The following is a 72,089-nucleotide window of genomic DNA, read 5'->3' as shown; positions in this document are numbered from 1 at the left end:
GGGCCCAAAAGTTGGGAGGGGCAGGGTCTCAAGGAATCTCCAGGGCAGGACTAACAGCATAAGCCAGGTTGATGGAGACTCACATATGACAACCTACTGCATGTGCAGGCTGGGTGGGGGAGGGTTCAGTAAAGGAATATTGGCTTCTGCCAGCATTTCTGTCTGGGAGAAACCTTTCCCTTCACCTCTTGCCCTGAAGCCAAACAATTCAGTTCCTCCCCATGTGTCCCTGTCCACTTTCAAGCTGCTGTCCCAGTACTGGAGCTCAGAGTGAGTGAGTCCATCCACGAGTAAGTCTATGCATGGGCTGTTTAAGAGAAATGCTTGAGACTCCAGCAGCCCTCTGTTTCACTCAGTCATAATCTCTGCTGGTTTTAACAGCCAGAAGTTATGGGGACTTCTCTTCCCGGCACTGGAACTCTGGGCTTGGGAGCTTAAGGGGGACCTCCACAATCAAGATATTCCTTCCAATTTTTAACTACCTCACGTGGGTCTGGGACCAGCCTGTTCTGCATCTCTGCCCCTCCTATTAGTCACAATGTGGCTTCTCTATATATCCCTCATTATAGGACTTCTTCTAGCGAGACTTCAGGTGATTCTCAATGATGGTTGCTCTGCAATGTAGTTGTGATTTTGATGAGGTCATGAGAGGAGGCAAGCACAGAGTTTACATATGCCACCATCCTGACCAGAAGCCCTCTGTCTATATTTGGAATTAAAGCCAATTATTTTAAGAATGACCATTTAACTAACATTGATTTCATTGTCCTGAATGAATTTTCAGTAAAAAAAATGTTAAAAAAATTATAGTTCTTCAATTGCTCAGAAAGGATGTGTTTAAGATGTTTTAATCATTTTTAGCAAACAGATACCAGACTTTTGACTCTGAAAAATGCTAAAATGGGATAGTTACAGGGTAAAATTAGCTGAGAGGGTAGGTTATTCTTTAACCATTCTGCATACATATTAATAGTGTATAAATTCCTTTTGACCTATTTGTCATGTTGCAGATACTTCCTTCTTCTACATGTAACAAGCTGCCTGTCCTCCATCTACAAGAACCACAATGGAGCCCAACAACCCCAGAATATTTTGAGAAAGACTGCCTATTCCTCTCTATCCCAAGTCTTATAGTATCACCATCTTGATCTGACTTACAACCACCGGACCTAATCATATTGTGCCATTTAGCTATCAATGTCAACATTCACTACATGAAGCCCCAGATTTTCAGGTCACCACTTCTCTATCTCTAATCTAGTATTTTTCAAATTTGACAATGTATAAGAATTAATTGTAGAACTTTTAAAACATCTTTTCCTGAGCTAAACTCCCAGAAATTCTGATTTAATGAATGATGCTGTGGCTGTCAGTCTACAGACCACACTTTGAGACTGCAGTACGCCCTTAAATGTCTGCATCTCTCCTATATGTCCCTATTACACAACCCTCCGCAACTTCCCTGTCCTTCCACTGTGTTCTTTGGCCCTCATGGTCCATCAACTAAATGTCTTACATTCTCAACTTTTATGAATGTTTCCTTCAGCCATTTACTTTGCCAATCAATAAATATTTATTTTTTGTCAATATTTTCAGATAAACATTGTGCTCTTTCAAATAGTCTCAAATTTTTTCAAGTAGTCTCAAATCATTTTTTAAATTGTTTATTTCAGTAAAGTTTTCCTTAATTAAAGAGTTTGTATTTGTTTGGCTAGATTGCTGTTGATTTTCTTCCTCAGAAATTGCTATTATATGAAATCACCTTTATATCACATTTTTAATATGCCTACCATTTTCTTTCCAAGTTTAATATATATAATTTTATTACCATACATTTCACCCATTTAAAGTGTATAAGAAACGATATTTAGTATATTTATGGATATTTCAAACCATCACCATACTCAGTTTTAAAAGATTTTAATCTCCTCGAAAAGAAACCCCTTGTTCTTCAGCTATTACTCCCCCTGGTGGAGTTTAGAATAGCTTTTCTATTTTCATACAGCTCCCTCTTCTCTTGATATCATAGAGTGTTAAAAAATACAGTAGCTTCTTCTCTGAGTTTTCTTCCTATTACCATTCCTCAGCTTTATCTGAACTTACTCTTCTTTTTGTATATTGTCCCCTTCTTGATCAATTTTATTCCATTCCAGCAATTTCCTCTTGGTTTGGGGCACTGTCTGGGAAGGATTCCTAGGTGGATTAGTTTCAGGAGTTGAAAGGTACTTACTATACAGTTCCAACTCCTTCAGACCTAATCATGGCCTTTTTATAATCAATTATTACTAGGTTATAGGTTGGCAAAGGCACTCTCAGTTTTAGCCACTGTTCTTGAATTGGTGTGTGGTGCTTTCCAGTGAATACCTGTGGCAACTGGGCAGTTTTGTTCTCAGTTCTGTTAGCTACTCCATTGCTTTCTTCTACACAGATAATGAAACTATATAGGACTTGTGGTGATGTTTGTTCCCACCTGTATTTTGAGATTCGTGGATATATTTACTACCAACTTTTGTTGTAGAAGTTGCCCATATGTTTTTGGTTTGCTGTCTAGTTTCTGTTTTTTTATTTGTTTGTTTGTTTTGTTATTGTTTGTTTGATTTAGATCCTGAGACATTAAGGAAGTATGCTGCCATTGTCATCTTCCCATAATCCAGTTGTTATCTTTGCTGTGGAGGCAAACGCAGTACTTAAAGTAAAAGAATTAAATAAGTTAAATAGATAATTATAGCCATAAAGTTAATAATTTCTCAACACAGGAAAAATTGTACAATCAAATTTTAGAAGAATTTTAAATTAATTTTGGGCTTTGTAATGCTTTTATCTTCTTTTATGCTTGTATAATTATGCTTTTATTTGATTGTATAATTAATCTAATAACTCATGAGGATCCATCATATTACCAATTTATTTACTATTTTTATGGCTAATCTTAACAAAACTAAATTAAATCAACTGCAATAAATGAATCATTTTTTTGTTTTGTTTTGTTAACCATTTTGTGACTTGGAATTCAGCATAAATAACTTTAGGACATTTTCTTTTCCTTTTCATTATATGAAACAACATTTTTATACCTTTTCATTATATGAAACAACATTTTTATACCTTATCAACATTTGTTTAAATTTTTACTTTTAATACTTTTAAAAAGTACAACATTTAAGCTAGCTTACTTACTTCCCTGACATCCTTTATCTATTAAATAATGTTGAAATTCTATAGTTTTCAACATTTCTTTTTCAATGACACTTATGAAGAAGAAACTTCCCATGAAAGACACAGTTATCTAGATGGTGTTTGAGGTGTGAGAGTGATGTTATTTATGGGGATAACCTTGATCAGACTGTAATTCATAAAAAGTAAATTATTCCCTAACTGTGGTACCTTAAATATTGTTTGTAACAAATTACCTGTAACACATACCTATGACTGATTACAACATACCAATTTGTCACTGCACTGTATCTGAAAACCACTGCATTACAACAAGTTGACCTTTTCAATGCTTTTTAAAAAGGTTTGTGCAAATTTTACATTTTAAAGGAAGCTCCTTTTCTGTGTTATAAAATGTCATCATAATTTGTCTTCACTGCTGTAGGTATTTTTATTTACTCAAGGGAATCACCTTGCCTCAGGAAAAATATTTTTGTTCCTGGCATTCTTTAAATTCACCAAAACACAATTCTTACAGAATGCCCTTCTAGTAACCATTTTAAACTTCATAAACATAAACTTATTAGCACAGTTCTCCTTTGGTACTAGAGCAGTCATATAAGAGGTCTAACAATTAAGTTTGTGAACTAGTTGCAATGACGAGCTGCTAACCTTTCTTGATCAGAAGGATTATTCATTATGAATTTGTACCAACTGTACAAACAGTTAACCAAGTTTACTATTTGGAAGTGCTGAAAAGGCTGCATGAAAAAGTTAGATGTAAACAACCTGAACTTTTCGCCAACAATTCATGGTTCTTGCATCACGACAAGGCACCAGCTCATATGGTACTGTCTTATGTGGGAGTTTTTAGCCAGTAAACAAATAACTGTATTGGAACACCCTCCCTACTCACCTGATCTGGTCCACAATGACTTCTTTCTTCATCCAAAGATAAAGGAAATATTGAAATGAAGACATTTGGATGACATTAAGGACATGAAGAATAATACTATGACAGCTCTGATGGCCATTCCAGAAAAAGAGTTCCAAAATTGCTTTGAAGGGTAGACTAGGCACTAGCGACAGTGTATAGCTTCCGAAAGGGAATACTTCAAAGATGACCTTAGTGATATTCCGTAGCAAAGTATGTTACACTTTTTCTAGGATAAGTTCGTGAACTTAATTGTCAGACTTCATATGTACCACATTTTCTTTATCCAACCATCTATTGAAGGACACCTTGGTTGTTTCCATGTCTTGGCCACTGTGAATAATGTTGCAATGAATATTGGGATGCATATATCTTTACTGATAAATGTTTTCACATTTTGGGGGTAGATACCCAGAAGAGGGGTTACTGGGTCGTATGTTAAATTTATTCTTAATTGTTTGAGGAGCCTCCATACTGTTTTTCATAGTAGCTGCACAAATTTACACTCCCACCAGCAGTGTATGAGAATTCCTTTTTCTCAACAACCTCTCCAACACTTGTTATTACTTGCCTTGTTGAAAATAGCCATTCTAACCTGTGTGAGGTGGTATCTTATTGTGGTTTGGTTTTGCATTTCCCCAATAACTAATGAAGTTGTGTATCTTTTCATATATATGTTGGCCATTTGTATATCTTCTTGGGAGAAGTATCTATCCTGGTCCTCTACCCATTTTTTAATTGGATTGTTTTTTTGTTGTGTTATATGCATTCTTTATATATTTGGGATATTAGCCCCTTATCGCAGGTGTTGTTTCCAAATATCTACTTCCATTGGGTTGGTTGCCTCTTTGTTTTGTTGATGGTTTCTTTTGCTGTGCAGAAGCTTTTAAGTTTGATATGGTCCCATTACTTTATATTTGCTTTTAGTTCCTTTGCCTTTGAGGTCAAATTTGTAAAAGTCCTCTCTGAACCCAAGGTCCATAAGTTTTCTTCTGTGCAATTTATTGTCTCAGGTCTTCTAGGTTACTGCATTTGGTGGCATATTGCATTTGGTTCATAGTATTCTTGTATGATCCTTTGTATTTCTGTGGTGTCCATTGTAACTTCTCCTCTTTCATTTCTGATTTTGTTTATTTGTGTCTTTTCTCTGTTTTCATTAGTGAGTCTAACGAAAGGATTCTCAATTTCTTTTTAAAGATTTTATTATTGGGGAGGGGTAACAGGACTTTATTGGGGAACAGTGTGTACTTCCATGACTTTTTTCCAAGTCAAGTTGTTGTCCCTTCAATCTTAGTTGTGGAGGGTGCCGTTCAGCTTCAACTTGTTGTTTCAGTCTTAGTTCTGGAGGGCGCAGCTCAGCTCCAGGTCCAGTTGCCATTGTTAGTTGCAGGGGGCACAGCCCACCATCCCTTGTGAGAGTTGAACCGGCAACCTTGTGGTTTAGAGGACACACTCCAACCAACTGAGCCATCTGGGAGGCAGTTCAGCTCAAGGTTGAACTGGCAACCTTGTGGTCGAGAGCCCACTGGCCCATGTGGGAATCGAACCGGCAGCCTTAGGAGTTAGGAGCACGGAGCTCCAACTGCCTGAACCACCGGGCCAGCCCCAGGATTGTCAATTTTATTACTCAATTTTTGTTACTCAGCAATTTGTTGTATTAATGTTTTCTATTGTCTTTTTGTTCCTTGTTTCATTTAATTCTGCTTTAATTTTTATTATTTTCTTTCTTCTGCTGAATTTGGGTTTCATTTGTTCTTTTTCTAGTTTAAGATGTAATATAATATTAGGTTGTTTATTTGGGATTTTTTTTGTTTCTTCAGATAGTCTTGTAATGATATAAATTTCCCTCTTATTCTGCTTTTCAAATATCCCAATAATTTTGATACATTTTCATTCTTATTTATTTCTATGTAATTTGATCTCTTCCTCTATTTCTCCTTTGACCTAGCCATTTTTTTAGTAGCATGTTGTTTAATCTCCACATATTTGTGCTTTTTCCCCACTTTCTTTTTGCAATTGATCTCCAATTTCAAAGCGCTGTGGTCAGAGAATATACTTCATATGATTTCAGTCTTTTTAAATTTGCTGAAGCTAGTTTTATGTCCCAACATATGATCTATCCTTGAGAATGTTCCATGTCCTCTAGAAAGGAATGTGTAGTCTGATATTCTAGGATTAAGAGCTTTGTAAATGTCAATTATTTCCACTTGATCTAATGTGTCATTTAAGGTTAATATTTCCTTATTGATTTTCTGTTAGTAGTTGCTTTATATATTTTGGTGCTCTTTGATTAGGAGCATATATATTGATAAGAGTTGTATCTTCTTTGGGCCAGCCTGGTGGCTGAGGCAGTTGGAGCTCCATGCTCCTAACTCCAAAGGTTGCCAGTTCGATTCCCACATGGGCCAGTGGGCTCTCAACCACAAGGTTGCTGGTTCAACTCCTTGAGTTCCTCAAGGGATGGTGGGCTGTGCCCCCTGCAACTAGCAATAGAACTAGACCTGAAGCTGAACGGCACCCTCCACAACTAAGATTGAAAGGACAAAAACTTGACTTGGAAAAAAGTCCTGGAAGTACACACTGTTCCCCAATAAAGTCCTGTTCTCCTTCCCCAATAAAAATCTTAAAAAAAAAAAAAAAAAAGAGTTATATATTTTTCATGTATTGCCCCCTTTATTATTATGAAATATCCATGTTTGTCTCGTTACATTTTTTTATCCTGAAGTCTGTTTTGTCAGATATAAGTATGGCTACACCCACTTTTCTCTGGATGACATTTGCTTGGTGTATCATTTTTCACCCTTTCACTTTGAGTCTATATTTGTCCTTGTAGCCGATATGTGTCTCTTGGAGGCAGCATATGGTTGGGTTTTGTTTTTTATCCAATCTGCTGCTCTGTGTCTTTTTATTGGTGAGTTCAGTCCATGAAATTTAGGGTGATTATTGACATATAAGGATTTCCTACAGCCATTTTGTCTTTTGTTTTTTCGTAGCTTGGTGTCTCCATTGTTTCTTTGCCTTTGTGGTTCTTTTTTGTTTGTTTGTTTGTTTGTTTGTTTGTTTTTCTGTTGTTTTAGTTTGGTCGTATTTTATGATTTTTCCTGTTTCCTTTTTTTGTGTGCTATGTGTAGCAGTTCTGGATTTTTATTGTGGTTACCATTAAGTTGATGTAAAGAAAGTTTCATATATACAGTAGTCCTTTTTCTTCAGCATGCATCTTGTCTCCAATCCCCTGTTGCAAATTCAAGCTTTTACTCCCTCCTTTTTTATGTTTTTGTCATCATAAGTCATCATATTTATGCTGTGAGTATATTCCTGAGTTTTAGTAACAAATTGTCTTCTTCTCTTTTTCCTTTTTTATGTTTTTATCTTTTTTGTCCTTTATGATATGTTTAAGTGTAGTGCCCTATTATGTGGAGGGGTTGCCATTTCCTGCTGTCTGTCTGTTAGTAAACATACTCATAGTTTTGCATCCTTTTGTCTTTCTGTTCAGTATTTCCTATAATGCAGACCTTGCGGTAGAAAATTCCCTCAGCTTCTGTATATCTGGAAAGGTCTTCATTCTTCTTCATATCTAAAAGATAACTTTGCTGGATATATTATTCTTGGCTGGAAATTTCTCTCTTTCAATACTTTGAATATTTGATTCCATTCTTTCCTGGTTTGAAGAGTTTCTGCTGAAAAATCTGTTGATAATTTAATGGGCTTTCCTGCGTAGGTCACCATCTTCTCTTCCTTGGCTGCCTTGAAAATTCTTCTTTGTCATTAATTTTTTACAGCTTCAATATAATGTGCCTTGGAGAAGGCCTGTTAGGAATGAGGTAATTAGGTGTTCTATTTGCTTCTTGAATTCAAGGATCCAGTTCTTTCCTTATGTTTGGGAAGTTCTCTTCAAATATTTGTTTGAATAAGCTCTCTGTTTCCTTATCCCCCTCTTCTCCTTCTGATATGCCCATTATTCTTATATTGCTCTTTTTTATGGATTCAGGTAGTTCTTGTAAAGCTCTATTATTTCTTTTAACTCTCAGGTCTCCCTCTCATTCCATCTTTGTCATTTCCAGATTTCTATATTTGATGTCACTAATTCTTTTCTCCATTTGATCAGCTCTATTTCCTAAGTTTGCTATTTGAATCTTAATCTCTTTTATTGAGTTATTCATGTGCAGAATTTCTGTTTAGTTCCTTTTTAAAATTTCAATCTCTTTGGTAAAATATTCATTTTGTTCATTGATTTTATTTCTTAGTTCATTAAACTGCCTATCTGAATTTTCTTGCATCTCATTGAGTTTTTTCAGAATTGCAATCTTGAATTCTCTGTCATTTAAGTCACATATTTCCATGTCTTTAAGTTTATTTCCTGAAGAGTTTTCATTTTCTTTCTAAACTGCCTTGTTACTTTGGTAATTAATGCACTATTTCTCTTCCTGAGTATCTACAGGAGTGAATTCTGCTACAGATTGATATGAAGAGGTCTTTCTATTGCTTTCCAGTAGGTAGCTCTGAGCATTTTATTTTCTCTTGCCTTGTTTTGTCTTCCTGCATAGTGAGAGATGTCTGAGAGAGGGGGGTGTCTCCTCTGTGACCAGGTTGCCTCAGTGTCAGGACAATACCCCCATGGGAGGACATGGTGGACGATGGGGTTCTGAGCCCCTGAAATCCCAGTGTTGCCCCTGCAGCCAGATGAAGAGCTGTGCTCCTCAGCAGCCCTAGGTGTTCCTGCTGGGATCAGGTGTTAAAGATGGGGACAGGGTGGGCTGGGAGAAGCCGCTGGTGTGTTTGTGGCTTTGTTCTCCTTGGAGTAATGGTGACTACCAGACTAAGCTGCCTCACCCCTACAGTTCCTCTCTTGTCACAGGGTTTAGCTTCAGTGTGCACCTGCAGCTCAGGAGCTGTCCAGTTCTCAGGGCTGCAGATATTCTGCTGTTTAATCCTACACTGCTGCAGTTTTTTTCTGGGGCCTGCTGCTAACACTGGGAGTGTGCAGAAGAGGCGAGCTCTGGGAAGGTGGCAAGATTCGGCCAGGCTTGGTGACTTTGTTTTCTGCCTGGCAGTGAGGGCTTTTAGACAGCAGTTGTCACACTTCTGTATTTGGTCTTTGCCCGAAGGTCTCTGCCCAAATACTGGGTTCAGCTATATTATGTGGTGATCTCTCAGGCAGGAGTGCTGGGGCCACCGAGAGTGCACCTCCAGCCTCAAGCCTTCCCACTTATGGGACTGCAGTGAGCTCCGGGCTTTTTCCCACAGTCTCTGCACTTTTCCCTTCCCTCCGTTGTTCACCCTGATTAACCCACCTCCAGATGTTTTGATGTACAGATCTCTTAGATGTGTTTGTGTATTATGTAGGGAATCCATTGTTAAATTATAGCTGTTTAACTTGTTGTAACATCAAGGGAAGAGATCAAGGAGCACTCCTCCACCATATTTCAAGTAGTGACTTTTTTTTTTATTACCAAGCGTTTTAATAGAACTTCCAGTGAATAGTTGTATTATGTTTATCATCAATTTTTATTGAGCATTAGATGAAGGGATAGAGCAAGTAGAAATAACGTTATTCTCTTGAAGAAAATAAATTTGTTTTCAATTCTGAAATTAAGATTTGTGTCACAAATAATTTATTCTTTTTAAAAGAAAATAATCTGCATTTGGTGGTTGATTACTCTTACTCCATGACCACGGTTTCAAATTGTAAGCCAAGGAATGACTTTGTAACTTATTAGAAAATGAATTTATCAAACAGGTATTAAGCAGCTGGAAGACTTGCTAACATTTTAAGACACAAATTAGTCCAAAATTAAACCACAGATTGATTTCAGTGAGGGCACCATTCTATGCTAGTAAAACTCACCCTAACCTGAAATACTTTCACCATCCACACTGGATCCTGGATATTGCAACTGCAGAGCTGCCAGTGCTTCTTTTAGAAACTGTTTGCTTTTTTTACCACCTGACATTTAGGAAACACTAATCATTATTCCTAATTCACAGTATTGGGCAGGCTTCTGGATCTTAATGGGAGACCTAGGTCATAAGGTGCAAAGGAGACAGGGAAAATGAATATTTGAAATTTGCAGTTTTGTCATCGATATAAGCTTTGCCTCCCACGTAGACTTATAAAGTCCCCCACACTTAGAAAGGAAGTTTAGATACTGGGAAAAATAAAAGGAAAAAATATCCCATACCAAATTTCTCATTTTTCTGCTAGATAATTTTTTAAATAGCTATTTTATTTCTGTGTCTGACTGGTGTGAATTCTACAAATATTGATGAAACTGCACAAGCTGCATTTCTCCTTGCTTACCATTTAAAACCTAAACATGTCCAAGTAATTTCCTTCAGTATTTCAAACTATTTCTGTGTGTGTGTGTGTGTGTGTGTGTGTGTGTGTGTGTGTGTGTGTGTAGTCAAAAGAGGATATTACAATCATTTTCAGAACATTTTTGGATTTCTTAGTCTCTTTTTTGCCTTCTTTTAAGGAGATATAGAGAGTTCTTCCACAATGACAGCTGTCTGTTCATGAAGTAATTGCTTTGATTGTGAAATATTCATCATCAATCAATGTGCCTTTAACTACTGTGAAGAAAATACACTAACCTTTTCAAGTTTCTATCCTGAGCTTGGCCTGAAGGCTCAAGTGATTTAGTAACTTATTTGATTTTCTTTTCCTAAGACTGCAAAGTATCTTTGATTTTGCCTTTTATATCCTCTATGTTGCTTCCTGAACTCTGATTTCTGACAAAATGCTAAATAACTTAGGGAGAAATGTTATTAATGTTGCCTTTATGTCCTGCTACCTGGAGATGATTCTGGTTCTGGTTCAAATCTAGACTTCTGCCAGGATTTGGAAAAGCTCCTTTTTGGCCTTGGGTCATATTCAAGCTGTATATACTCAAAAGCCTTAGAAAGTTTTGAAAATAGAGTAGGCGCTTCAGTGAGATAAAGACCCTCAGTGTGGTTCATTGTTGCCTGAGAGAATCTGCTGTCACTATCATAATCTATCACCAACATTATCACTTTTAAGGATACACACAGAACAGAAATGTGTGTATTTACTCACAAAATGCATTCTTAGAATGTTCATAGAAATGGTACTTATAACAACTAGGACTGGGAAAACCCCAGATGTTTATCAATAGTACAATGGATAAATAATTTTGTAGTGAGTAAAATGAACACTAAACAGCAATGAGAATGAATGAACAGCAAGATAGATGAATAACACAAAAGTGTGTTTGAGCCAAGGAAGCAAGGCACAAAGAGTATATGCTGAAGGATTCCATTTCTTTAAGTGTTAAAATAGGCAAAATCAATCTATGCTAATAAAAGTAGTAATACTGGTTACCTTTGGGTGAGGAACAGTAATTGGAAGGTAATACAGGGGGGTTTTAGTTACCAGTGATGTTGTGTATCTTAATGTAAATGGTATTTTCATGGGGATGTTCACTTTGTGCAAGATCTTGAACACATAACTTGGTCCTTTTCTGGATGCATGTTACATTTAAGTAAAAGTTAAATACATAATTCACTAAACTCTAAATAATTCACATTGATAAATTTGAATACTGCTTTTACTTTTAAAGCTGTGGTATTTCTCTCTATATCAAGGTAACTTTCAGATTTTTTTTTAAAAAGAGTATTATTGATTCTGATTGCCCTGAACATCATTACCATGCTCTATTTATGGTCGAACCACTCAACTCCTTTCCTGGGTAGTTATCTAGCAATAAACTATAAATAAATCATCTGTGAGTGGCATAATTTTGAAGTAAACTAATGAAACACAAACAGTCAATTTTACTTGGTTCTCATAGAAAAGTGAAAAACATACTGTCTGAGAAACACTTCATGGTATAATTAATGCCGAAAGTATCCCTTGACTGCACTTGCTCTTAATTAAAATTTTCTATACTTAACCACGTAAATGCCTAATATTATCATCAGCCTATGTAAATAATTACTGTTTATATTTTATTTTAATGTGAAGAGACATAAAACTCCTAATATGTGTTCTTATAATATCTATACCTTCCTAATTGTATTTAAGTCATACCTTGTTGCACTGTGTTGATTAACTGCTAGTCTGTCCAGCTAGAATATGAGTGTAATCAGGGACGACGCTGTCTTGTCACTGTTTCATCTCCAATATCTTCCACATGAAAGGACATATATTAGATATTTAAATAGTAGTTACAGGTGACTGGATATAGTAGTCCAACTAGGGTATTCATGCAGGAACATCTTCTTCGCTTTTCTTGGAAAATTTATATGTTCTTCTAAATCCCAAATTTTGATAACAAGCAGTTGACAATAGTTGGGAAAATAAGAAAAAAAATATTTATAATTCTCCTATGAGAATTAAAGCATAACTATAAATGTGAAGACTACAGTTTTGAAGGAATCTGTTAATAGCAAATCAACAGCAAGAGCAGGAAACATTGACACACGCTGAAAATTAAGGTCAACATTTTCAAGACCTGGAACACTAGCGTGCAGCAAAGAATCGGTCACTGTATAATCAGGCAGTCCATCTTCCTTGTAGATGTTAATACGTTACAGTATGTGTTTGTGATCTTATTTGTTGCTAATGGTGAATCATCCTTGCAAATTAGACACGTAGATAAGATTTTGTACAAATCTTAGAAATGGTATTCCAAGAAATAAACAAGTTCAGAATGCTAAATAAATAAATAAATAAATAAATAAATACTTAAGTTGGCAGTTTTGACATGATTCTGTATCTTTGCTGTTACTTCACTAGGTAACCAAAATTTTGAGTTATTCAAACACTTCCTAGTAATGTACACTAATGTTTTTCAGTGTGAATTTTTGCTTATGTTATAATTCTTAAGAAATATAACTAAAATACTACTAAAATAGTAAAAAACAATACCACTACAAATAGTACTATAATACTAATTACTAGTCCTCCTTTTATGAACACTATAAAATACACAAAATTTCAAGATTTCAGGAAATCCTAAGAATTTCTGGGAATTCAAATCTTTGTTCCTAAATTCTGAAGATTAATATCTATTGGACATTAATATCTATTGGACATTCGGAAACTATAAATTCAACTAGGTACTTGATCTGAAGATGCTTTATCCATTTTGAAAAAAATATATATAAAATATAAATTATCTACAGAGAAAAATGTAGTGCCTCTGACAGTGGGAACTTGATTACAAAGTTATTAGAGGTACATTTCAGAAGGATGAAAGGAGAGGTATTTGGTATTTCAAGTCTGGGCTGCATTGAAATAAGTGAGCAAGGGAAAAAAAGAAGGAAGTAATTTTAGAGAAGAAGAATGGAATAATGAAAGTTATGAGATGGGAGGGCGATGGAGGGCTGGGTGAAGGGATTAAGAAGTACAAATTGGTAGTTACAAAATAGTCATGGGGATTTGTAGCGTAGGAAATATAGTCAATAATATGGCAATAGCTATGTATAGTGCCAGGATGGTACTAGACTTATCGGGGGATCATTTCATAAATTATATAAATGTCTAACCACTACACTCTACACCTGAAACTGATGTAAAATAATATTGAATGTCAACTACAATTGAAAAATAAAAGATAATAATAATTAAATTTAAAAACTGAAACAAAAGTATAAAGGAAAAGAACATACATGGCTAAATCATAGAGCACATTTTTCTTTTTTTCAAGCAATGAGAGTTCATATTATATGAGAATAAACTTAGAAAACATTGGTAAAATAGATAAAAATCACTTTTGTTGGTACTTAAACAGTTGTTGAACAGTAGTACTTGAACAATGTCAAAGCTGGCTGTGGTTTACCCTAAAGGTTACTGAAGTTTTTGATAAAGGTGTGGGGAAATATCGTTTAGAAGGCACTGACAGAATCTATATATTAATGAATCCAATATTTATTTTAATTCAAAAGTAATTTCCGTCTGTATTTTGAATATATTTATTAAAGCACATTTAATGCCATATTAATAATTAAAATGTCCCAACATAGAGAATATCTATAACATAGTTTCTATCACTATTTAAAATGTATAGATACTCAGGTTAGAATGATTCAAAAATAATGTAAACTATATCTTACATAAAATTAATTCACTTATTTATTTATTCATATATCCAGTATATATTTAATGATTACCTGCTATTTCCCAACTAGTAGACACTGTTGAATCAGTTTTGAATTATTAAAAGAATTCCTAATGTGGGAGAATATCTAGAATTTTTCAGGGGTAACAAGGTCAGTGTGGTGTGGCTAGGGAAAAAAATGATCTAAGAGGTAAGGGTAGGGCCATGATGGCCTTTGGGAAGGCCAGATTCAGTAGGGCCTTGTAGGCCTTTGGGAAGACTATGATTTTCACTCTGAGTGACGTGGGGTACCACTGGATAGTTTTAAAGATAAAGTGATATGATCTGGATTATGTTTCTAAAAGATCACTAACTATCTTGAGACTAGATTGCAGGAAGAAAGAAGTGAAAACCAAGAGACCAGTTAAAAAGCTTTTGCAATGCCATATGATTTCACTTAACATGTAGAATTGCAAGAAAAAACAAAAACTAAAACTAAAACTAAAACACCAAGCTCATAGAAAGAATAGATTAGTGGTTGCCAGAGGCAGTGTATGAGGTGGGAAAAATGGGTGAAAGAAATCAAAAGGAACAAATTTCCAGATATAAAATAAATAAGTCATGGAGGTGTAATGTAAAGCATGGTGACTAGACTTAGCAATTACTGTGTTACATATTTGAAAGTTGCTAAAAGAGTCAATCTTAAAAGTTCTTATCATAAGAAAAAAAAGATTGCAATTACATCGAGGCACTAGTCTCCATGTTAATGAGACTTATTGTGGTGATCATTTTGCAATATATACAAATATCATTACTTTGTACATCTAAAACTAAATATAATGTTACATGTCAATTCCATTCCAAGAAAAAAAAAAAAAGCATTTGCAATAATCCAGTCAGAAATGATGATGGCTTGATGATTGTAGCATTGGAAGTGGGCAACAAATGGTCTGATTCTAGGTACAGTCTTAAAGTAGAACTAACTAGATATCTTGATACATTGAATATGGGTCATAAAAAAGGGAGCATTCAAAAATGGCTCCAAATTTTTGAGAGGATGAAGTTGCCATCAATTGTGATTTGGGATATTCTGAGTGACCAGAATTCTGGGAGAAGACCCACAGCTTTATTTAGAAAGGCAAATTTGATATATCTATTAAACGAACGTATGTTTTTAGCTAGCAAACTTACTTCAAATCACTGATTTGCCCTAAACATTACACGTACTAAGGATTTATCTTTGTTCTGCTGAAAAATCTGTCAGTGAAAATTATTGACAGTCACATTTGGTGTTTTCAAGAATTCCTCAGTACAAAAATTGCATTTGGATAGTTTATGAAGTCACTGTTCAATTGCTTTTTTAAGAATTTCTTTTTTACAAATTTAGCATCTACAAAATATTACACTACAACACAATTTCCTTTCTTTTAAATTAGACCCAGAGAGTTAGAATGTCATCATATTTGTAGGGTTCTGAAATAACCAATTACATGGTGAAAATAAAGTAAATAATAAACAATTAATGTATTTTCTATATTTTTAGAAGTTTTTCTTCATTTTCTTTTTCTCTTTAATTCTTTGAATAACCTTCTTTCTTTTTTTCCCCTTTCCTCCTTTCCTTCCTTAGTTTTCTTTCAATTATAACATATTTAATTAACCATTTACTATATTCCAGATACTAAAATAGGCATTTTAAAAGACACAAAAGTAAACAAGGTGCAGGTGTATTTAAATAATTGAAAATTTACTAGAAAATATAAAACACCACCTTTGTCATATATAACACAATGTTGAAGATATTACGTGAAATGAGAAAGATGCAGATAGATTTCTAAAATTTATTGTTTCATGTTGTCCTTATATTCTAGTTTATATAAATAAACTTTATGTGCAAAAATCACTGTCAGTTACATGATTTATTATGTCAGGTATCCTGTTGGTATGCCAGAATTTATCATCGAGTAAGTACATATTTACTAGAGATAAAAACTAAAATTAAAATTTTCTGAATATTTCCTGTGACTATAAACATTCAAGAATAGAGGATAAATAAACTGTGAGGCCAACTGAAACTTTATACTCTATAGAAATATTAAATGCATATCATGCTTACCTGAATCTTGGCAAAGCTCTGTAGAGAGATTCAATCTCATTTGCACAAACAACCTTTGGCAGGTATTATTCCACAAGGTTCTTAAAATTCCTGCTAATAATATTGTCTGAATATCACATGAAGCTGCAGTACCTAACTCTTAGTTTTATTTGCCATCTACTTATTGGATTACTAGATTCAGAATCTGAATTTAGCTGTCTGACCCTGAAAAGACCGAGTAAATAATCCATAGAGATGTGCCATTGGTTTGAATAAAACGTATCTGCCCTGAGAAGGCCAATTTATCTCCTCTAAACATAAGATCACCAGGGCTGAAGAAAGAGATGTAAAATCGTAGATATGAACATTGTTTTACAAAGTAGCTGAGGAAGGAAGGAATTCAAGAATTTAAATAATTCACTGAAAAATTATGCAAAGCATTGACACGGCTTTAAATCATGGCAAAAATATAAAGTGACAGGGATATACTGATATCTAGTAATTCAGAAATGGAATATTATCATTAAATCACTATTAGAGGCCACAGCAGTAACCTTATCATTGACAGTATAGTCCTACCCAGCCATAACTCTCAGAAAAGATGAAAATCTAGATGACCAAGTTGAGAAAATGAATTCCAGAGATTTCAATCAGTATATAGGTGTACCCTATTATTCTAAAAGATTAATATGACTGTGAAGCATATGTAAGATGCCTATGGACATATGAATATGCAAGCATCTGCTGATAAATATGAGATTGACTAAGGAAATAGTATGGAAATTAAAAGTAAAAATTTGAACCCTCCCAGATGTCAGACCAACTGTGGTCTCTTGTTACTTTAATACATTTTATGAATAGTCCATTGAGACCTGAGTACACTTCTAATTTCCTTGGGGTTTCAAGGACTTAGCTGTTGGATCATAAACAAGGATTTAGCCTAGGCCATCTGGGATCCTAGTGCTTTCTCATACATGTCTATTCTTGCCTAAGCTTTGACCAAGATTTCTATAATATAGCACAAGCTCTGCTTTAAGTTACTGGGTTTTCTCAAGCTAACTTTCTGGCTTCAATCTATTTCTGATATAGCCACACTTCTTCCTAAATAGCTGACACAGCTCCTTCGGGAAAAAAACACACCCATCAAACCTTTCGGTATGACCTTTTGCACTCTGAGTGTTTTCAGTGTTGCTTATCTTTAAACTATCTAACACAATAAAAAAAATAAACTCATTTTTATGTTTGTGTGTGTGTGTGTGTGTGTTAGAAGCACTCTGATAACAATTAACCACTCAGTATTTTTATGCTCCTTTCTCTATAAAAATAGTCAAGATTAAAAAAAAAAAAAAGGAGATATAGTGTCCATGAAGTGGCTCTCTGATAAACTCACTCCTCAATTTGATTCTAATTTTTCTCCAAATGTTACCCTGGGTTTCCTCAAAAGGCAGTAAATATTTTTGAAACTTACAGTTGTGTTTTATTGTTATGGCAAGTGCTTGAATTTATGGGGATAATAGAACAAATAATGTTCATCAATGTCTGTGTTTCTTTTCATCTTCCTATGTTTAGCACTCCTCAATTTTTCTCAGATCCCTTACATTTAGGTTAAGGAGAGAGAATCGTGTTCTAGTCAATAGAATATATACAAAAGTGAAATAGAGCACTTTAAGACCTAGCTCACAAAAATCCTATGTGTAAATTTTCACTGTCTTTTCCGATTGTATGGCAACTGTGGAGATAACATTGAAAATCATAATATATAATATGAAAACACCAGGGTACCTAAGTAACTTGATGGAGCAAAGCGCTCCTCTCCCACCTTATTGCTTCTTTTAGGAAGTTGCTTTACCAAAAGGAACCACATTTGGACCCAACAGATATGACTGAACACAACAACATCTTCAATTTCTAGTCTTTCACCTGGATGCAAAGACAATATGAAATTGGAGTTGTCTTCTTTGGAGAGGGTGTTGTATGTGTGCAAAGAAAGAAGCAAGAAAAAAAAATCTGGTCATTAAGTAAACCATCAGTGAGTTAGGTAACTCATATTTTGAGGTTGCTTGTTACATAACACCATAAAGCAGCTTGTTATAAAAATATAAACAATCCTAAAACTGAAATCTTGAAATGAGGTGCTACTGTAAAAAGACTCACAATATATGATATTGGCATAATTGTCTAAAAGTGGGCAATAAACAGATATTGGAGAGTAGAAATTTGGTGATATATGTTCATGAAATACTAGAATCCTTGGTAAAAATGGTGCCTATGTTAACTTTGAAGATAATCTATACACCTATTGAGCCAGCATCTCTAAGGGAATTGGCTGGGAAAAAGTGTTACTGTGTATGGATGTTGGCTGTGTTTGACACAGTATTTCAATAAGTGATGAGCATAGAAGAAAATTAGAAATTAAATGGTATGAAATATAAAAATAAAATGGAACAGTTTACAAATTTAAGGCCTCCATGGATTGCGAAGCCAACAGCTTCTAAATATCATATACCGAGTTTCCCCGAAAATAAGATTTAGCCGGACAATCAGCTCTAATGCGTCTTTTGGAGCAAAAATTAATATAAGACCCGGTATCATATCATATAGCATATCATATCATATCATATCACATAAGACCAGTTTTCATATTAAAATAAGACTCGATCTTATATTAATTTTTGCTCCAATAGATGCATTAGAGCTGATGGTCCAGCTAGGTCTTATTTTCGGGGAAACTCCGTAGTAGAAAATAGGGTGGGGAACTTTTTTCACTACTAAAGATCCAACGATCAGCTACAAGGTGGCTTCCTCTTGTTCACACTTGATAATCTCAATGTTGCCTGTGGTAAGATGAGAGAGAGAACATGGAGGCAAGGAAGCAAACACAAACATTTGAGACTTGTGTATGAAAAGAACTTCTAGTGCGTTTCTGCTACATGGAATAACTGGAACCAAATAAATTTGAAGTCTATGAAAATTTTGATGCAACTATATTGATAAAGTTTCTCCGATCTCAGACTTTAAAAGTGTTTGGCTTTTTTCATTATAAAAGAGCTTTCAGACCCCAGACTTGCTCCAGCAAGAAGTTAGTTATAAAAATTCATACAGCTCCCAAATAAGGTATTCTCCACAACCCACTTTTCTGATATGTTCAAGGGTATCTTATTCCTGACTCATTACTGAATTTTCAGTGCAGGGTTGTGGGGTAAACAGATAACTGGCTTTTAGATTTTAAGTTGCTGGACCAAGTGGGGCCATATCTGATCCCAACAGAGATGACAAAGCAACACATCTAAAATTCCTGGTCTTTCAGCTGGATGCAAAGACCAGGTGGAATTTAGGATTGCCTCCTTTGGAGAAGGAAAAAAAAAAAAAAAGAATGTTCAATATGTGAAATGATAGGAGCAAAAACATTTTTGGCAATAGAATGGGGCAGATAAAGCTACTGCTTACTAGTGTTTCCTCTCCTTTTAAGACACATAAGTAAAGGGCACTTTCCTTTCAGTTAGTTTGGAACCATCGCCTGAGTTCCAGTCAGTGGAATATGAATAAAACTGAAGTATGGTGTTTGCAGGCCTGACACATGCAAATCTGTGAGATGCTATCTGTCATCCATCTTTCCATTCTGCAGCAAAATTGGATATCCAGTGTTGGAGTTCAAGATGATGGTATGACAAGATGGCAGGGACTAGGAACTCTGAATAATTGCTTGAGCGGAGTCCCCTTCTCTTCCCTGACTCCCCACTACCCAACACAGACTGAAACTCGACATGAGAAACAAATAAACCTTTGTTGTGTTAAGCCATTGATATTTGGAGTTTGATTTTACCTGGTTAGAATTTTCTATTAAATACACACACACACACACTTGAAATTGGGACTGTCTGAAATATCTGAGACACATACTTACAGTATGTAAAATAAATGGGTTATATTCCAATAAGTGAATTAGAAAGCCCATATTATCTCTGGCAGCTGGCAAAATAAAGAGACCAAGCCTAGAGGTGGCTGGTTAGCTCAATTGGTTAAAGCGTGGTGCTGGTAGCACCAAGGTTACTGGTTCAATCCTCACATGGGCCATGGTGAGCTGCACCCTCCTTAAAAAAACTAACTAAATAAATAAATAAATAAACAAATAAAAATAAAGAGATAGATTTGGAAAAAAGAGAGAGAGACACCAAGCGTATAGGAGGGAAGTTTACCACAAATGGATGGTGTATAATTATTTAGAAATAAACTTAAAATATTCTCATTCTTCCTATCCTGAAGACCCAATATAATCAGGGACAAAAAATATAAAAAAAGGTCTAGATTGAGCTTTTGAAATTCGTAGAATAATCTAGCATATTCAATGATGGATTAGAACCCAGTTGCAGAGCTCCATGCAAAGAAATTCTTTCTGAATAGAAAAATAAGGAGGACAGAGACAGAGTGTGTCATGTAGGCCAAATCTATTATATGGATATTATAAAAATCCGGATGTCCCAAAAGTTTTAGTGCCTAAGATTTCTAGGTACTCCAGAGACATGGGCAGAACTGATGAGGAATGTGAAAGGATTCTTCTCAGTGAGGGTGTGGAAATAGCCCATAGCTGAGGAATAGCCCATATCTAACTATGCTCAAGCCATAATTGTTCATATGCTAGACTGAAAGATAAGAGTGTAGGGGCACCAGAGCTTGAAGACATGCAAGTGCTCTTTGGGGACTGCTGGAGCAGTCTAGTCAAGAATAAGTGTTTGTATATATAGATAGTTTCTTTGATTGGTCACTACTTTTCTTTCACTGTTGCTCCTACTATGAAAAGAAATTTGACAGGTCATATCAGTTACCTGGAATAGCGTTTGGCACAGGGAAGCTACTCAATAATATTTACTCAATAAATAATACATATATTCTGTTGATATACCTTAGCATCTCATGCTATAATCAAATATATACGCAGGTTTTTTTGATGTGCGTGTGTGTGTGTGTGTGTGTGTGTGTGTGTGTGTGTTGGGGGTAGAGGTGTCTTGAGGTTAAGCAACAACAGAACTAAAGTGTGTTTTTCAAGATTAGACTCTCACATCATAATCTACACAAACTATGATTATATTATTATAATTATGACAAAAAATTGAACTGCTTTAATTTTATCTCTGCTTTTTTACTGTGGTATTTAGGTAAGAAAGGAAAACAGGTAGCTTGTTTCGTAATTACATCAAAAATTCATTATTGTCCTACAATTCTTTAAATAACTTACGTCCTTACTTCAGCCTAAGTTTCTGAAGTGATAATTTATTAAAGTTTTCTCTGGCGTTTGAGCTTTACTACTTGTTTTTTGAAGGTACTCACTACCAGAATACTTCTGTCCTCACCACTCCGAGTCCCCTAACCAGGTTTATTCTCTTCCTTTATTAAATAGAAAAAATATATAAATATAAACATATAAAAAACATAAATATATACATGTATATATGTGTGTGAATATATACATATATATGTACATATAAATATACATATAAATATATACATATATACATATATAATACATGTAATATATATATTTTATAAAAAGCAACTACATTTGCAACTGCTTAAATTTTGAAGCATTTGATGAGTGAAGGTGTTGTGGATGTAGTAATGCATATGTCATTGCCTTTCTGCTTATTAATAGGATTCTAATTAGACCAATCAGTTCTAATTAGCATGCTGTCATGTAGTAATCTAGTAAAACACTGTGTCTAGAAAAATTGATCTGGCCTTGATGCTAATTACTCTCCTAGACCCTAAGCTTTATAAAATTAAGAATTGATTGCTTCCAGGCAACCTGTCTCACTTCTTACACAGAGTCTTCTACTTAAGTTGTCTCCTAATTCACATTGTGTTCCTGTTCTCAATTTGTTTTTACCACACCTTAGTCTTTGGTGTAACCTGACAAGAATAGGGCTTTAACACTTGTCAGAGAAAACATGCCTCATTGAAATTTTCCTGTAAGAAGTGTACCAGATCATAGTCCCCTAGTTCTAAATACTAGCTTAGAGTTAAGGCTGATGGTAAGACTCAGGTCAGCCTCCGCATAAATCAATATTACAAAATAAATATCTTAACAATTTTTACATGAGGTTTGTTTACCTTAGAAACAAATCCTCAGAAAACTAAAGATGAGAAAGGTGATGCACACTGACCCTCATTTAACCTTTTAAAGGTTAAATAAGTGACTATTTCTAAGAATGAGGTGACTGATGTTTTCCTCAATGCTGTTTAAATCTCTTTAAAATCAGAGTAATTTGTAATAACTGATATTTTCTTAGTCATAAGGTACTTAGAATACAAATCTTGAAGACTGAAATTTTAGGTTCATTTTTAGCTCGTTACCTGAATATCTAGGCTTTTTATGAAATTGTTACTGAAACAAAAATTATGTTTAAAACATCATTTGTTCTATTCTTTTTAAGCTTACTGGAATTTTCCTGTTGGAATGTAGAAGAAACAATACCAGAAAAGAGTCCTATTTATTCCATTCTAATCAGCAAAGAACAGCTGATTGGTAACTTGAAGGTGACGAAAAGTTTTAAAAAATACGATTTTTTCTTGAATAAGTCTGTAAACAGTTATCAAGAATATTCTGACCATAATTAGACATATAAATCAAAATTGAAAGAGATTATTTAAAAAAAAGTAGAATGTGTGGAATCCTGCAGTCAGCGTCTACAGGGGACTGACTATATGATTCTAGGCACTCAGACATGGGGATCTTCTCTGAACTCTTTGAGAATGAAGACCCTGCCTGTCCCCTAATGATTCCCTTGTTGCCTGGCCTCGCCCTGCCTGTCCTTGTTCTCCTCACCTATGCATAGCAATAGAAGCTTAAAAGTGACCACTTGTAGAGTCTTTCCTTTATCTCTTGGTGTTAAATGCTAGTGTGAGACCTACATATTAGTGTGAAACTAGTTGTTCTGCCTACGGATTAAGAGAACAATGTTGTGAATCAACTGCCCTCCCAGAATTTGTCAAGGAAATGAGTGTTTCTCATTGTCCAGATATGAGTAATTTAGGAAAATAAATAGCTTTGGGTTGTATTAAGGTAGTTTTGACTAAGAGGTCCGGTTAAAAGAGCAACGGGATCCTGTCGTGCAGGAGACCCTGCTCGCTGAGCCATTTGTCGTGCGGGGCAGCCTGCGGGGTCTCTGGTCCCTCTCCCCACATAAGAACGCAGGACATGGTGAGGCCAAAAAGGAACACCCATGGAGCCATAGGTAGGGGAGTCATACCACTATATTCTCGCTGGCAGCTGGGTTGGAGACACAGGAGCCACACAATTCTCAACCCTCACTGCGCCGCTTGCAGGCTCAGCCACCATCTTCTTGCTAGCCTCCCATTTTCTGCTAGCATAGCCACGGCAGTTATATTAGTGGCCAATGGCTCACTGGTTACAGCTGATGGCCAACTAGCCACAGCTGATGGCCATCCCATCACAGTTGATGGCCATTTACTACCTGAGCCAGCACCTTTCCACGTGAGGCCGAGAGCCTAGAAACTGCTTTCTGGGGCTCTGTCCCCACAGATCCCAACAGGTAGAGCCTTAGAGTGTAGACTGCAGAAAACTAAGGATGAGGAAGGTGATACACACTGTCACTCAGAGTAAACATTCAAATTAGGAGACTGCAGAAGAGAGGTCCCCAGTGAGGGAAGAAGGAATTATCTACAGTTATGGAAGCAGACACTCAGATCTGAATTTCCATAGAGCCCAGGGAGATTCAAGTATGAAAAACAGCCTGGCCAGGGATAGTTTGATATCAGGCAAATATGACCTGTCCTGACCCTTAAACCTGCCTTCTCCCCCTCTTTTCTCCAGCTCCAGAGATGCTAAAAAGCAGCCTAGTGAGATGTGATGATGGAGGAGGGTGGAACTTAAAAGAGAGTATTATAGCCCTCGCACCTCTCTTCCTCCATCGACGTCCAAACCTGCAAAGAATTTTTATAAGAGTTTATCTGGGCCAAATTAATGACAATTGTGGGGAAGCAAAATCTCAAATGCTCTGGAAAGTGATGGTTTCTGCAGTTTCTTTTATGCATTTGAAATTAAGGAGGGAAGGTAAGGACGATTACATGAGTGAGGGAGAAAGCAAGGTGCGGATTGGATTGCAGGATAGTTAACAAGATTACGTGCTTTCTCTAGGGTGGTTATGCTCCTTTCAAAGGTATATTAACCTAGATACACAAAAACAATGGACAGGGCTTGCTTAAGGGGAAAATAAACATTTTACTAAAAAACTTACATACCTGGCACATGACAACTCACCATGACCCGCCTAGTTAGATCACCTTGTGAGGTTACTTTCCCTAGAACTCCTTTCTATTCCACACGTCTCTGGGCTTTCCAAGCCTGACCTGTCAAGAACGAAGGGAAAGGAGAATGTTTAACTTTACATGAATTTTGAGGTATTATATGTGATTGGATATTTTGACTACTAAAATGAGACTACATGTCTTGGAGTAACCAGATGTAATATTGTGATTTATAATAAGAAATACATATTTCATCTTATTCTACTGTGCCTGATGCAGAGCTCCTGAAACTCTTGGAATTTCCTAAGTGATGAGAGCTATAAAGTTATCTTTTGTTATATGAAGAAAGTGACTTTTGCAAAGCCTCTGGGTAATGTAAAGATAGGGGATAGTTGCCAGGGGGACCAACTATGTTGTTAGAGGGTTGGAACTTTCAGTCACAACCTCTGGTCTCAGGGAGGGAAGAGGGCCTGAAGATTTAGTTTAATCACCAATGACCAATGATTTAATCAAGCATACCTAAGTAATGAACCCAAAATAAAAACCCAAAAGGATGGGGTCAGAGAGCTTCCAGATTGATGAACACGTGGAGATTTGGGGGCAGTGGCTCACTTAGAGAGGGCATGGAAGCCCCACGCCCTTTCCCCATACTTTGCCCTATATGTATCTCTTCCATCTGGCTATTCTTGAGTTATATCTATTTATAATAAACCAGTAATCTTAAGTAAAATGTCATTCTAGCAAATTAATCACCCCAAGAATGGGGTTGTTGGAATCTCCAACCTATAGCAGGTGCGTTAGAAGCACAGGTGACAAACTGGACTTGTCTTTGGTGGCTAAATGGTGGAAGGGGGCCTGAGCCTTTAACCTGTAGGATCTGAGTTTATCTTCAGGAAGTTAGTGTCAGAATTGAGTTGAATTGTAGGACACCAGCTGATGTCTGAGAATTGCTTGTTAGTGTGGGAAGAAACTTACACGCATGGGAATTGGGTGCAGAATCCTACTTACCAGCGAACTTTTTATTGTTTAGAAGGAACAAAAAAATGATATAAAATGTGCCTCAGATTTCATAGAGATAGAGAAATTACTAGTTCCACAGAATGGATTCAACTGGATAGCCAGAGAGAAAAATAAATTTGTATTAAATTTTGCATCCTGTGAATCCTGCTTATTCAATATACTAGTTGTCCAGTTGTTTGGGAATTTACTTTCATTTCCAGAAAATAACTCATGCCAAATGAATTCAAATTCCATTCATGCAAAAACCATATTAGATTAAGCCCCTTAATAGGTGATGAGGCTATAGAGTGAAAAGATAGGTAAAGCTCTTACTTTCATGAAGCATATATTCCTGGATGGGGAAGGGGAGAAAAATATGAAAACAAAGAAATTTTTTAAAAATTAAGATAGGTATCAATGCCACAAAGAATTTAAAACAAAGTGATCCATGAAAAATATAGGTGTTAGAGGAGTTATTTTACGTTAAACTGAATTTTGAATAAGAAAACGTCACCTATGCATGGATTTGAGGGAAGATAATTCTACACAATGGGACAAGCAAATGCAAAGTCCCCTAAATGAGAACAAGCATGGTGTTTTGGAATAAAAGAATACAGGTCCTGCACATTCTAAAAATAGTAATACTTAAGATGATAATTAAGACAAAAGCAGAGACTGGATCATATGTATTTTGGTAGTCATTAGTGATGTTTGTCAAATATTTTAGTTTCCTATTCTCCCACATTCGAGACACAAGGTAGGGTTTCATTTCCTAGTTTCCTTGTGATTCAGTGTGGCCATATCAGTGGTTCTCGACAATGAATTGTAAATTGGAGTTTCATCTTTATATTCTGGTTTCAACATTGAATTATACATAAAAAGTCTCAAGAAACCTCTTTTTTTCACTCTGATATGGCAACTGGCAACATTGAAGAGGGTGGTTGATCTATCAGCTTAGGGTCTAAGGGATTATACTAAGCATCGTCCTTCTTTGACTCATGATGGATATGCAGCACTAAAGAGAAAAATATACTTAAACCACTGAAGTTTTTAGATTGTTTTGTTTGTGTTTTTATATTATTAATTGATCGTTATTGGAACATAACCTCTTCTGGGACTCATCAGGTCATGCAAAGAGATTAGCTTTTATTCTAACTGAGATGAGAATTCACTGCAAGGATTTTAAGGCAAAAGTTGACATTATTTGGTTTTTAATTGTAAAATATACTTTTGGCTATTGTGGGGAGGGTGTATTGTAAAAAAGCAAAAAAAGGAAGTGGAAGAAAAACACTTACAAAAGCAGTTAGAAGGTTAATCAGTAATCCAAGCAATAGATGTTGTGGCCTGTAACTAAGATGGCAGCTGTGGAGAAAAATGGAGACAAAAAAATTATAAATATCCAGAGATGAAGCCAACAGGATAAAGCCAACGAGACTTATTTGGGTGTAAAAAAATAAATACATAAAAAGAATGAATAAACTTAACTCCAAGTGTTCACCTGGTAAACTGGGTAAATGACTGAGACCCAAGACTTAGACTGATTTTTGGCCAAAACTTAGAAATTCAATAAGAGAGAAGACAATTAGGAGATTTGGAAGGAGTGGTCAGTTGAAGTATGAAGAAAGTCAATTGCGTGATTATTTTATAAACAAAATAAAGTATTTCAAAAAGGGAGTGTTCAACTGTGTTGAAAGCAGATGAAAAATGAAACCCAATTGCTGGAAAATAATCATAATGTTTGGAAACATCTTTGAATCTATTTTCTAAAACAAATTGCTTTTTATCATTAATTTTTCATCATAATTATAACCCAATATAACAGCTTTACTTTATTTTATACTTTTGTAGAATGATCATGAAACAGATCATTTTTGCCTATATAATTTTAATTTTTTCCAAAGGCCTCTCTCTCTTAATTATTTAATAGACATTCTATCACTTGAAAATTTTATTTGTCAATTCGCTCATCAGAAATTGTTAACTGATCATAAATTTTTAAAAGTAATATGCAAGGGGGGGCTGGTTAGCTCAATTGGTTAGAGTGTGTGCTCTTAACAACAAGGTTGCCAGTTCGATTCCCACATGGGATGGTGTCTTGTGCCCCCCACAACTAGAATGAAGAACAACAACTTGAGTTGGAGATGGGTCCTGGAAAGAACACAATTAAAGTGATAATAATGATAATAATAATAATAATAATAATAATAGCAATAATATGCAAAATACAAGTATATTTAGCAAGACATGCAATTCCCTACCAATTAATTTGCATTTTATTATTAGATATAACTAAAACAAACAATAATGAAAAAAATTTTTGATACTTCCAGATATAGCACATAAAATAGCATAAGCAAGAATATTTGAGGGCTAATTCTGTTTTCATAAGTAAGAGTATAACTTAGAGAACATAGATAAAACATTTCTTTAGAAATTTCTTCCAAAAGATTTTATTTAAGTTTTAGCTCTACCTTTTGAGACAGATGTTATTGATAAGCTATAAGAATTGAGATTTGGATAAAGAAAAGGTTGAAGAAATGTAGTATGAGAAGCAATGAAAGTAATTGAGTACGTTTAGCTATGAGCAAAGGAAAACTTGAGGGAGTCGAATAATTGAAAAGTTATCACAGAAGAGGAATTAGACTTGCTTGTCACAGACTATTCGCTATCAGACAGAGATCAGATTAGATGGAGCTACAGCTCTTTAAAGAAAGACAATAGAGATCATGAAACGTGGTATATTTACATGGTAAGTTGGCAGTCGGCTTCCAGTCCAAGGTTCTAGTATACTGTCCTATACTTCAGGTTTCAGAAAGCTAATATTCACTTTTCTCAGATTCCCTTCCAGATAAGTTTCTGAATACAAATTAGATATGACCAAATAATGTTGTGCATGTAAAATTTTGTAGGCATAATTGAAGTGGATGCCATCTTCCTGCAGCAGATATTGGATTTTTTTTTGTTTATTCTTTTTTCAAATTGTGAGTGCCCAGAAACAGATGGGTCATTGGTGGCAGTTAGAGGCAAGGTGTCAGTGTCAAAGCATGAGACATGTATCAATTAAAGGGTAGTTGCAGAGACAGTAGGAATAGCTTCACACTTGTAGCATCACAGTTCTGTTAGTCATCAGCCCTGCACACCAATGTTTTAGGCATTCTTTTTCCAAACCTCTTTTTCGACCTCTTGAAGTAGGTGGGGATATGTCAGTTCCTTTGACCAAGAGAATGTGAAGAAAGTAGTATGTATCATTTCTAGGTAGAAGTGCATAAGAGCTGGTATGTAATAATTTATCTTTTCTCTTCCCTTGGCTACAGCAAGGGAAGAAGTATATCTTGAAAAGGAGTTATGATAAAGAGCTATCACATGCATGGCGTTTGCTCTGGATAATCTTCCAGATACGCAGTAGATCTTGTCTGAGCAAGAAATATACCATCATTTTTGTGGGGTTTTTTGTTTGTTTGTTTTTCATTGTTGTTTTTAAATCACTGTGATTTGGGGATTATTTGTTACTGTGCAATGACCTAGACTAATCTCAATAATATAGACAATGATTCTAGGTTTGGGATATTGTGATAATAAAACCTAAAATATGTAACTTTGAATTGACAGAAGTGATGAGGAAATTATCATTTGAGTCTGAAAATTGATAGTCCATGCTATTCATTGGCAAACAGATTGTCAAATGGACTTCTGAGAGAACATGGAGGATTAATTAATCATGTACTTAATGACCCTGTAGTTCTAGAGGAAGAAGATAGCAAAGTGAACATGAACAGTGTGTACTGATCACTATTGAATGTAGTTGCAAAGTATTATATGAAAGAAGTGAGTTCAGAAAAGAATTGTACCATTTAACAAACACTAATAATCAGAAAGATAAAAAAACTAGAAACTTGGGGGTTTTGGGGGTTGGAAGAGGCAGGCAGCTATTTCTCAGCCCTTCACATATGAAAACTAAAGAATGTTTCAAATGACAAGAATCAAATTAAGGGAATGACCATCACATCTGTCAGTATAATCTCTGAATGGATTAAAGTATCTCAGATTTAGGACCCAATTAAGAGTGTGGCTAAGTAAATCTTTTAATTAGTTAAAATGTCTCATGGAGAAGAGATCAAGATATACCTCAATCACAGAGCTACCACAATCCAGGTACACAAGTAGGTCAAAAAAGGTGGTGGTGAGACAAAAACTAAATAAATATTGCAAATTTTGAAAACAGTGCCCTGAAAGGAGCTGTGCATTTGGCTATTAGAGTGTGTCATTGATTACAATCAAATAAACAGTCTACTCAATTTTTCAAGAGTTTTTCTACCAAAGGAAGCAAAGACTAAACTAAAAGTAAACTCTAATTAAAACTTTGGCTCACAAACTCATATAAGCAGGAATTGATGTGAAAAACCTGCTCATCCACAAAAAAAGGCAAATTTCCCTAATTCCTATTTCTTATGTAACCAAGGAAGAATTTCTTCTTGGGCACCTGAGTAGTGAAAGGGCATAATGAAGAATATTCCCCACCCCCAGCGTAGAAAGCCTTTGGGAATTCTGAATTGCTACAGACCAGTGTCTTTGCCGTATCTCCCATTCTTTCAAAATGAAAGTGTTCCTTGCAATAATCCTGTCCATGCCTACACATGGGATGTTGGGGCATATAATCTGTCTCTTTAGTTTATAGCTATCTGGATCAAGAGCTACCATATCTGGACCTGAGAGAGAGATGATCTTGAACACCAAGAAGTCTTTGACCTTGAGCTAATTGCTACAATTAGATGGAATGTGAGGGCATTAAAAGGTAGTCATTAGTAGTGCTCACCAACATTGCTGATTAGTCTCCCCTAGACCCAAGGTGTGGATAAAATTCCTGGTCTAGTAGAAGTTGTGGATGGCCACATGACGCTTTGGCTGATGAAAATCAAGCAAAAGTAGCATATGTAACTTTTGGGAGAAAGTATTTAAGGATCACTGAACTGTTTTCTATGTTTTTTTCCCCCTGCCATGGTACTCACACAAGCCCATATGTGTATAAAGATGCAACTATGAGACATCTCATAGAAGACAGCCACCCAGGAGAATCTCCATGACATACAAGTGGACTTTGTAGAATCAAAAAACAAGATTTTATTGTTTTAACTCCAAGAGATTTTAATATATATATATTTTTTTCTTTTTAAATTGCAGCATGACCTACCCAAAACTGAGTAGTATAACATACAGGGGTTTTGGTCCTGAAGCCAAGTTCCAGTATGACTATTTTATTTGCCATATCCCTGATTATGACAGAAACTGCAATTTAAGACTAGCCTAAAATTCTATGCTCTAGCTCTTCTAATAATTTTTAATCACCCAATACTATATTAAACCCCTTTCTTTTAAAAATACCTAGAGTGTGTTCTGTTTCCTAAGAAATGAACCCTGACTTATATGCTAATCAAGGGAGAGCACTACAGATCTATGATTAGGGTAGAGACTTCATACTTGGTAGATAACCTGACATAAACTAGCAATGGGAGTGATAATAAAAATCCTGAAATCCAATTAAGAAAGAAAGGAGGCCTGGATTATGGATAGAAATCGGAGATTAATTTGAAATGATTTTCAAAATAATTTGTTTAGGAATCTTAAATGATTTCAGTATAAACGTGTGTGGATATGGTGAATTAATCAAGAAAACTACAGTGGTGGCAGATGAAATTTTGGATTGGTCCAGTGGTGGGGCGGGAATGAGATTAAACTACTATTCTTAATATATGAAACAACTTCTTAAAACTCTAAAAACTGTTCAACATTTCTAATTTTCCTGTAACACAATGAGTTTTTTTAAAATAATATTTTATTTTTAAATTACAGTTGACATACAATATTATATTAGTTTCAGGTGTACAATATAGTGATTAGACATTTATATAACTTTTGAAGTGATCATCCCAATAATGTCATACATAATTTTACAGTATTATTGATGGTATTCCCTATGCTATACTTTACATACCTGTGACTATTTTGTAACTACCAATTTTAATACTCCCCTCCCCCTCCACCCAATACCTCTCCCATTTGGCTACCATCAAAATGTTCTCTGTATCTGTGAGTCTGTTTCTGTATTGTTTGCTCATTTATTTTGTTTTGTAGATTCCACATATAAGTGAAATCATATGGTATCTGACTTTCTCTGTCTGACTTATGTCACTCAGCATAATACCTTTTATGTCCATCCATATTGTTGTAGATGGCAAGATTTCATTCATTTTTATGGGTAATATTCCAGTGTGTGTGTGTGTGTGTGTGTGTGTGTGTGTGTGTGTGTGTGTATATATATATATTCATTCGTCTATTGATGGACACTTAAGTTGCTTCCATATCTTGGCTGTTGTAAATAATGCTGCAATGAACACATATATGCACATGTCTTTTCAAATTAGGGTTTTGGGTTTATTTGGATAAATACCTAGAAGTGAAGTTACTGGGTCTTTCATTGTGTGTTGTTATAGCCCTTGTTTTAATGTCTATTTTGTCTGGTATAAGTATTGCTACCTCAGCTTCTTCTTCCTCCTCCTCCTCTTTTTTTAATTTTTTTTAATTTAAGTTTATTGGGGTGACAATGGTTAGTAAAGTTACACAGGTTTCAAGTGTACAATTCTGTAATACATCATCTATATATCACATTGAGTGTTCACCACCCAGAGTCAGTTCTCCTTCCATCACCATATATTTGATCCCCCTTATCCTCATCTACCACCCCCCAACCCCCTTACCCTCTGGTAACCACTAAACTACTGTCTATGTCTATGAGTCTTTTTTTGTTTGTTTGTTTGTTTGTTTGTCTTGTTCCTTTGTTGCTTTCAGTTTTATATCCCACATATCAGTGACCCAGCTTCTTTTCTTTGTTTGTTTCCATTTTCATGAAATATCTTTTTCCATGCCTTTATTTTCAGTGTGTGTGTGTCACTCTATCTGAAGTGAGTCTCTTGTAGGCAGCTTATGTAAGGGTCTTGTTTTTTAATCCACTCAGCCCGCCTATATTTTTTGAGTGAAGCATTTAATCTATTTGCATTTAAAGTAATTATTGATAGATATGCAGTTACTGCCATTTTATTCATGTATATATTTTTTTCTCCTTAAAAAAGTCCATCTAACATTTTTTGTAATCCTGGTGATGAAATCCTTTAGCTTTTTCTTCTCAGGGAAGCTCTTTATCTGTCCTTCGATTCTAAATGATAGTCTTGATGGGTAGAGTAGCCTTGGTTGTAGGTCCTGTTTTTTGATCACTTTGAATATTCATGCCAATCCATTCTGGCCTGCAAATTTTCTGTTGAAAAATCAGCTGATAATCTTATGGGAGCTCCCTTGTAGATAACTAACTGCTTTTCTCTTGCTGCTTTTAAAATTATCTTTGCTTTAACACTTGGCACTTTATAATGTGTCTTGGTGTAGACCTCCTCGGGTTCATCTTGTTTGGGACTCTCTCTGCTTCTTTGGCTTGTATGTTTACTTCCTTCATCAGGTGAGGGAAGTTTCCCACCATTATTTCCTCAAATAGATTTTCAATTCCTTACTCGCTCTTCTCCTTCTGATACTCCTATGATGTGAATGTTGGTACACTTGATTTTGTCCTAGAGACTTCTTAAACTATCCTCATTTTGTTTTGTTTTTTGTTGTTCTGATTGAGTGTTTTATGCTACCTTATCTTCCAAATCACTGATTTGATACTCTGCTTCATTTAATCTACTGTTGATTCCCTCTACTGTCTTCTTTATTTCAGTTATGGTATTCTTCATTTTTGACTGGCTCTTTTTTATGTCTTCTTTCTCCATTTTTATGTTTCTTATTTCTTTGTTGAAATTCTCCCTGAGATTACTTAGCATCCTTATAACCAGTGTTTTGAATTCTACCTCTGGTACTTTGCTTGTCTTCATTTATTTAGTTCTTTTTCTGGAGCTTAGTTTTGTTCTTTAATTTGGGACATGATTTTTTTTTTTTTTTTGTCTCCTCATTTTGGCTGCCTTCTTGTACTTTTTTTCTGTGTAGTAGTAAATTTGCTATGTCTACTAGTCTTGCTAGACTGACTTTATGTAGTAGGTATTCTGTGGGGTCTAGTGGCAGTCTCCCTGGTCACCAGACCTGGATGCTGCAGCTGTGTCCCTGGTGTGGGTTGTGTGCTCCTTCCTGTTGTAGTTGAACTTTGATTGCTGTTAGTATGTCAATGGGAGGGACTGACCCTTAGGCTGACTGGTTTTGAGAACTGGCTGTGACTACAGTGGAAGAGCTGTTTTGCAGGGGCTAAACTTATAGAGCAGAATTCAATTTAGCACAGCTCTGGTGCCTGTAGAATCCACCCTTTGAATGTGTTATTTGTGAAGGTGCTTGGGTTGTATGGTTGTGTTCTGGTGTGTTCCAAAGATGGCCACCATGTGTGTTGGTTATGGGGCCTCTTAGGAGGGGCTCTAGTACAGACTAAGATCAACCGTTGCCTATGACCTGCCTTGGTATGAGCTACAAAGTGATCTGAAGATGGGTGAATCTTGTCCTGGGCTTGGGGTTGCCTGGAAGAGGCTAAGGTTCAAACTGAGACTGGCCGCTCCTAGTGCCATGCTTGGGGCTGCTTAGCAAGAGGCATGGGGCATGCTGAGGCCAGATACTACTTGTCTGGGGTTTGTAAACTTTTGAGAGATTTTAGGAAAGTCTATTGTATGAGCCACAATAGGCTGTTTATATAGGAAAAAAAAACACATTGGAAATGGCTTGGGTCGATCTGCACGTTGGGAGGAGGGGATGCTCAGGGAATCAGAAGGGCAGGGCAAACAGTAGTAGCCAGGTTGATGGAGATTCAGATATGGCAGCTGACTGTGCCTGTGATGAAAAGGATCAAGGAAGAAACAACAGCTTCTGCCAGCACTTTTATCTGAGAGAATGTTGTTCCTCCAGCCCTCGTCCTGAGATCAGACAACTCAGTTCCTCCCCATATGTCCCTGGTGCCTTCTGAATTGCTTCCCTATTGCTCAAGCTCAGAGCGAGTGAGACAGTGAGCAAGTAAGTCCATACACAGGCTCTTTAAGAGGAATGGCAGGGACTCCAGCAGCACCTCCGTCTCACTCAGCTATAACCTCTGCCAGTTTCAATAGCCAGAAGTCATTGAGACTTCTCTTACTGCACTGGAAACCTGGGCTGGGGAGCCTAGTCTGGGGCTGGGACCCCTCATTTCTCAGGGTGGGGGAACCTCTCTATCCAAATAACCTTTCTGATTTTTAAATGTCAAAAATGGGTGTGGGACCAGCCTGTTCTGTGTCTCTGCCCTTCCTCCCAGTGTCGTCATGGCTTCTTCAGTATATTCCTAGTTATAGGACTTCTGTTAAGTTTTACTCCAGGTGGTTCTCAATGATGGCTATTCTATAGTTTAGTTGTAATTTTAAGGTGGTTGTGGGAGGAAGTGAGCATAGCACTTATCCACTCCACCATCTTGACCCAAATCCTGTGAGGCACTGAGTTTTTGATTAAAAATGGCAAAAATCAAAAAAGAATTATTAACAATTACTTCCAGTTTGATCTGTTAAATCTGTAATAAGTTAACAAACTTAATGTGTATATGTATAATGTGTACATATCCACACACATACATGTCATCTCATGCTCTAGAAATTTATAAGGTTATTATGTTAATGGTATCAAAGCATATCTAGCTTTGGAAATCCTTGCTCTTCAATAATTCCAAAATGGCATGAGTTGTCAGAGTTTTGAATGATTTCATTACTAGAGTGTAGGAACTTGGAGAATGAGCTGGACAATGCTAAGAGGAACTTTGATTCTAAAATTGTTGAATGATGAAAATAGACTGAAAAGGAAAATATAAATTATTTCACTAAAGAAACTATTTTAGCTCTAATAAGGCTACAGAGAATTATATGATTTATAGATGATGTAATACAGAATTGTACACCTGAAATCTATGTAATTTTACTAACAATTGTATATATATATATATTGAAAGCACAAGTCTTCCCGAAGAAGTAGCCATGAGAAAAGCAGGAAAAGTGTTATGTTCTTCTGGTTAGATCTAATTTTTGATTTCTTCTTGTAGATGAAACTAACTTGATGTTCTCATTAAAATATAGACATTCTTATTTTAAAAATTTATGCCTGACAATACTGGTTCTGAGAAATCATCTCATTTTGGATAATCTTGGGTTAAAAAAATAAGTTCTTAGAAACTAGTTTCTTTTAAAATAGTTACTAGGAAAAAAATACCAAAACGAAAAGACTGACAACTAAGAGATTGGTAACATATTAGAAAGAAAGTAATAAATGTCCATGATATTAGCAACAGGATGCCACTGAGCCTGCTTGAGAATACAGCCGATAAAATGTGTAATTCTCCCTTAGGTATTGTAAATTGACCACATAACAACATCAAAAATTTCACTTGTGAGAAAAATTAGATAACACATGGAAGTCAATTGCTGAGAAAAGTAACTGTAAAACAAAGTAAAATGTGTTATTTGAGATTTATATTATGATACTTGACAGTGCTTTATTTTGAATTCCCAGGTTTGCATTTGCTTTCATAAGCATTATATTGGAAATCAGGTTTGTGCAGGACCAGCTTCTGTAGTGAATATTTTTGTAAAACTCTTTTGAGTATCCAGTAACCTACTTCTCCCCCTTATTTTTTATTTTAATTTATTATGTGTTAGGATCCTGCAGAGAAACCTAACAATAAGATATATCTATCTCTATCTCTATCTCTATCTCTATCTCTATCTCTATCTCTATCTCTATCTCTATCTCTATCTCTATCTCTATCTCTATCTCTATCTCTATCTCTATCTATCTATCTATCTATCTATCTATCTATCTATCTATCATCTATCTATCTATCTATCTATCTATCTATCTATCTATCTATCTATCTATCTATCTATCTATCTATCTAAAGGGGTTCTATGGAAAGTAACCTCACAGTGATCTGATCATAAATTCCTAACTGAGTAGGTTAAGGTGGGTACTCACGTCAGCAAGCATGAAACTTCTTTACTAAAAGGCTTGTCTTTCCCTGTCTGTTGTTTCTGTACATCTAAGTTAACACACCTTTGAAATGCCCTCTTTCTATTACCTGACTACCCTTTCAAACCCCTCAAGAGAGCACATGATCTTAACTACCTTATAATCTGATCCCCATGTTGCCCGTCTCACTATTACATTCCCTCCTTAATCTCCTTAAGTGCATGACAAGAAACTGCAAACTGTTATTCTCCAAAGCATTTATCTCTGTGTGTTGAGATCTTGCTTCCAGGTGTATCCTCTGTTTGCTCAAATAAATTTTTATAAAAATTCTCTACAGGTTTGGGCATTCTTGTGTTGATGTATGTATGTATATATGTATGTATGTATGTATGTATGTATGTATGTATGTATATATGTGGGAGAGAGATTTTAAGGAATTAGTTCAGGCACTGGTGGCGGTTTGGCAAGTCCAAACTCTGCAGGGTAGGTCCAGGGGGGAGTGCATGTTGCAGCTCTAGTCCAAAGGCAGACTGGAGACCTCAGTCTTTTTCCTCTTAATACTTTAAACTGATTGGATAAGGCATTATGGAGTGCAATCTGTTTTACTCAAACCCCACTGCTCTAAATATTAATCTCATCTAAAAACACCTTCACAGAAACATCAGGACTGGTTTTGACCAAATGTCTGGGTACAGTGGCCTAGCCAAGTAAGCTCATAAAAGTAACCTTCGCCACTTATAAAGGAGCCTAGGACTCTCCCAATCTCTTTTCTTATCTTTTGCCTATAATCTGCTCCAGACCTATAACTGATTCTCTGGACTAAATTTCTAATAACAATTTAATATTTCACTCCACTCTTAGAGGGATTTGTATTTAAATGATAAAAAGTTTCCAACTTAAAATGATTAAATTCTTAATATGTACTTTCAATTTTACTTGATCAATAGGGAATGCTTATTTTGACTAATAATCTTTCTCTCAGTCTATAAGTCTAACACATACCAGTTTTCTGTTCTCCATGGACATACAGTTTGCACTGGTTATAAGCATCCAGACATTGGCACTCTTTCATGCCAATTAATTCAATTAAATAACATTAATTAAGTGCCTATTCTTAGCCAGGAGTATGCTAGAAATCTAAAGGTAAAAGCAGGTAATCTCATAAAAGACCTCATAGTCTGGCAAAGGAGATGTATATGCAAATAAATAAAACAGTTTGACAAGAGCTGCACTAATTGTATAAACAAACTATTATAGGCACAGAAAGGAGCTAGTAATGGTTTCAATCTTGCGTTGTCAAAGAAGTTTCAGAACCTATAAGATGTCAAAACCTATGTTTTGAAAGGTGATTTACTAGATGGATTGTAGACAGGGAAGTAGGGAGTGAAATTTAGCACACAAATGAAGTGGGGGAGTATTTGTGGGAAGAACCGGAGCTGCTTGGAGCACAGCTTATATAAGAAATTTCATGGAGACCAACTGAGAAGATGGGTTGGGCAACATATTGAATGCAGTAATGGGAACATTGAAGGTGACTTTGTAGAAAATGCATAGCCATTGAAAGTATTAAGGTGAGAAGCAACAGGATCAGAAATTGGTTTTAGAAATTTAATTCTGATAGCTAAGTGGTAGATGTATTAGAATCTGAGAGAGACGTGAGTCAGTTAAACCAACTAGGAAACAGTTATAACTATTCCAACAAGAGAAAATCTAGAATGTGGTGGTGGAAATGCAGAAAAGATGATGGATTTGAAAATGTATACTAGGAAGAACATTTGACTAAATGAATGTAGAGTGATAAGGATTCAAAGATTATCCCTGGATTTATTACAACTTCAAATGTCACAATTCTAAGTATTTCAATGGCAGTCTTTCTAAAAATTATTTGACACTTTCCTATCTTTTCAAAGAGGCTATTGAACATAATTTTGCCTTAGAATAGAGTCACCAATATATGAAGATTCACTATTTTACTTTACTGTTATTTATAGCCTCACTTTATTTACATTTATGAGACTTTTTTATTTCTGTTTCTAGTCTGCTCTCCCTTGCCAATTTTGTAACAGGCCTGTTTATTAGAGATCTGCTATAATTTCTAGTGTACTGCTTCTAAAGCAGAGTGGAGTGGGAAATCAGAACAAAATCACAAAAGAGGTATACCAGTAAGAAGAAAATCTAGGAGCAAGAGTCATGGAGTGTTTCCTATGAGGTAAAGAGAAAGCTTTTGTCCTCAGGTTTTGTAACAGGTTGTGTGTGTGTGTGTGTGTGTGTGTGTGTGTGTGTGTGTGTGTGTGTCTGTATTTGCACACACACTCAGAGACTTTATTAACTTTTTATTTCAATAAAGTATATCGGAGAGTTCAGATTGACTGTAGCCAAACTCCAGTTGGAGAACATTCTATTATTAATATATAGGTTTCATGTGTTGTATATAAGTGAAAAAAAAAACAGTATTCATCAGGTAAGTGTAACTCAATTGTTGATAGTAAAAGTGCACTGTATTATGAACATATTGCTACAGATCAGACATTGGCAAAATTATGACCCACAGCTCAAGTCTCGTCTGCCACCTGTTTTTTACCCCTTGAGAGCCAAGAATGATTTTCATATTTTTAAAAAGATATAAAAAGAAAAAGTTGAGTACATGAAAGAAACCATATAAAGTCCATAAGCCCCAAACTATTTAATATATGAAACTTTGCAGAAAAAATTTGCGGACTCTAGCTATGAATAAAGGCTTATACGTGCCTTTTGTTGTCATTTCCATTTTTGTTTACATGTATATTGTCTCACTAAATAAATGATGAACTCATTGAAGGCAGGAACCAGACCACAGATCTGTGTATCTCTTTGAGGATTTGGCATAGTACATTACAATAACTCTTATCTGTGAGTATAAAAGTTGTATAGATCACAAAGCTTCCTAACATTTGTAAGATCCAGAAAAGGGAAGAGGGAGAATGATAAATTCTGCAGGAAAAAAAGAAACAAAAAACATCCTTATGAGAATCCAGGTTTAAGATGTCAAGGACCCTCCAAGGGTCATTTCTCATTTAATTTTTATCTTTGTACAAATATAAATTAAATAGACTTTTATAAATCACTACCTTGGTGATATGCAGGCAGTTAACAAAATGTACAACCATTTAAATTTTAAACATTATGTGAGTAACTAATATCCTTAAATAAACAATATATTTAGGATGAGCAAAATGGAAACTTCATTAATCTTCTAAAGGAGATGTCCTATAGAAATGTGAGGCGTAACCAATAAGACCTGCATTCTAGAAGCATATATTCATCCTTTGTTATCAATTTACCTCATCTGCTTTGAAATGAAATACTTCTGTAATACTCTTAAAAGATTCAGATTTGTTTTAAACACATTTTTCTGTAATATATTTATCTATTTAATGAAGAAAATAAGTAAAGCAGATAAGCAACGTTGTAGAGCTTAAGTGTGTAGCCTGCTTTAGTCTGAAGAGCAGTCTCTCAGGATGTCTCTGCAAAATATAAACCTGTTGTTTGTCTGTTACCTCATCTATAAAATAGGTATAATACTAATTTATTTTTAAATTAAAATGCAATGGGGGTGATGTTGGTTAGTAAAATTACATAGGCTTCAAGTGTACAATTCTGTATTACATCATCTATATATCACATTGTGTGTTCACCACCCAGAGTCAGTTCTCCTTCCATCACCATATATTTGACTACATGGGATATTCTTTATATAGTTTATGTGAAGAATAAAAATAAGACAATATATGTAGACACGATGGTCCTGAAAATATAAGTATCAACTGTAGAAATTATTGATTAGTTTTTATTCTTCTCTATATTAAAAATTACTGGCCAGCTCTTATTCTTCTATCCATGAATCATACAATGCTCTACCTATCATAGACATAAAGAAAATCTGTCTTCTAATAGTATAACAAAATGGGAGAGAAAATTGGACCAGGATGTATAGGATGCTTTACTCAAAAGAGTGTGTTTTTTTTTTGTCTCAAATCTGCCTAATTTCTGGAAAATCCTTTCAGGAATGAACTTGAGGGAAAAATCTTGTTCTGCCTTCCTGAAGCTATTTTATTTAACTAACAGAAATGTAAACTAGCACTCACAACCATTCTATATCTTGTAGACTACACTATTTTTAAATATTAAAAAAGATATAACTCTCATGGTTCTACATTTAATAAAGTGAAACAGATAATTGGTTTCTGGTGATAATGGAAGATTTCTTCTGTCCTCGTGAGCAGAGTGAAACATAAAAATAGTGTTTTGTTGATGTAGTCATTATAGTCATGGTCTCACATAACCATCATATTAAAACATTGAGGGGCAATGGAGTATTTTAAACAATTGCAAGAAAAATACATTAAAATTAAAAGTGAAAACCTAACAACCTTGACAATAATTAGATGATGTAGTTCACTACAGATAGCAAAACTGAGAAAGATCATAAACAATGTAGATGACATGGCAATATTTTGCTTCAGGTTGTATATAAATTCAATAGAAAACATATGCTTTCCTACAGATGTTAAGTATTAAGATAGGTAAAAGCAATCCTCAGTAGCTTAAATATATCAAGTGCAAACGTATATTAACATACAAAAAGCATATCTTGATGTAGGTTGTAATTAAAAATAAACTCATATAATCATCTAGATAGAATTTCATGTTATTTATTGTCATTATTACCCTTAGATAAAACCTATTAAAGTAGGTTCTTAAATATAAGTATCAAATGTAATAAAGCACATGCTCTCAAAGACTCCTGATTTTCTATTTTGAGAGACACACTGATGCACAAAGCAGGGATGGAGGACCCAGTGCTGAAAAGGAAGCACCAGCCTGAAAATGTTAATATGGTATGATTCCAGTTATATGACATTCTAAAAAAAGAAAAACCTATAGAGAGTGTAAAATGACCAGTGGTTTCCAGAGAGAGAGCGTAGGTGAAGCACAGGGGATTTTAAGGTTAGTGAAACTAGTGTATATATGGTGGATACATGACTTTATGTTTTTTTCAAAACCCATAACACTGAACTATAATGTAAACTATGGACTTCAATTAATAATAATGTATCAATATTGGTTTATCAGTTGTAGCAAATGCACCACACTAATGCAAGACGTTAATCATAGAAGAAACTGTGCAACAGGTGGAGAGGAGAGGAGATGTATGGAATGGTACTTTCTGCTCAATTTTTCTGTAAACTTAAAACTTTTCTGAAAAATGAAGTCTACTAATTGATTTTAAATGTAGCATACGTGAAGCATTTTTGTTAAATGCAATAGATGGGCACTGCTGAAGTGATCTTCAAGAAATAAGAAATACAAATTGGTAATTAAAAAATAGTCATTGAATGTAAAGTAAAGCATAGGGAATATAATCAATAATATGGTGATAACTATGTATAGAGCCAGATGGGTTCCAGAATAGTCAGGGAGACCACTTCTTAAATTATTAGGTTGGTGCAAAAATAATTGCAGTTTAAAGGGTTAAAAATAATTGCAAAAACCACAATTACTTTTGCACCAACCTATATAAATGTCTAACCACTATGCTGTACACCTGAAACTAATACAAAATAATGTTGAATGTCAACTGTAAAAACTAACTAACTAAGTAACTAACTAACTACCTAAATAAATAAATACCACAGAAATTCCAATCAGAGAATTGTAGAGCTAAAAGATAACCAAAGAAAACATGTCTACACTACTCTTAAAGATTTCTAAGGAGAGAAGTTCTACCATTATTCCTTTCTTATTCTAGGATTTAATTATTTACTGAGTCCACCAAACTATTGTATATTAATGTGTCTGTTTTCTCTAAATGTGAAGACTGATCAATGACCTCGTTAAATAATCTTTCTCTATTAGAGTTTAATTATTAAGTAAATTATCGCTTTGCTTTGTTTTTTCTGATTCTGATTAAAGAGCCCCAACACTTTTAATTATTTGCCATAAATGCAAGCTACAATGAAATAGTTCAAAATAGTTCATTCATAGGAAGCCTATCATTTAGAATTTACATTTCTAATGTAGAAATTATCAAGTTCTAGAAAGTTAAAAACTACTGATTACAGAACACACTTGAGTAAAGAAAAGTAACCTTATATTGACACAACTTTGTCTCACACTGGATTGTAGCTATTTTTTAATGTGATAAGGGACAAAATTCTTGACTATCTTAGAAATAATTTGACTAAACTTGTGTTCCAAACCTGATTTAATTCACTCCTTTGATAATGTCAACATCTACCACTCTAATCTTAAAAAATCTATTGGAATAATCAAATGACAAATACCCATTCTCAAGAGGAGGTAAAAACATAGAGGATAGTTACATGTGGAAGTTGATAGTTGCTCACGGGAAGATGCAATAGAGAATCCATGTTGTGTATAGCTTATTTCTGTAATAAGTGTACAGATGAATTAAAATTTTAATGTTTGAATCTTTTTAACTGCCAACTGTCCCTGAAATGACAAATACCACTGAAGGTATGGTAATAAAATCCAAAAAAAAGTTATAAAGGACATAGTTTCTATGAACATGTGCTCTTTCTGAGTGTAGTAAATTATACTCTCATTATGATTATGGGAGCATAAAATAGATTATATTTTCTTTTTATATGAAGAATCAGTACCTGGTCCTAGCATATTTCAAATCAATTTTCTATTGTCTAATAATCAACATTAGGGGCACTTTTATTATCTTAGAAAATACTTTTTTGTATTAATATATATTTCAATTATTTGGGAATTATAAATTTCTGTTCCAAATGATTCATGGGTTTGAACTAAAGATCCAAATATATTTCTTCTTCTGTCTTTGTTGTACTTTAAATTTATATCTATTTCAATTTGTAGGTGTTAATCATGAATATTATTTTTTTATCTTCTGTACTAGAAGCTAGCTGTTAATATAAGGTTATGAGATATTGACTCTTTTACCTAGCAATTTGAATACTAATAGCTTAATTCAGTCATAAATCTTCCTTTTGGTATTTTTTTATCCTCTGTTAACAATATGGTAATACATCATGAGACTGACTAAAGTATTTCATGTTATCATCTCTCTCTCATATATATACATATATATATGTGTATATGTATATATATATATATATATATATAATTTTATTTTCTTATACTAAAATCATAGCTTTCTACTAATGTAGTTGCAAGATAATATATGAGTATAACCCTCTGAAAGACCTTTCCTTAATTACATCAGAGAATGGAGATTAGCAGGCTTGGTTCTCTGGGAAGCAGTTGCTAAGATGAAGTTGTGTGTAAAAGACTTATTGGTGAGAAACACTTGTGGAAGGAAAGGGGAGGAAGCAAGATTGGATAGAGGTAGTTGTCAGACCTTGTTGCTGTCCCTACAAAGTCTTTGCTAGACCAACGTGGAGCTAAAGAGCAAAAACTGCCCATTAGAGGAGTCCTGTGTGGGGAGAAAATGGCTATGCTATTTCCCACCACCTTCCACAATTATTGGTTGAAAGCTACCTGAAACAGAAAGGACTTTGCCTTAAAATCTGAAGTGGACCTTGAATAAGTTAACAGGAAGAGGCTGTCAGCTAGTCACACTCATCACAACTGGGCAGCAAGTTCTCTCTTGAATAAGGACCTAAATGGCTCATCCCCATGTCTGCACAGTCCACTCTTTGGACCATGTAGTTTCACTTGACCACATAGCTTCAGGGAGCAGCTCTTTCAAGCGTTGGTGGAGCCTCTTCCTAAGGTTAAACTTGGAAGATAGAGGTCAGGAGCCTCTTTGCAGTTGTCATCAAGGCTGCAACTGGTATGCATTACTATCCACGATAAATTTCCCTTGCCCTAAGGTATCGCCTCTGCTGGTCTTGGTGGGTTACCTCACATTATGACCCAAACTCTCGTTCCTTCAGATTGTGAGCTCTTGGTAATCATATCTGTTTTTCAGGCCAGAGTTGCTTACTTGTCCATTCATAGTTGTAAATGTTTACCCAGTCCATTCTGGTACTGACTCTGAGAGATTACTTCAGCTGCACCTATACCAGGCAATTCTAATGTTCAAACAGACTTTCATGTTGGTGATAGTGAATATAACCTGTGGGTTCCATATTCATGGGGCTCCTTCCACATTTCCTTCACTGTCAAGTGGGTTCCCTGCTTATTTATAGTCCAACATTCCATCTTGACCAGTGTCCAGCAGCATGCTAGTAGCTGTTTTATAAAACATATGTACTTTTCTGCTACACATGACATGGTCTTACTTCAGAAACCCAGGGCCTGTGATATTTCCACTGATGCCTGTCATAAAGTCCACATTGCATCTTTTTCCACCTCTAAACTATCCAACACAATATGGTATGCTGGATCATCTGAGTGGCAGAAATGCTTGCACTGTAGCATGAACCTGGTGCCAAGACCTTCCTAGCTCCAGGTTTTGTTCAAACTGGTAGCTTCCCATATCACCATGTCTGGGCCAGAATAGCATTCCTAAGTGTGGAATATATTATCTGTAAAACTTAAGAAGCTTTCCTAGCATTGAGCTCCTTTTTTGATAATAAGGGCTGGAAGATGCAACAATTTGTCTTTTGCTTTGAAGGGGAAGTATTGGCTATCGCACCTCTAAATGCTTTTGCTGAAGTATCAGATTCCCAATTCTTCATGGGCTTTGCCTCCCACCCTGTGAAGCACCTGCAATTTAACAAGATCACATGGCTACCTGTTGCTCATCTTACCTAATCAGCATGAGGCCATCATTGTCATGAATCAAATGATAGTCTGTGAAATATTGAGATAGCCTATAGCTTTTTGGGATACATTAAGATACAGGATAGAATGGTTAGCCATGATGAAAAACTAAATAAATATTGTGGTGCATTCTATGTGAATGTGAACTGTTTCTGATGTTCTTTCCTGATTGGGATAGACAAGGAAATCCTAAATCACTGGCTACATAGTATGCACCTGAGGCTATATTAGCCTGCCCCAGGAACAATACTATGTCAGGTCTGGTTGTTGTGACTTGGCCTATTATTTAATTGATCTTCTGGTAGTCTAAACTATTCTCCAAGGTATATTCAATTTTGGCAGAAGCCAGAGTGGTAAATTAAATAGAAATATGAGAAAAATCACTTCCCTTGCATTCTTGAGGTCATAAGGAGTAGCATTCATCTCCCCTTTTCCTCTCAACCCCAAAAGGCAATACTATTCTATCCTGACTGGATGGGCATGCAGTTTCATAGGCATCCACTTGACCTGCACCACTGTGGTAGCTCTTACCCATTGTCCAAGGATCCATTGTGGGAATTACTACAACTGCCAACTATAACAATCTCAAAAAATGCACCTGGAGACCACACAAATGAGCAATGTTTGGATTAGTAGAACTATGTGAACTACTGTAAGCTAGAATTGGGCCAAGTCTATTTTTTTATTTTTCACATGCTCCTGCTCTAAGAGGGGCCTATGATAATGCTTGAAGTCTGTAAATATCAATGTTAACTGAATCTTGTGTCCCGTGATCCTTGAAATGTCTGCATATTCCTCTTAACCCAGTGTACAATCGTTCAAGTAAGTAGCCATAGGCCCTTTTGAGGAAGGACTGGGGGAATTACTATAGCATATATACTGGCTATGGTATCTCAGGGTCCTTCCTCTGAGATCATCTGTTCAGGCAGCAGTTTCTGGCTCCTATTTGAAAATCCACTCAGACTTGGAAACTGAGCAACGTATAATGATTTTTTTTGGAGCAACTGCTCTCCGCTTCGTGTTCATCATCTACACACATACAATGTAGTCGTACCTTTATTATCTGTCGTTTATTTGACATTAAGGATGCTGTGATCTTTGAAACATCTTCATGATTTTCTATGTATCAGGTGTCCTTAGCCAGGGGGGCTACTCCACGTTTGTCTGTCATGATAATTACAACCCCCTTGCTTCTGGTGTTTCAACACTGCCACCTGCCTCTTACTCCTTTGGGGCCATATTATCATCTCCAGTGCTTTCAGCAAGCCAAGAACAATGACAGCCTCTCCATCATCAGCCCTGACTCAGAGGAGAGCCACAGCTGAAGTTCTTAATGATGCCTGCCACTAAGCATTTTTTCTCACTAGTGTATCTCTGACAGCCTTGGGTAAAAGGTGTGTTTTCGAGGTTAGAGAACAGAATTCTCTGGATGATCTCATAATTCTCTGAGTGACCTCACATAATCTTTAGGCCTCACTTAATATGTCCATTCCAGTATGCCCGCTTTCTCTTGTCTTTAATCCCCTTATTATGTGCTCTACGAATTTAGGCATTTTAATCTCACTCAGTGTGGACATTATATTTTTGAAGCTTCTAGATTCAGTCCTAGCAGCAAGTGTGCACCGTGCCCTGGGGGTCTTGTCAGAATGTGAAATCCTGTATACATACATGCTGAGCTAGTACACTACATCGATAAACTGCCCTTTTTCCAGGTGTATGTTCCAGTTCCTTTGATCAAGCACCCTCAAATTCTTGCCTCACTGTTCCTAGTGATAAATGTCTTCTCATTCCAACAGTTACTTTAAAGTATAATCTCTTTATTCTCCTATTAGTTCCCACATAGCATGGATGGGTTAGTAGCCACTTTAACTCTAATTATAGGCCTGCAAGAGAGAAGTTGGGGGTATCTCCGGAACGTAGCAACTAGGGCCTTGTGAGAAAAGATCTACGTATTGTTTTCCTGAGGTAACAGGGATTGGGGAGGATGGACTACTTCTTTAAGGCTCAAGTGGCTCAAACAAATCAGGTGTCAAAACTTTTCAGAGACCTTCACAGAGATGTCCCTAAACCATATGTCAGCTAGGGTCCTGACTTTGGCATAACAGATTTACCTCTGTTTAACATTCAACAACCTTTAATGTTCAGCTGCTTTGACTATTGAATCTTTTGCCTGCCTTCACCTTTTTCTGTTTGCCTGCTGCCTGAAATGAGTCTTCTTTGCATTTTCAGAGACTCTGGCTCTCAACTAAATTTCTGTTTCTTAGTTACTTGCCTTCAACTTTTCATTATCTATCTAAGGAATGAAAGCAATTTAGTAACAACACCCAATTCCTCATTCCTTATATCTATTGTTTATCTCGTATGGTTCAAATGTCTAAATCATGACACTGGCCAGGGTAGTTTCTCCCCCATCAGGCCAACTCAGCACACCACCAGTGAATGTGTGAACAATGGGGTTGCCACCCTGTGCCAGGGGAATATCCCTTACCACCAGTCTTATCTTAGATAAGACATGAGTGGTCCATCTTCCTGTCTGCCACAACAGAGTTTTAAGATTAAAATATCTGAATTCTTCGCTTCTTTCTAATTTCTGTTTCTACAGAATAGGGAATGTAAAATGAAACAGGAGACAAGAGTTGGGAAACATTTTTTTAAAGCCCAGCTACCATAGTATTGTCATGTCAGGGGCTTATAAGCAAACATGCTGTATCAATTCCCTATGGCTGCTCTAACAAGTTACCATAAATTTTGTAGCATAAAGCAATACAAATTTATCATCATAAAGTTCTAAAGGTCAGAAGTCTTATAATCAAAGTATCACCAGGGCTGGTTGTCTTTCTTCTGGAAGCTCTAAGGGAAAATCCATTTCCTTGTCTTTTTTGTAAAGCTCCTAGAGGCCACCTGGATTCCTTGGCTCATGGCTCCATCTTTCATTTTCAAAGCTAGCAATGGAATGTCTTCTAATCTGTGTCTCTCTATGCTTCGATAATCATCTTGCCTTTTATAGCATTGACCCTCTTGCCTCCCTCTAATTAAAAACTCTTGTGATTGATTACGTTGGTTCTACTTAGATACTACAGGATAATCTCTCCATCTCAATGTCCTTTCCATATGCAACAGAAAACATTTTGAGATATTTACTGAGATGTGTTTCTCACACCCTTTTTATGACCATTCCTTTTCAGGTCCCATTAGGGAGCTCCTACACCCTCTTATGGATAGGTCAAGAAAATAAAATATAAGTATTGAAGTTTTGAGTTATAGTTCCAATGCATGCTCTTGAAATTATAGCAGAAAATGCTGTTACTGAAGTGTCAGGGGGAATAAAAAAGGGTTTTCTTTATTTTATTTTTTTTCTTGTTGTTATTTTTAATTCTAAAATTTCAAGAATCAATTTCAAAGATATCAGAAGGGACATACCAATATCTTATCATAGATCCATGCACAATAGGTTTTGATATCCAAGAACAAGTGAGGATTTCACAAGTAGGTAAAACCGTAGTGGGTGTTATCTGGAAACTGAGCCAAAAATATCTTTCTGATGCCAGATCTACATGTCACATCCCAGGGTCTTGGACCATGTCTGAAAAATATGGAAAGAAAAGAGGAAGACAGGAGGGTTTTTATGCTACAGGAGAATAAGTTTATCTTTGATAATAAATATGAGGCTGCACAATTAAGCTTGCGAACTCATCCTGGAATAAGTGTTATATACCTCATTGCTAAATATCACTACAGTAGCCTTCGAAGTACTCCCGTTGGGAAGCTATGCACCGATGCCAGCACCTAGTCCACCCTTCAAAGCAATTTTGGAACTTTTTTGGAATGGCCATCAGAACTGTCATCGTATTACCTTTGATGTCCCGATGTCATCAAAATGTTTTCCTTTCAATATTTCCTTTATCTTTGGGTAAAGAAAGAAGTCACTGGGAGCCAGATCAGGCGAGTAGGGAGGGTGTTCCAATACAGCTATTTGTTTACTGGCTAAAAACTCCCTCACAGACAGTACCCTGTGATCTAGTGCCTTGTCGTGATGCAAGAGCCATGAATTGTTGGCAAAAAGTTCAGGTTGTCGAATTTTTTCATGCAGCCTTTTCAGCACTTCCAAATAGTAAACTTTGTTAACTGTTTGTCCAGTTGGTATAAATTCATAATGAATAATCCCTCTGATATCAAAAAAGATAGCAACATCATTGAAAACAAGTTTGTGAACTTAATTGTCAGAACTTGTATTACATAAATAATACAAATAATTATTTGATAAATAAATTAACACCATTGAGTAAAATTGCAAGATTGAGAGCTAGGAACCCTTATAGAACTATACAGAAATTTAATTGTTTTGCTGAATTGAGTCTTATTTAGCAGAACTGGAATACTTTTGTTAAATCAGTGATTTATTCTATGAAGCAGCTGTGATTTTTTTATTTCAACTGTTATTTGCATTGAAACAGAGGTAATGCAGCTAGTGAATAATGTTGGGAAGTAATTCTCCATGGGTCTTCTGAATTTCTGCACTTTTTGTAGAGACAACATTGATTGTAGAAAGACGTTAGTAGTTTTTGCGCCAGACTATTTATCCAAGGATGTTGGTATAGCAAACAGCCTTGGAAGATAGAAATAGTGTCTTCTTTTTCCAGAGCAGAAGGCAGATTTATTTTCAGAGTAGGAAAATAAAGATAGTGTCTCCTTACAGGGCAAAGGTAGGGCAGGTTTGGCAACAACCACTCACACGATATGGGTTTCCTAAGCTCTGAATTTCTCACTGTGACACAAACCTGTTGCACACATAACATACACTTGTCTGCATGACACCTATGTGACTTGAGGTCAAGAGGAACTGATATAAACATGAATGATGTCCACAGTGCTTTGCATAAATCCTCTGTCTCTGAATCAGAGGTTTCATGTCTTCTGCCAGTGTCTATGACACTGTGACAGGCTAACTTGTTAGCTTATAAGCAGGGTGAACTTTCAGAACCTTCAGAGTTCTTGAAAATGGTAGAAGCAATATTAGAATTTGGGCCATCTGACTCTAGGGCCCTGACTTGAAACCAAGAATTTGAGTATCACACAATGTCTACTGAGGGAGCCAGCTAAACAGAAACTAGCATGAATATAGTGAGTAAACTTGACAGTTTCCTTAGTAAGATCAAATTTGCTCATCTCAGGTTGGCAATAAGTAAAATAATTTTTTTACTTACTAAGCCACATTATCAATATCTTTGCTTTCCAAAGTATAATTGGCAAAACACTACTCTAGAAGAATGGTCCTCAGTATATCCTGGCCAAGTAATTTGTGGGGGAAAACTTTTGTACAATTTATCCTTCTTATAAATTTCCAATATATTAGCATTTAAACTCTCTTAAAAATCCTACAATAAAGAAAATTATTTTACTTCTTTTACCCCAAGTATCCCAGACTAACTGATAACAAAACTCCTATTAGCACCTATGGATCTTACGTCCCATTAAACACATTTTGAGAATCACAGATTGGGATGGATGTATCCTCTGAGCTTATTCCCATTTTGTTATTGCAAGCTTTGAATAACTTCTGGTTTAAATGGTTGTACCTGTATTAATAGAGATAAGGAAAAATTTGTGAGTCTACACTTGGGCTGCAGCAGTTATTCTGAACCTTGGATTTACAATAAAATCATCAAACTGAAGCTAACAAGTTGATATTTTTAAAACTCCCTGAGCTAATCTAACATGTAGTCAGAGTTAAGTACAGCCTTGATAGAGCAGTAAAGCCGGAACACACTCCAGGGGAAAATATGAGTAACAGAAGTCTAGAGTCTACATTATTCTGTCATTATGGTAGTTACTAACTACATGTCACTGTATATGTTTTATTTTAAATTAGGGTAGTTAAACTAAATTTAAAATTCTATCAGTCATACAGGCCACATTCCATATACTTGATAGCCACATGAAACAAGTGGCTATAGTCTTGAACAGCACACACACACCACACCACACACACACACACACACACACACACCATATAAATATATATATATATATATATATATATATATATATATATATATATATATAAATATATATATATATATATATATATATATATATATATATATATATATATATATACACATATATACGTATATACATATAATGTTTCCATCATCAAAGAAACAATTACACGGTACTGGTATGTAAGGTCCAGAGTTCTCTCCTTACATGGCTATAGCCAAACTTAGAGGCTCTAGGTTTAATTTTATTAAGGCAGCCAGTGGTCTTCACTAAGGGAGGAATAAAGAGGATGTGGATGGAAAGTTGTATGAAATATGTGTGATATATGTTCATGTGGGTGTGTGTGGGTGTGCACATGAGTGCATGCGTGTGTTGTGTGAATAATGGCAACAGTCTCTCTCCTTTGGCCCCAAGTAATGTGCTATGCTCTAAAACTGTGAAAGATTACTATAGAGCTGATAAAAAACAAAAAAACAAAAAACAAAAACAAAAAAAACACAACTGTAATAAAAGACTTATCCTTAGAAGCTCAACCAGAGACATTTTTCAAATGAATCAGTCCTTATTATCTTAATGTTATTTCCCTGAAGTACTTTCTCTAATGTTAAGTTTCCTGGTTTCTCTGACTCTTGTCCTGGAATGACCCCATATCTTGGGAAGAAATTATGACAAATAGTATTTTTAATTATTTTCTAAGATGTCACTATTAACTACAAAATTTGAAACTATTACCTAGATTTTTCTTCAATATACTACCTACAAAAGAGTAGGAAACCATCTCAGGGAACAAACCAAATTGGCAAAAGGAAATTATTTGGATTCATAGAAATACCTCATTACTTTGTTACATGAGAAGCACTTTTTGTAACTTTTTGCAATAGTAGTTTTAATATTTAGGTATTCAGTGAAAATTGTGGAGATCAAAGGGTGTCCTCTCTAAAATTTTATGGTCATTTAATGTACGACACAAAGTATGTGAGGAAAAACAATTATTTCTTTATGATTACTCATGTCATTTTAAAAAGTAGAACATAGGGTGATTCTACTCAAGATAGTAGAATAAGTAAACACTGTGTTTGCCTCCTCTCATGATCACTTCAAAATTACAACTAAACTACATAACAACCATCATTGAGAATCACCTAAACTCAAGTTGAACAGAAGTACTACATCTAAGGACATACGGAAGCCACATAGAGACTGGTGTGGTGGGGAGGAGACATAGAACGGGTTGCTTCCACACTCACATGTGGTGGTTAAAAATCAGGAGATATTTCAGCTATGGAGGTACCCCCTGAGGAGCGAGCGAGGGGTGCCAGCTCCACATCCAGCTCCCCATCCCAGGTTTCCAGTGTTGATAAGAGAAGTCCCTATAACTTCTGGCAGTGAAAACAAGCAGAGACTGTAGCTAAGTGAGACAGAGGTCTGCTGGATTCCTCATAAAGGATCTGTATATGGACTTACAAACTGATGGATTCACTTGCTCTGAGTTCCAGTTCCAGTGCAACAGCTTGATAGGTGCCAGGGACACACAAGAGCTGAATTGTCTGGCTTCAGGACAAGGGCTGGAGGGGCAATTTTCTTCCAGACAGAGGTGATGGCAGAAGCCACTGTTCTTTTGTTGAGTCTTTCTTCTCCCAGCATGTAGATGAAGACTCCCACCATACCAGAGTCTTCATCAACCTAGCTAACACTGTCTGCCCTGCTCTCGTGATTTTCTGAGACCCCACCCCACTCAACTTGTGGGCACAGCTAAGCCACTTCCAGTGGCTTTTCCATACAAATGACCTATTTTGGCTCATGCTGTGGAATTTCCTAAAGTCTCTCAAAGATTTACAAACCCTAGACAAGCAGCATTTGGCCTTGGGGTGCCCCATATCTCTTGCTGAGCAGGACCAAGTTGGGTACTAGTGGCAGCAGGTCTCAGATCAAGGCTTGGCCTCCTCTCCCAGGCACCTCCAAACTCAGCACAGGTGGTGACCATCTGCAGATTGCTTTGTGGCTCATTATAGGTGATTCAGGGCAGGGCATAGGTTGTAACTGAACTTGGCCTATGGCAGGGCCCCTCCAAGGAGGTCTTGCAATGGGCATACCTGGTGGGCAGCTACAGGCTGAGCTGGAGCACGACCATGCTACCTCCACAAATGACATACCTAAAGGGCATACTTGAGAAGAACCCAAGTATGGAACAGGATTCGCCTATGAAACAGGTGAATACTGTTTCACAATGTCAGTCCCAGCACAACAGCTTTTCCACTGTAGTTACAGTCAGTACTTACAACCAATCAACCCAAGGGTCTATCCCTCCCATTGATGTGGGAACAGCAACAAATGCTCAACTACAATAGGAAGGCAGACACAATTCACATAAAAGACACACCTAAAGCACCTGGCAGAGGTGACAAGGGAGTACGGGCCACTGTGCCCCATAGAACACCTGCTACATAAGGCCATTCTACCAAGACGGGAAGAAATAGCAGCTCTACCTAACGGTGTTTCCCTGAAAGTAAGACCGGGTCTTATATTAATTGTTGCTCCAAAAGACATATTAGGGTTTATGTTCAGGGGATGTCATCCTGAAAAATCATTCTAAGATTTATTTTACAGTTAAGTCTTATTTCCGGGGAAACATGGTATGAGGTCTGACCATTAAGTTCACAAATTTATCCTATAAAAAGTGCTACTTACCTCATTGCTGAATATCACTACAGTCACCTTCTAAGTACTCCCCTTGGGAAGCTATGCACCAATGCCAGTGCCTAGTCCACCCTTCAAAGCAACTTTGGAACTCTTTTTCTGGAATGGCCATCAGAGTTCTCATCGTATTACTCTTGCTGTCCTGAATGTCATAAAAATGTCTTCCTTTGAATATTTCCTTTATCTTTGGGTAAAGAAAGAAGTAATTGGAGGGCAGATCAAGTGAGTAGGGAGGGTGTTCCAATACAGTTATTTGTCTCCTGGCTAAAAACTCCCTCACACACAGTGCCGTGTGAGCTGGTGCATTGTCGTGATACAAGAGCCATGAATTGTTGGCTGAAAGTTCAGGTCATTTTCATCTAACTTTTCCACACAGCCTTTTCAGCACTTCCAAATAGTAACTTGGTTCACTGTTTGTACAATTGGTACAAATTCATAATGAATAATCCCATTGATATCAAAAAAGTTTAGCAACATGGTTTTGACTCTTGATTTGGATTCATGGAACATTTTTGGTCATAGAGAATTGGCTGACTTCCATTGTGCACTTTGACACTTTGTTTCAGGGTCCTATTGGTACACCCTTTTCATCACCAGTGATAACACATCTCAAAACATTGTCTTGCCTCTCCAAAAGGTCTTGGCAAACTTCTACTCTCCTTTGCTTTTGTTCATCAGTGAGCTCCTTCGGGACCATTTTTTCACACACCTCTCTCATACCAAGATTTTCAGTTAAGATTTGCCTAACTATTTCCCCATCAATGTTGCTTGGTCTGCTATTCTTCTCATAGTCAGCTGACAATTTTAACACACAATGTTTTCTTCGTCAGTTCTGCTCATTACTGGCTGCCCTGACCTCTCTTCATCAGTGATGCATTCTCTCCCTCAGAAAAACATTTAATCCATTTGTACACTGCCGTTTTCTTTATGGTATAATATTATCCCCATAAACTTGGAATAACATGTCCCTGATTTCACTTCCACTCTTGCCAAGTTTAATAAGACATTTAATGTTGGTTTGTTGCTCTAATTCAAGCCCAGACATTCTCAGGGTAGCACACAAAAACATGCAACAATAATGAATGCCACTCAGCAAAACACCACCACACTTTAACAGGAACAACCATGAGATACTGATATACTAAGTTTATGAAATCTTACCAAGCTCTTTGTATAGTGCTGCCAATGTAAGTGCACAGTGGCAAGTTTGCAAACTTAATTGTTAGATCTCATATTATATATTTATATATTTGTATATATACACGATATATAATATTAAATATATTTTATATATAATTTGCATGTTACATATTTATATATAAATTAAAATGATATGTATACTTTTCTAAACATTTAGCCAACAAAATAGTATGGATTTAGTATTAAATGAAAGCATTTTTTTTAATACATACACAGTTATTCATTTAGTAGTATATAGAAATGAGAAATAGAAAATAACAATAGACTGGCATGAGTTAAGACCACAGATCTGGCATTCAAAGTTGACAATATACTTTATTTTAATGCTATTACATTAATATTAAAATACAGTAAACGATATACCAAAGCTATTCATTTTTTAGGAGTTTCCAGATAAAAAGGGCCATATCCTGAAACAGATGAAACGGAATTAATCATGTGTCCCAGAAGTGCACTTGTAGATACAATTTCCCAGTAAAAGATCATTGAAAGGTAACCGTGTAGTGAGGGGAATTATTTTATTAGACATTAAATGATATTGCACTTCTAAGCCCAGCTCTTAGTAACAACAATAGGTAAAGGATATATTTGAAAATAAATGGATACAACACATATAGTGTAAGACAGGCTATCTGGTCCAGGCTATGATATTATTCTGGGAAGTAACTAAACTTTGTTAATCTATGTGCATGCAAATATGCACTTAAAATTCCCACTAGCTCAATTTATTGATATTGCTTATTGTGAATATTTCTGCTCTTTGTAATATATTGATCGCTCCCACTAAAGAAAGTGGGAATATCTAACTCTGAATGATTTTCTCTGTTCTGTTTTTCTTAGTTCAGGAAACACAGTTTCAAGCTTGCTAGCTGGTGTGCATCCACAGACATTCTGTAGGCAAACTAGCCCTTTCTCTAGTCTTCTGCTGCCCTAAAAACCACAGCCCCCTCTCATTTAGCCTCATAATCTAGCTGACCAGCATCTTCTCCAAGTCTTCCCCTACTCCAACCTTCTTAAATAGTCCGCTTATCTCTCAGGTTCCCCTCCTTTCACCTACTTTACCATCCCCACTAAAACACAGTCTTTGTTTTTTGTAAACATAAAATTCAGAAGTGTTCTTGTCTGTGATTTTGCTCCTGTATGAACACTAAGCCTACACATTGAGTATGACATAAAGAACTCAAAGTGAATTTACTTACTCTGTTTTTCTTTCAAAAAGTTCTTTTGCTAACAGCTTTGGGTATGCATGCAAAATTCATACCAGTATAAAAGGAAAGAAACAAATGCCAGGCACATAGCGCCAAGCTGAGGAACCAAATGTTAAGCAGGGACAATGAAGGAGTTCAGCTTGGCAGTGAGCAGTGAGGCCCAGTACTGACTGCTATTTGCAATATCAAACAGTCTAATGAGTATGGAACATTAGAGGATTCCCAAGTAATAAAGAAGATTGGCATCAGTGCCCATGTTGTAACGACACTATAGCCAACAATTTAAAGATGAAAGAGGGAAAATGGCATTTTGTGGTCTCCCTCAAGAAAGGAGTAGAATGGTAATATTTCAGTTCTCCCCCATCCAAGGCTAATAAATTAATAATATAGTTAATGATAATTCGTGCAAAATATAGTAAATGCACAAGTTAGTCTAGAGAAAAGATGGGGCTGCTGTTTGCTAAAAGTGATCTAAGATCACCTGTGGACCAAAATATTATTCACCTTCAGTCACCAAATATTCTGTGAAATGTTTCAAAGAGTTTTTCTAGAATTATCAGGACTGTGCACATTGCTCTGAGTAAACCCTTGCACACTCTCTGATGCCGTGGGAACCGATGTTTGGTGACTTACCAAACCACCTGCAGTGTGGAGGGGTTGCCTCGAACTTAGAAACTGGAGGTTCGACCTTGGGAAAAACCACCCTATGGGGCAGCTATTGTGTGTCCTGTGACATCCAGAATGACAGATTATGTGCTGATTCCCCTTTCTTTTCACCAACATGAAGCTGGTGGCATAAAGTGAGGAAGAGGGTGAGGATCACAACCCCTGGCTGTCCTGTGCTCCTTGAGCCTCTGCCACGCTGCTCTAGCTAGTGCAGGGAAAAGGGTTTGGAAAAGAGATTTCTTTCTAGTTTTTTACCTGACATTTCTTCTTTGTTCACAGTATGGGCTCCCAACCCTATCTCTGTATCTCCAAATATCATAGTAAGAATTATGATCGATCATTTTGACATTTTGAAATCAGTATTCCTGAATGGGGGGTTCAAGCACCTTTATAAATCTTCCAGTAATTTTACTTGTGGGTGACAGGGAAAAATTATTTTATTAAAATGTTAATGGATATTTAGTGACTTAAAATAATGGGCTAGGCTGATAATATATCTTTATGTACTGATCTCCAGAAAAAGTCTATTTTAATAAACCATTATTGTATTTTTTCATTATTGTTTTCCTCCTCCACATTCAGTATAATCCTAAACACAAGGGTCTTTGAAAAACACCCTTGGTTAATTCTTGGTTAATTTCCATGGTGATAGGAAATTAATAAACATTTCAAATCAATTCACCTTAAATATTTCATGTTTTGATAATAAAACATCTCAACCTCAGCTGAATTAATTTTCTGAAGATACAACATTTAGTAACAGCTGAGTCTCTGTAGCTTTCCAAGGTGAACAGGCCTAAAAATCATGCGATAAACATTTGTAGAGGACTTCGTATGTCAATCAATGATAAGCATTATAAAATTCAAAGATGAAAAAGAAAGTGATGGATCTTGCTTTCAAATAAAATGCAATACTCAGTGTAAGTGTAGAATGAGATAGGTGGCAGAGTTGAAGCATGAACAAAATGCTCAGGAAAACTGGAGGAGGACATGATCAATGAGAAGGGAAAGCTTAATTGAATGAATGCTAATTGAGCTGGACTTTAAACAATGAATTAAATTTAGGTAAGCAAAGAAAAGGAAAATCCACTACAGACCTATATTTATATGGAGATAAGGAAGTAGTCCCTATGCACAAAACCAAGATCAAAACTAGCAGCATGGTGAACAGGGTTTTGCTCCCGGTGTTAAGGGTCTATCATGGATTAGACAGTCCCTGTCTCTCTTCTCAACTTTGTTTTTCTCAATAGCATATTTTATACTCAAATATACTTGATAACTTACATATTCATTTTCATTGTCTGACTCGGTGACAGAATTGCTAGTGCACACACACACACACACACACACACACACACAAAATGCTTTCTATTCTTGCTTGACTTATAGCTAGACAACATTTTATAATCTCCTTTGTAATTAGGTGTGTCCACATGAATAAGTTCTAGGCATGGCCAACCTTGGGGTGTGCAGAAACCCAAGAAAATATTTTTTTTTGGTGTGGCTCTCTTTTATTTAAATGATTTGATTAAAAATGTATTGTAAAATTCATTGGCCCATGTGAGATACACTGATTTATCTATGTGATTTATCTATATCTATTATCTAAATGAAAATTTAGACTAATGTGTGAGAAAAGTTACTTGTGTGTTGATTTAGTGTCTGTCTCTTCCTATGAAGATTAAGAAACCTCTCTGGGTTTTTTATTGTCAAATATGAGATTTCTGGCTAATTTCTCATTTCCCACTGTGAGAGATCAGTAGCTATTACTAACAATGTTGCAGCTTTTTGGAACATGTTTGTATTTAAACCCTACATATCCTCTTGCCTCTGCAGGTCCTAATACCATTTATTTAATGCTGATTGCATCATTACTCAAGACACGGCATTATCCATCATGCTGTCTGAGATTACCAGCTTTCAATGACTTTCTCAGAGAGTCTCACTGTGTTTCATTGGTGATGACGAAAAATGCCAGCATTATCCAGAACATGCAGAAGAATGTGAAAGATGATTCATCTTCTGATCATCTTAAAGGTACCTTTGGAAAATATAATAGTACATCTTTCAACCATACCTTCTGTTGAACTCTTTAAACCATAAACATTATGCTCTTGAAATGTGATCGCTTTCAATGTTGAATGCATCACTGCCTTCCACATACCACTATCAACAGAGAGGATAGATAATGGGTGGACCAAAAAGGGCAGTTGCATCTTTATAGGAAATGTCCATCTGTCCTCTGGTATAGTTGAAGACTGACTTGGATGAGCACAGTGCCACCGCATCTGTGGGAGACAAGAAGACAACAACCAGAGGAAACGTGCTCATTGTCAAGAAATAATCTCAAAATCCTTTCAAGGCATAGGTGCTCCCACTTCTGGAGGATGGCCTGACATGTGGTACTAGGTACCAGCAAGAGGGGGCTCACAGACTAAAAGACACTTCTGCCTGTGGGTGCTGCAGACCAGAGTCAGCACCACAGTCAGAACGTGGCCAGTGAAAGCTGATTAATGAGAAACAGCCTATGCATGGGCCCGTACCTGTGAGTCAAGCCTGAGTGGAAGTGTTAGCTGTAGGAGGCTTACATCTCTTAACTCAGCACATGTCCAACATGAGTGAGAGTCACTCAACATCGGCATACCAACCAATCCAGGCACCCTAATATCAGGCAACCTTGACAAAAAAATACCACACCAAACAGTGGGAGCGATTTGCTCATCAGGTCACCCTCCTGGAACCTAAACCCAAGCACAGGGTCTCAAGATGACCCTAGAGACTTAAATTCTAGAGCTCTTTGCAATATCTAGGCAGAGGCAGAGGGTCACAAAGTAACCCACGGTGAGAAATAGGGATTTAAGGATCCACACAGCATATAGTCTGGCATGCAGGCAACCTACTTGGAAAGTACTCCTGGCCGCACCAGATATCTGGAGTGTTACCATGCAAAAGGTCTAGCTGCTCGCCACACAAAAGCCAACACTCAAGAAGTGAGGTTTGGTGGGAAGCAAAGCAGGTTTATTCCAAAATGCCAGCATTACGGGAAGACAGTGGACTCCTTGTCACAAAGACTGCCTTCCTGCTCTTAATACGACCAAAGGTTTTAGAGGCATGCAAGGAGGGGCAGAACAAAGAAAAAGGAGAAGTTGGTCAGGCTACTCCAGGAAAGAATGCTTCCCAGAGGTTGATGTGCCTCAGAATCACAAGGGGATCCCACACAGATGCAAAAACCTCCCCTAAGTCACAGGGCCAGGCATGCACTCTGCTTCTCTGAAATAAACAGAACCATTGAAACTGGAGCGTGTGCATTGTAAACATACAGTAAACAGAATCATTATGTGTTTTGGCAGGAGGAGAACAAAGAAAAGAAAAAAAGTTTTCAAAAAGTCCAAGCCAAAATGTTACCGGAGTGTGGGCTGTTCTCAGCGCTGTTCTTGGCATCTCGAGCGAAGAATTGAACAAGATACCGAGATAAAGTGGTGAAAAAGCAGTTTATTAGAAGAAAAGGTACACTTCAAAACTTGGAAGCGGCCTGAGCAGTAGAGAATGGCTCAAGGGCCCAAGGAAGCATTATTAGGAGCAAAAGAAGGGACTCAAAAGCAAAAAGGTCCAGGGACTCAAAGTGGAACAAAGCAAGAGACTCAAAAGGGAAAAAGGCCCAAAGAGCCAAGGGCCCTGGCTCAAAAAAAGGCCTGACTAGTGAGGACTTGGAGTTTTTATCCTTTTTTCTCTAGAATGGGCCGTTCCTTTCTGGGCGTGGGACCACTTGATTGACACCTGTGGTTGACAAGAGGCTATTACCACATCTTTTTAGACTGTGCATGTTCCTTCCCAGAATTCAGTCTGTTATAACGATATTAATGAACTTCCAGGATTATGTATAATATTGTTAATGATGGTATAATAAGGCCCAGATGAAATGCAGGTGTCGTGGCCTTTATTGCCCAGGTGTGAGTGACCGCTTAATCTAGTTAGGTATTTTGTACCCATTTGTTCTTCATAGGTGTATATAATTACAATAAAAAGGGGAAGTTTTTGGGAAGAGAGGGGAGGTCTTTTTGGCGGTTGAATACTATGGGTTATGCAAGAATGCAGAGACCCGTTGCTTATCTCTAACCGCCTGCCTTGTTTTCCCCTTGAGAGACGTGATCCCCATAAAATCTCTATGGGAAGTTGAGGGACAGGAGTTCTCTTCTTTAAAATAAATAAACCTAAAATGGCTCAAATAAAATAGAAAGTTAATCCTCAAGCAGAAAAAAATAGTCAAAACTGCTCTGCTGGGCAGAGGTGTAGAGCTGTCCCTACCTATTTGGGGAAGACCGTGTTGGCTTCCTTGGTTGCAACCGGCAATTTTGATGGGATATCCTCTGTGTCCCCAAGGCCCCTAAATGAAGAAAAGTAGATTTTAATTAATAAACCCATTAGCTCTGTTGTGCCTGTGGCCATTCGACCAGTTGTATAGGTGGTGTCACTTGTCCAGGAGCTGGACCCAGAATGGGTTGGAAGGAACATTAGGCTTCAACGAATACAATCAATAAGTATACTGGCCTGGGGGATCCGGAACGGCTTGGGGGGATGCTGGAAAGTCACAAGCTTTTAAGTAGTTATCTGAGAGGCATTCTGTGATTCAGGCTAGGAGCAATCTTTGGTGTAAGATTCAGAAACTGATTAGAAGAGTCATCAAAGCCAGGGACTAAGGAGCTAAGAAACTAGAGAAAAGCAGACTTAAAATTTCTATAGTGAGGGGGGCTCCCATATCAAAACCACTGACAAATCGAATTACATCAGAGGTTTAAAATCTCAAAATAGAAGGTACAGGGTCACCGTGACAGGAGGACTAAAAACATTTTAAATAGGTACCCTAAAACATTGGCGCCCTGAAATGTAGGACCTGAGATAGAGTCCCCAAATGCCCACATCTAAGGGCAGTATTGTTCTAGACAATGCAATGTAACAAAAGTGAATAGCCATACTTCCAGCTCTAGAATAAGAAGACATACAAAGATTCCACATGCACTCCTTCAATTTTTTTCATTCTGTCTACTGGATAGTGTATCCCATTACCATCTTACAATCACATGTTGAATGGATGTGTGGGGCAAAGCAGTCTCACCTCCACACTGACCCAAAAGAGCAGTTTTGACTATTTTTTTCTGCTTGAGGATTAACTTTCTATTTTATTTGAGCCATTTTAGGTTTATTTATTTTAGTGGTTGCCTACTCTAGCAAATATAGTCTCTCACTAAAATGTAAACTTAAGTGTTGGGATTTTTGTCTACTTTGTAACCTGTTTTATTTTCAGAGTCTAGAAAAATATCTGACATGATAATGAACTATTGTGATGTATAGTATTAGGCTGGTGCAAAAGTAATTGCGGTTTAAAAAGTTAAAAATAATTGCGAAAACCACAATAACTTTTGCACCAACCTAATAATTGATATTAATTCCTTTCAATGACTCACTTGAGAAATAAATGTTCAGTGGATCCCAGTTTTAGTAGCTGTGTGATGGGGATGGGGGTCATATGGCAGAACAGGAAGAAGATACAACTTATTGTATACAGGCATACCTCATTTTATTGTACCTCACAAATGTTGGGTTTTTTGTTTGTTTGTTTTTTGTTTTGTTTGCAGATTGACGGCAAGGCCCTCCACCAGCAATAAATAAATAAATAAATAAATAAATAAATAAATAAATAAATAAAATTACGATTTGTTTATTGCTGTACTCACTTGATTGTGGTGGCCTGGAACTGAACCCGCAATATCTCTGAGGTATGTCGATACTTTCATGTTTAGTCATTATTCCAAAGACATCAATTCAGAAGATTTGGGCCATACGTGACTTGCAGAGCCCAACACAAAGCTGAGGAGTATATTAATATGCCTCATTCCATAGTCATAGGTACTGTGATGGACTGAACTTGCAGGTGAAAGATTTCAGTGGTTAAATTTGAGGGTAATGCAAAGTTAAGAGCTGATGCAGCCAGCTTGTAGATGTTGCATTACAACCTGAAGGACCTTAGTTCTTCCTGTAAAATGCATACATTTCCAGAATGCATTGTTCTCACTATATGGGGAATCTAAAATTGTATTTAAGGGAAACTCGAATAGATTACCATTGTGGACAAGCTGTGTAAATCATAATTGCTAATAAACAACTAATGGTTTCAAAGGTAAGTATTGGCACACTCAGGGCAGAGCAGGTAGAATGACTCTGTAGAAACAGCAGCTGAAGCAGTAGCACCAACTCATTACCCAAGCCTTAATTTTATTTTTTTTTAGTTAAAATAAATAAATAAATATCATTGAGAGCTACAGAGATGTTTGGAAGCACTGGAATAGTCATTGAATTGTGATAGGTCAAGGCAGACTAACTGTACTGAAACCTTAAATTAAAACAAAACCAAAAAAAAAAAGAAACAAAACACAAAAACAAACAAACAGTAAAAATTGAGAAATAGAAGTAAGTAAGTAATCCAGACTTTTGTTTTAATGGATCTAGGTCAAGGTGCATCTTTCTTGGTTCTGTTTCTGTTCTGTCTTCTGCATGGTCTATCCCTGTTAATCAGCCCTCTGGGCTGAATAATAGCCCTTATGTGCAACAATTGAACCCAGAGTAGTCTGTTAAGGTTTAGTATAATGAATAGGAAGTGGGGATGGTTAAATGTTAAGGAAAACAAAGTTTGGATATGTTAGATTACAATTTTCCCTAAGAATTTTGCATGTATAATTAAAGTCTAGAAGAGTAGTTAGGTTTTAGTCGTAGCACAGCGTAGGATTTTAAACTCTGAAGTCAACTTGCCTGGGTTTAAATTTCAACTTTACTGAGTACTAGGTATATATCTTTGGGCAAATTGCCTAATCTTTCTATGCCTCAGTTTCCTAATATTTAAAACTGAGGTAGAACCGTAAATACTTTATGGAGACAAAATGAATTAGTATTTAGAAAGTTCCTGGCCCAAAACATATACTATGTAAGCATTGTATAACATAAAATAATTGTGTACATTTATTTTCTTAAGTCCATTAAGTAATTCACTTAATTTGCATAAGTGTCTATGATTTTCATACCATTTTTATTTACTACCATATGGTTAACTAAATATACACCTGAAAACAAGAAAATCTCCCTTGGCAGCTGGGAACTAACCTGGCACTTAAAGCTGCTAGGTCATGGCATTGTCCAATTCTGTTGGACATGGTGATCTCACAGAATACCAGCCTCACACAAGGCCACTCTGTGACGTTGATGACATTAGACAAAAAAGAAGATGGCATCACAATTTTGTCTAAGCACCCCCTAACACACACAATACCCTCCACCCCCATGTAACAAGACTGACTGCTGCTTCTTTACACATTACAATTATACCTCACTCCAGTCTCCCCTCCTTCTAGTTAAGATTTACTACAATATGTAATCATGGAATTCTCTCTGCTTCTTGACCTCACCCACTCCAGAGTCAACATCTGCTTCCTCTAACCTTCCCCCAAATCATCCAACCTGAGCACAAAAGCCTGTAATAAGCCCTCTCTAAAACCTTCTTTCTGAGACCTTCTGGTTCCCCACAGTGTGTGATCTGCCTCAGTGGCAACTTGTTTAGCTACAGGTAGATTCTTGGTGGTCTTTGGCTGGAGGGCATTGACATGTGACATATACTATGCACATATTTTTATTCATGTAGAATATCCATGTTTTTAATATTGATAGAATACTGTCTTGGCTTTTAGGGGTCTTTGAAAACTGCCAAGTCTAGAATCACCTCAATTTTTACAACTGTCTCAAACAGTAAAATATATAGACCAAAAAAGCTCAATAGTTGAATTCAATTCTTTAAGCTAGCAGAGCTTTTTATGCACTTTTTGCATGTAATATTGTTATTCACATTATGTTTCTGTTCCAAATAAGAAAAAGTGTTCATTCTTTGATTTGGTGGGGGCTGGTTTTTCTGAGGTGTTTTTTCCCCTTTTGTTTCCTCAGATTTATGAGTTTGGCAAGCTTTTCTGTCTGTTGCTGAAAAGACTATTGTGCCCATGTAAACAGAGTCCCAGCAAATAGTTTATTTCAGACCTTAGAGAACATTCTTTTTTTCACTCTCAAAACAGAGATTTTTTTTTTTTTCATTTCAGTCACCTGTGCCAATCTTAGTAGTATTCTATAATGTCAGTATTCGTTTTCAATATAAAGAAGAAAAAAGTTATAGTTGAGGGAGCTTTGACATAGATGAATGGAATAGTGGTGAAAATGATTCTAGATTTTAGGCTACCATCACAAAAATTTTGGTCAGGGGTAAACTCTTAATTTTTAAATATTTCCTTTTTCCCCTTTGTTTTCTGTTTCTTTCATCCTTAGTTCAAATATTATGAAAACAAATATATTCGAGTTTTAGCAACAACACATTGAAATGGGTGGTAATGATTCTATTAATTCAAAGAACAACATATTTTATTTTAGTTAAAATGAATAATCCTTTGTCTTGATTATCTAGATGGTTATCTGTGTTAACCTGTCTAGAGGTTCATCTTTATTGATAGAATTATATTATTATTATTTCTTTAATTTACTTTTATGACTTTGATAATTTTGCCTTAGAATTTATGATTCTATTGCCTATTAATCTATGCCTTTTTATCCATTACGAAATTTTTCAATCTTGTCACATTATACACATATGATTACATATACCATCACATTAGTATATTATAGGGCCAGATGGGACTTTGGGGATTTCTATAGCTTATTCTTTTAGGTGCAGAACAAACTTAACTGCAACCATCCTTTAAAATAGTCTTTTCTGAAAATTCCCCAAAGAAGAAGATGATTCTTGAAACTTTCATTCTAAAAAGACACCTGACTTTAAAAAAAAATGACCAGGGAGACCTTGACCATAACCCATAACAACTTGAGAAAGGTACACATTTATCATTTGCTTTTGAAGGTCTCATACTAAACCTTGAGGTACTGACATTTCACAGAGTCAATGGGTATTATGTTGTTTTTGTTTTTGTTTTGTTTTATTTTTCCCTGTCCTGATCATCCCTGTGTCTACTTTAACATCTACTAAACTGGGATTAAATGTCTGGATTGTTTAACAGGAAAATACAAGTCTTATTTTAGCTACACTCTTGGCAGCAGAACTATTCCCAAACCATGCCTTTTGCAACCTTTATCAAAACCGGTTCCAGATCTCACATGAGGGCAAAAATTAGCATGGATTTGGAAGGATTTGTAGTCACATTTTCATTAGCTAAGAATGACAGTTTTTAACTAGATTATGTAATCAAAACTGTTCAGAAATAGTTTTGCCAATATTTGTAAAAAATAATATAGTATTATGCATCAAGGATTCTTTATTAGTGATCATGGGAAAATCATTCAATCGCTTGCTTGTTTTTCTCTATCTCAAAATTGGCAATATTTACTTCTGTTAAATTCACATAAAATGTGCTGACATTGAGCTAAACACTCCCATCCTATAAACTTTTAGGGAATAATTCAACATTAAAAAGACTGTCAACATGTGGGAAACAGGATATCTTATTCTGTAACATTTCCAAAAAGCCAAAATGGTAGTTTTTACAAACATTAGAGTAAAATATCTTGCATCACTAGCTTTTATAAATTGAAATAAATTTTAATAGTCATTTATTAGTATAAGGTCTTTTTTGTATTTGTTATTTAATAAACACTTTTTTCCCAATTCCTTGTTTCTTTATATTATATACATCTCATTTTACTTTGGCATTAGACTACAGCACAACTTCTCATATAACTTTGGCTAAAGACAAATGTTTCCTATCTTGGAGACTTTTCCTCTGGGAACATGAAGACTTGGTAAAGATGTATCTATTTATAGTAACAAAAATTTACACTTAATGATCAGATACGTGGTCTGAAGAATAGGGAGGCATAGTTGGAATTTTTAATATAAAGTTGTTCCTGAAAATTCCACGTTTATGGTTATATTATTTGATTTTTTATATAATTTTTTAAATGATTACTTTAAATGACAAGAGGTAAGGATCATCTAGATAAACTAAGTCATGCAATTAAGTGGTTACATGGCATATGTTGCATTGACATTATTTTCACATTTAGATTAGCAAGGAATTAACATTTAATATTTCCTGAAATCATCAGTGGACTTCCAGAATTGGGAGGAATACAGTGGTACCTCAGTTTTCAAATGTAATCCATTCAGGAAGACCATTCAAGTTCTGAAATGTTCGAAAATAGCCGACAGCTAGGCCTCAGGATCTTGCACTCAATGGAATCCACATGACATGTTTGACTTCTGCGGTTCGTTGGAAAACAGAAGCATTTACTTCTGGGTTTACCACTTTCGTAAACAGAAATGTTCGTCAATGGAGATGTTTGAAAACCGAGGTACTACTGTATATCTTGCAGATACTTACATAAGTGAGATCTCCAAACCTATCTCCAGACAGGAACTGTCCCAGCAAGAAGTCTGGTCTTAACTCTGAAAGGTTATAATAAAATGTATGTTAAATTGTCCCCTCCTTTTTATCCCCTCCTTCTTTCGCCACCCCCCCCCCCGCCCAATTCCAGTTCAAGCCATTGTTTCTCGGTCTAGTTGTGTAGGACACAGCTCCCTGGCCCATGCTGGTGGTATTATGAGCCTTGTGCTCCCTCCGGGCTGAGGCAGTTGGTCGCCGGTGGTCTGCCAGCTGCCAGCCACCAGGCACTCCTGGCAGCACACGGTGGCTCACGGCAGCACACAGCAGCACACAGCAGCTCAGCTCCAGGGAGAGCCATTGTTCACAATGTAACTGTAGAGGGCACTGCTCACTGGCCCAGGTGGGAATTGAACTGACCACCTTGGTGTTAGGAGCACGGTGCTCCAACCACCTGAGCCACTGGGCTGGCCCTTCCCCTTCTTATATCTAATAGTGCTCATGAAATTAAAACGCATTTTCTCTTGTTCTATATCTTATATATGGGGGTGGTGAGGGTTTTTGCAATCTAACCTTGTTGGTAGCTAGTGTTTGAGCTCTATACATTTACTTCAAGTTATGTGCTAGAACTCAAGCTCAACTCCCAGAAACCAGCATTATCCTCATTGTCCATTAATGGGGCAATCATTCAATCTATTTTGAAAATCTCAGTTATTCTTGGCTCTTCATTTGCCTTTACCTTTTCTACATATAGTTTTCTCCTTGGTAGACTGAGGATGGCTCAAACTTTTGCTATGCCTCTCATTGAGAGGCAGAGTTTCTCCCTGTCTTTTGATAAGCTTTTAGGCATTTTCTTCTTTTCTGGAATGCAAACTGAAAACAGAGAATTCAGTCTATGTACAACCTCAATGCCTAGGACACCTATTACCATTTTAAGAGTAAAATACTTTTCACTACCCTTGAGAAGTTATACTCAGATCATGCTGGAATATTTAGTGACAGTGAAATAACAGCACTCCACCTACTCTATTTTTCTGTTTTTTTCCTACCACTAGCATACAGAATAAATCCAATCTTTCACACAACAGCTCTTAAGTTATTTCAGGACAGCTATCCTGGATCCCAAAGTATTATATAGAGCAGGAAAATTTATTTTTATTAAGTGTATTGGAAAATATACTGAGTACCTACTCCGTGCCAAGCATTGTGCTAGGCATTTGCAATACAGTCTTAAACTGGTCAGATATGGGCCTGTGCTCATGAACTTAGCATCTTGTAGAGGATGCAGACCATAAACAAATAAACAAGTAAATGAATCTTTTTTCTTAAACTTTAATATCCTTATCCTACTTCTCTGAATATTTCTTTTCCACCATATTTGTTTTCAATTATTATTCCCAAAGTGATGCAATGCTGTTACAGAATTTGAGGAGTTCACCACTTGGGGTGTTCTGTTTAAGAAGGAGATATGGTTGTTGTTAGGTAATTTTATTTACTTGCAATAAGTAAAGGAGACAGGGGATTCACAGACACAGATGTTTCCTTGAAGGGAGGCTTAGCCATTACTTATATACAATATTTGGTTAATTACACGTTGATTTCTTCTTAGCAGTTGGTGAAACATCCTTTGCGGTCCTGGTCAAGCTCATCCAGTTGCAGCTGTGTCTGCAAAATACTGTGGTACATTTTAGCATTTAGCAAGAACAGCATATAGTAAGAACTTCCCAGACTTTGAAAGACTTGTCCTATTTAACAATCGGCCAAATACAATCTGATTAGGAATTTTTTCGACTTCTCATTGACTCAGTTTCCTTAATGATAGATGTAGTAATTGGAGTACCTACATCCGTAATTGTGAGTTTTAAATAAAATAACAGATATAAAGAACTTAGTGTAGTGCTTGTATAGTGCTTAGTATAGAACTTATAAAGTGACCCCATTAAGATGACCAGTTTTTATTGTACACAGGAAGTCATAACCATCATTCTTTTTTTTTCCTAAATACAGCCTAAATGACACTGGCTTCTGTGGTGAACACATTGTTCTACTTTTCGGACTTTCCATTTGTCCTGCTTCTTAGTTATGACTAAATCATCACGTAAATTTTGGATGTTTTATTTTTCAAATATAATTCTCATTTATTTAAAATTTTATCTTCATAGAAAAGACCCACTATTCCAGATGCTGTCTATATTTCTCGATACTAATTATGTTGTTCAATATATTTCCTATTTACTCATTTTGTACATTCTGAACTTAATTCACTTGTCTACTATTTTGAATATTAGACATTGCAAGTCCAAAGCCAAAATCCTGTGATACTGACCCAGCTGGAAGGCAAATATTGTGGAGGGAATTACTTTTTAAATGTTTAACAGACAAGACTTTACATATAACAATAAGAGGATAAAACTCCAAAGTTTCCTTTGTAAGCACAAGTATACTCCACATTCTTTTTAAGTCATACCGTAATTAGTTAGGAATGCTGAAACTAAGCTACACTGAACCTTGTTTGGTTCTGTGAGTGATGGCTGAGACGAGATTTGCTGTACAAATACAGACATTCAAATCAACAAAATCACCAATTTATAGACCAGAGGGGACAATTTCTATGTAATCATAATCATAATCATACCCATAACAATAATAATTACATTTATATGATTGGTTAATTGAGACTTACCATGGTGATTACAAAAAAAAAGAAGCAGAAAAGAAAAGAAAAGGCAGACTTAAACAAAGCAGCAGATGCCTCTATTACAGCTGCCAAGAGACACAAGTCTTTTTCACGCAGACCATCTGAAATTTATTGTAAAACTTTTGTCGCCTGAAAGCTATCCACACCTACCAGACGTGCTGTTAAGGGACAAGAGCCATCTCTTTTACAGAAAGGATACAATGCCCAGAACAAGTCATCTGTGGAATAATGGCATCACTTTTGATATCCTTGAAAATGGTATCAAATAAGTGGTAAACAGATTTATTTTACTTGTAAATGTGTGCTTGTCTAGCATCCACTCACACACTGATATTTGTTTAAAGGGTTATTATATCTTATTATGCTCTCCTAAAGTACTGCATAGACATTTAATACCGTCTGCAGGGAGAAGACAAGGCTAGAATCACCACTATTTCACAAATTTTTGAATAGCTGTCCATTTAGACCCTCGGGACAGTGTTTCCTTTGTGCTATGTTATAAGCACTTGGTTATGCTGAAAGCTGGTTGTAATTACATCTGCTAATTCAAAATTCACCCAAGCCCCTTAATTATCTGAATTTATTATTCTTTTAAAATACATTTATTGCAGGTATTCTGTGTGTATCTTCAATTATGACAGCAGGAAAAGAGAATGTTATCTGGGGACTCTCAGCTGTTCTTAAAGGATTTAATCAGTTGTTTATAAAGCAAGAATCCTTTCTGAAAATTGCATTGCCATTAGAAGCAACTATAGATTACTGATTCCTATTGATACCAATTTACTGGGCAAACCATGGGGCCGGCAAACTGGTGCCATGTTCTTTTGATTCCTGGCCTCTGCAGCTACTCACCTGCGGTAATTTAACCTCCTGAAGACTCATCAGTGCATCAATGCAGTGAGTGTGTGTGTGTGTGTGTGTGTGTGTGTGTGTGTGTGTGTGTGGTGGGGAGCGGATGTCCAAGGCTTACAAGTACTTTTTTCTTAATACTGACAGCATTGACTCAGTTCTTATCATCTATTTCCTTGCTTATAGCAGCCATCTTCTAGCTGGTCTAATCAGCTCTGATGAAAATCAAGGAGAGCCTGGCAGGAATACCACCTTTGAGGTAGGAAAACTGGAGTCTGAGCAATGCACCTAGAGTCAGAGGTTTTTGAGTCTCAAGGGCAAAGAGCACCTAACAAAGAGGTGCAATGGCAACAACAATACCATTAGTCCTCGGAGCTAAACAGAAAGGTGGTGCAGTTTATAGTTAGAGCAGCTTACTTTAAAAAGGTGCAAAGTCAGGTTACATGAATTTTCACTATCTTAATTCATTTTTACTGAAAAACTTATCATGACAGAGTCCTGCTAAAGAATGCTAATTTCGTTCCTACATGAGAGGATGATGATATATATGTATTTCATATTGAATCCCTGGGACATTGTCTTAGTTCACACTGAAATATTAATAACAAAATACAATAAACTGGGTGGCTTGTAAATAACAAAAATGTATTTCTCACTGATCTCAAGTCTAGAAGTCCAAGGGTGGCAGCATGGTTGAGTGAGGGCCTTCTCCTGGGTTGCAGACTTTTCCTTGTATTTATTTTCACAAGGTATAAGAAGCTAAGAAGCCCTAAGGTCTCTTTTACAAGAGCACTAATCCTGTTCACAAGGGCTCCAACCTCGTGACATAGTCACCAATTCCCCACCTACTAATACCATCACATTGGGCTCTAGGAATTCAACATATGAATTTTGAGGGGTTATAAACATTCAGAGCACAGCACCCATGCAGCATGCATTTAGTAAGTTAGTTTTCAGTGACAGTTATGGGGATACACATAAATAAATTACTTCCTCAGTATCTTCACTTGCAAAAATGAAAAGGTCAGAGTAGGAAATTGTTGAAACCCTTAACTTTTAATAATTTATAATTTTAGGATCCATAGGAAGAATAGCAAATACTA

Source organism: Rhinolophus sinicus, linkage group LG01 (genome assembly GCF_036562045.2).
Source record: "Rhinolophus sinicus isolate RSC01 linkage group LG01, ASM3656204v1, whole genome shotgun sequence".
NCBI classification, from domain to species: Eukaryota; Metazoa; Chordata; class Mammalia; order Chiroptera; family Rhinolophidae; genus Rhinolophus; species Rhinolophus sinicus.
This window is presented reverse-complemented; position numbering follows the sequence as displayed.